At 41.9% G+C, this 72089-nt stretch overlaps 1 long non-coding RNA gene across 5 annotated transcripts; it reads right to left on the bottom strand.

Moving 5' to 3' along the window:
* Window positions 1-32515: 32515 nt before the first annotated feature.
* On the bottom strand, window positions 32516-60953 carry LOC143836864 (uncharacterized). Of its 5 annotated transcripts, none has more exons than XR_013230796.1 (6): window positions 60840-60953; window positions 53795-53854; window positions 49534-49591; window positions 44095-44202; window positions 42306-42385; window positions 32516-32836 (listed from the first exon to the last, which is right to left on the bottom strand). It is a non-coding gene; the product is annotated as an uncharacterized LOC143836864 (long non-coding RNA). The 5 variants fall into 5 exon arrangements; XR_013230798.1 differs by having other exon boundaries at window positions 32516-32833; XR_013230795.1 differs by lacking the exon at window positions 32516-32836 and adding an exon at window positions 41973-42104.
* Between the last annotated feature and the right edge of the window lie 11136 nt (window positions 60954-72089).

The following is a 72089-nucleotide window of genomic DNA, read 5'->3' as shown; positions in this document are numbered from 1 at the left end:
CAGTGGAATAGGCTGCCTAAGGAGGCGGTGAGCTCCCCCTCACTGGCAGTCTTCAAGCAAAGGTTGGATGCACACTTTTCTTGGATGCTTTAGGATGCTTAGGGCTGATCCTGCGTTGAGCAGGGGGTTGGATTAGATGGCCTGTATGGCCCCTTCCAACTCTATGATTCTATAATTCTATGATTCTATGATTCAAATCTGTTTTTCTTACAACAATATATGATATGCGACACTGGAGATGAGGATAATCGCCTTCTTTCTTAACTGCATTGTCAACATAAGGGAATTTGCACAAATATTCTGGAAACCACCTAAATATCTGGCTTTTATATGCATATGCACACAAACACACACAGAGAATTATAGCATCTGGCCTTAGTGAATCTGTGTAGACCTCTAATCTGGTGAGCTGGGTTTGATTCCCTGCTCCTCCTACACATATAGCCAGCTGGGTGACCTTGGGCTTGTCACAGCACTGATAAAGTTGTTCTGACTGAGCAGTGATATCAGGGCTCTCTCAGCCTCATCTTCCCCACAGGGTGTCTGTTGTGGGGAGATGAAAGGGAAGGCAAATGTAAGCTGCTTTGATACTCCTTGTAGAGAAAAGCAACATATAAGAACCAACTTTTCTTCAAACAAACAGAGTTCAGCTAGTTTTTCTGGATACTAGTTCTTGTTCACTCATTGACCTTTTTAGTACTACCACCGCCAGTGAATTTTCTCAGCCAAAACTTTGATCACCCATACTATTTATTATGATTACATTTTCAGATTATGCATCTTCCAGGGAGTTCAGAACAGTATTAAAATTTCCCTTTATCCCTTATATCTTTATATAACGAGACCTTGGGGTACTTGTGGACTGTAAGCTAAACATGAGCAGGCAGTGTGATGCAGTGGTAAAAAAGGCAAATGCCATTTGGGGCTGTATCAACAGGGGCATCACATTAAAATCACAAGATGTCATAGTCCCATTGTATACAGCACTGGTCAGACCACACCTGGAGTACTGTGTGCAGTTCTGGAGGCCTCACTTCAAGAAGAACGTAGATAAAATTGAAAGGGTACAGAGGAGAGTGATGAAGATGATCTGGGGCCAAGGGACCAAGCCCTATGAAGATAGGTTGAGGGACTTGGGAATGTTCAGCCTGGAGAAAAGGAGATTGAGAGGGGACATGTTAGCCCTTTTTAAGTATTTGAAAGGTTGTCACTTGGAGGAGGGCAGGATGCTGTTTCCGTTGGCTGCAGAGGAAAGGACACATAGTAATGGGTTTAAACTACAAGTACATCGATATAGGCTAGATATCAGGAAAAACATTTTCACAGTCAGAGTAGTTCAGCAGTGGAATAGGCGGTGGTGAGCTCGCCCTCACCGGCAGGCTTCAAGCAAAGGCTGGATACACACTTTTCTTGGATGCTTTAGGATGCTTTGGGCTGATCCTGCATTGAGCAGGGGGTTGGAATAGATGGCCTGTATGGCCCCTTCCAACTCTATGATTCTGTGATTTACAACAACTCTATGAGATATGCTGAAAGAATATGAATTTACCAAAATTATCTGATGATGTTTGTGAGTGTTCAAAGATTTAAAACAATGTTCTCCTGGGCCCAAATCCAATGTTAACTGTGTGCCATTGGCAAAAAGAGGTATACTTTCCAGAGTCACTGCCCTAATGCAGTGAACCATTATGTGGAAAGGAGAAGTAACATTGCAAGATACTCCTGACAAGTTCCGTCTATCATCTGAGCAAATGGGAATGTAATCATCTATCAAGCTTTTGCTGAGTAGCTATTTCATTTGCCTTGGTGCACAGCTGAGCTAGGCCACAAATATACAGGCAGGTCCATTATCACAAGCCATGAAATCAATAGACTAGTCATGAAAATAGTGCTTCTTGTAGAAAAAGTCACATTTTGGTTAAAGAGATGGGTGTGAGGGCAAAGCACATCTAGCCCATGCACATTTCAAGCATTTCAGTACATTTCAACCTTTCTTGTTGCCCCATAGAGAAACTGATCAAGAGAAAATAATAAAAGAGCATTAAGAAATTTTAAAAGCATTCCCTTGTATTGAGATGGGGAAGATGGAGCTATGGACTAGAGCCGGGGACCACTCAACGCTGGGGACCACTCACCGGGGACCACTCAACGCCTTTTACTGAGGCCCAGTGGGGGGGTAGTTTACTCCTCTACTCTCAACCACTGCCCTAGCACTCCCTGATAGCTATGGTAATGTTTTAACATCCCTTCAAAATAAGATACAGACATGACACAACAATGAAGTGTGTTGTAAAGGGCTGGGGGGGTGAAGTAAAGGGCCGGGGGAGGGGAGAAGGCATCCTTCGGGGCCCACCTCCAATTAGTCGAAGGACCACATGTGGTCTGCCACCCACAGGTTGGGGATCGCTAGACTAGAGGACCTCTGTTCTTTTGTTTCTTCCAAGTGGTCATTATCTGCTGAGATGAAGAGTGAATATAAATCTGTAAAACTAGATTAGCCTTCAGATATTATGCCTGCAGCTACTGGAAGCCTACCAACTTCACAGAGATCCTTCCAATATGCTTAGCTGTCTAGAAGGGCACAGTTGTCTGGAAAAAAAGCAGCAAGGGGATTTTCAACTTTGGTAGACATGAACCAGAACTCTGAAGCATCAGGATTTGGTGTCACATGTACAGACAATGTATGCATAAGCAAAATATATGTGATACCCCTTTCAGACAACATGGTAATGATATGTATCAGAAAGATCATGGGTAGTGCTTGTTCCCAGTTGTCAGGCTTCCAGTATTGTGACATTGTGACATCTGTAAAGCTCTATCATCTCTTCTACTTCTCTGCTTCATCAGAGAGAATCATGGAAGAGTATAGATATAAGATTGTTTTCCTAAGGGCTGATTCATAAATTAGCTGGCAGAAGGTACCACAGATATAAAAACCTGATACTGATTCAGATGTAGTGCTAGATCTAGCATTGTATGCTAGATCTGTTCTTGGCCAAAGTATAGCGGATAAATGGCAGCACAATCCCACTACCAGTGGCAAGAACACACTGTACATTAACTGTGTTCTTGACCTAGCTCTGCATATTTGAAGTGACCCTCAGTTCTGTATGGACTAGCCATGTGACATCTTTGAATCCAACCTTAACATCTTATACTTGAAGCTCTCCACCTCCCCAAGGAATGCCTTATCACTATATTTTTCTATCTATTCTGTTCAAATGCCTCGAGGAGAAATGCATAAAGTTTCAAATCAGCTTTAACCATAAAACCAGATTCCTCTTCAGTTTAATTGCATCCTTTAAAAAAATCAATGAAAAAAATTAAAATCTCAGATCATTAGTAGTCAGCCGCCTTATTGTCTTGGCATTTTATCTGATTTTGGGACTTAAAAATCCCGGCTTGTTATGAGAGCTTAGTTCAGAAACCAAATGCCAGACAGTGAGGAAAAGAGTCATTGCCAAGTGATAATTTACACAGACAGGAGGATGACATAATGGGAGAATGGTTCAATATCAGGAGTTTAGTCATTAAATGGCTTAGACGATGGCTTGATGAGGATAAATAAAGAATGCCTTTGATGACAAGGCACTGAAGAGAATATTGATAACAACTCAAAACAGGGAGTGGAAAGAGAGCTAAAAAGGATCTAGTTCTAAAGCAACCTGATAAAGTTCCATCAAAGCTCATCTTTAACAGCCAAAATAAATTCATTAATGACTACAGGTGAGTTTGGGCCTACATGTATGCCAGGTATTCATATATGATATACATTTTAAATACACCCTGGTTGAAAGACAATGAGAAATGGGAGTCTTTAGGTCTTCATGAAACTTTAGATGTTTACATATGCACATTCAAACTTAGGGGTGGGACCAAGTTTTGCAACCTCACCATTCCAACATGTAATGTAAAGGGCTGCTAAGCAGGCAAACCACACCAGGATGAATTCCGATGAATTCCATTTGATGGCCTATTATGCACGGCTGCTGAAACGCCAGCATGGAGAACACGGAGGAGGAAGAAGCGAAGCAAACCGCTTATGCACGGGACGGGATGCAACCACGGCAAAACCCAGAGTATCCGATTATGCATGTGGCTACTCTGGAGCCGCTTTTGGCTGTGCCCTGGATCCTGGGAAGCTCCACTTTCTTCCGCATCTTGCTAACATGGCTTTTTCGGTGGCATACGTTGACTCTGCACCTGGTTGCCGCCTGCAGCGTGCATAATTGGTGATTTAACCGCCGCCATTCCACCCCGAATGCGGACCTTCCACTCGTGCATAGTGGGCCAATGGGAGGCATAGGTAGGATGATGCCATTTCAGTCTTCTTGTTTGTGAACTTCCAATAGGTAACTGGTAGACCACTGTAAGAACAGAATTCTGGACTCAGTGGGCTTCTGGCCTGATCCAGCATGGATCTTCATCTGTTCTTATGTACTTACCTAACTCTACAAATACAATATCATTGTTACCTCAAGCACAATGCTCACTCATTATTTCAGTCTTTTTTACTAAGGTCTTGGGGGAGCTGTTTAAAAACCCAGCCTTTTCTTTAAAGGTTTGAAACATGGTGATCCAATATTTCTTGTGAATAGTTCCAATATAAAGTGATGTGAAAAGTAAAAGTAATTATTTTCTTATCTGATAGTCTTATGTTGTTTATTGCATATGGATTGCTAGTACAAAACTGTTTATACTGTTCCTTGTTTCAGGAGGGGTGATTTTAATTTGAGGGTCTTTGGCTTTCCTGTGTAACCTCATTTCAGGGTGAGGTCAATTTATATTCAAGATTGATCATCCTTTTAAATATATAAAGTACCTGTAATAAGAACTGAAACTGAGGGGTCACATGCCACTTAATGTATCACTATATTCTTTATACAGTTTAGTCATGCCTGCCCCCCACAAGCAATATCCTGTTATAAAAATTCCCATTCTGCAAAGGGCATGCTCCTCCCTGCAATTTTCTTCTCCTTTACTTTATGGCTTAATGAATTACTTCCTGTTCTCTCCACAGCAAGTGTCAACATTCATTAACAATTTGTTAATTATCAGTATTTGTGTGTGAAAATTAAATTACTTCCTTTTTGTAGGCAAAGCCACTGTATGTTATTTTATATTCGTCCAATTTCGTAGGGCATTGTAATGATATAAAAATAAATTTAAAAAATGAGCAACTTTCTTTGCAAAGTGAAAATAAGTACTTCCCCAACCCCCAAACCAATAATTAGCAATTGGCTCATGAATGTTCTGCCTGGTCATGAGAAAGAATAGGAAGTAATTAATCAAGTTGTGAGCTGAAGGAAGGTATTAAAATTTAAATGAGTAGTAGCCTGAGAAATCTCAATAGTTCTTTGATTGTTCATTATGGATGACTTCAAGCTGCAATTGTACTTTATATTAAAAAAAAAACTTTATAAATGAGATTCGAGAAAGGACAGATGGACCATGGGGGAACCACAGGAATGCAGTGTGTTGATAATGATGTTATTCTCTATTAAAATTGGTTGAACAAATCAGGGCAATTTTAGACAAGTATCTAACTGCTCTGACCAAGCAGTGATATCAGGGCTCTCTCAGCCTCACCTACCCCACAGGGTGTCTGTTGTGGGGAGAGGAAAGGGAAGGCAACTGTAAGCCTCTTTGAGCCTCCTTCGGGTAGAGAAAAGTGGCATATAACAACCAACTCTTCTTCTTCTTCTAATGTGGAAGCCCACATAAAATAACCATTACAATCCTTAGCCTTTGTCATAGCAACCAGCTGGGATGTTCCTACTCCACTCTAAAGTTTTACTTTTGCTTTCCCTTTCCTTTCTATGCCTCTTTGTTCTCCTGTTCTATAATGGCTTCCTGAGGTTCTAATTTCTTCTTTTGTTCTCCTGATTAGTTTCCTAGCTGAAGAGTGGCTATGTAGGTGTTACAATGGCCATTAGCACAGAGAGCTGGTTAAAATATATAGACAAATTCATGTAGAAAATGTCTTGGATTTCATCCATGACAGATATACATAAGGATAGATTCAAATGAGTGTTAGTCTGAAGTAGCACAATAAAATCAGAATCTGTAGCAGCTTTAAGACCAACAAAGATTTATTCAAGGCGTGAGTTTTCAAGTGCAAGCACTGGAGTGCCTGCACTCAAAAGCTCATCCCTTGAATAAATCTTTGTTGGTCTTAAAGGTGCTACTGGATTCTGATTTAGATATACATAAAACATGCATATCACATTTGCATCCAGTTTTTCACCCCAAGGAAATCAGGGCAGAATACACCCTTCTCTCTTCTTTCATTTCATTCTTCCAGTACCTTAATAGGTATGACTCTGTACAAGTACATCTTATTCAAAGTCAAAAGTCAGTTTCAAGTTGGAATTTAAACACCTGCAATCAGAAATGGCTAGTTCCATCAAGCTTTGGTTGTAAGATGACTGGAAAATCACTGTAAACAATATTGAAACCAAAAGACCAAGCTAAATGAAAAGAAGACTATAGGCTGTTGTCTAATTCACCTGCAAGACCTTGCACCATGTTAGTGGATTGTCCCCAAATCTTTCTCAATGTCTACCTGTGAAGATGTAGTGTGCTGACAAATAAAATGGAGTGGGGCAGCCAAAGGTTGTACTTGGCCAGACATACTTGGAGCAAGTCAAGCCTCAGTGCCACTGCCAGAGTCTCCCTTCTCCTGGCTTGTGGATATGCAGGTCCAGGAACTGATGATGAGCATAAGCCATATATGTTGCCTTGTCCTGTGCTACTAGCTGCAGCAATGTCAACATTTCCTCGCTTACTTGGGAGGAGATCTAGCCCTGGGTGCCAAACAAAATGGTCTAGTGTGTCACTGTTGCCTTAATTTTTTCATTAGCTCAGAAGGAAACATGATTACAGTGACAGGATAATGGATAATGGATCCTGAGCAGGGGGCTGGACTAGATGGCCTGTATGGCCCCTTCCAACTCTGTGATTCTATGATTCTGTGATCCTTGTGTAATGTATTCCTAACCAGTTCAAAGTTAAAAAAGAACACCAAGACCTGTAAGGAAATAGAAACTTTAATGACACAAGTATCTTCCATAGCTATAAGCAAAGTTGCATTTTATTAGCATAATAATAATAATAATAATAATAATAATAATAATAATAATAATAATAATAATAATAATAATAATAATAATAATAATAATAATAATAAAGGTTTCAAGTATATTTGCCAGAATTACCAGTTTATTTCCCCAGTAAGCTACTTCTATTTTTATACCATTGCAGTAAATGTGGATCTGAGTTACATTGTTAATAATATTGCATTAAAGTGTTCTAATTCCCGTTTTGCTAAAATACATTCTAGCATTTTTCTCCATCAGTACAAGATGACAGAGATCAATTACAAGATCATTAAACATCAATTAGTGTCTTTGGAAACTATACACAAAATGATCTCGGAAAAGCTACCTTGTTATGTGCCATTTGTATGTGGAAATGCTGTTTAAACGTTTAATGAACGTGTGGGAAAATGTAATTAGCAATGTCTGTGCTTGGGGTGCAGGGTAACAAATCCCATTACAGTTTTTTTCAGACTGCCAAAGGATAAAGGCTAGAATTTTGATCCCTGAGAGTAGAGGCAGGTATACCTAAAAGAAAGGGTTCACTTTGAGTCATGTTGGTGCATATATCCTATCCCCATCCCAAGAAAGCTTGGTGAAACATTGTCTCTCATTTGATTTCCTGCACTTGCTCCCCTGTGGATATCATGAGCAAACAGGTGAGCAGCACTTAATGGCAGAATAGGATTGCCAGCTGTTCAGGATCTCTAGAATCAGAAACCAGTTATCCCATTGTACAGTGAACTGATATATGATTCCAGATAGCTCTTATCACGATGCCTCATCAGGATAGATGGTACAACCAGCAGTTGATCTTCCCCCTCACTGATAGTTCTTCAGAATGAAACCCGCTCTATAGGAAATCCAAGAGTCTAAGAGAGATTCATGTTTCTGGTTTTTACCCTATTTTTTATTTGAGATTTCAAAGAAAAACATTGTTTTTTTTCTCTGTCCTTCTAGAAGCTCAAGATTGTCAACTTTGCTGCCACTTACACTGCAACATCACAATCACTGGACCTAATAACATCACCTACACCATCTAAGCTTATTTATATGCTCATCTTCTAACACTGTAAATGCCATTAAATGCCAACAATGCCCCCTTGTTCTCTACATAGGGCAAACAGGTCAAACTTCCTACAGGTTTCTCAGGACCGAGAAACCTGTAGGAGAAAACTCCAACTTTCCAGGACATTCGACAAGAAGCCGTTTTATTGCAAAGGAACTTCAAAAACAGATTAGAAAGGGGGATTGCAGAAATGCAAGTTATTATAACACTCAAAACAATGGAATATCCAGGACTCAACATAGGGTTTTTTTATCTCACTATGTATGCTAACTTCATTCAACTCTTAGATCCCCATTCCTTACAATCCTCTCTTAATTTTATTTGGGACAATGAGATTGTTATGGGATGTAAGTAAGTATGCAATATTATTTAGAATCTAACTCTCTGTTCTTAGGATGGGATCATTTGTGGGGTTGCCTCCTTGCTTGGGTGAAGATGGATGGGGCTAGCAACAAGTCACTATTAATTACCTCTTTTCACAACTGGGAAAGTGTCTGCCAATAATCACTAACCTTGACATTTTTATTGTCCCAATGTTTATGTGAATAACAATTGAATCCAAAGTATTAATTTGCTTTTCTAGCAAAGAATTATCATACTGCATTTTTTTTTGGATGTTATGATGCCATTCACTTTTTCCTTATATCTGTACTTTTATGATCCCTGTTCCATTGTCTGAGGGACAATGGAACGCCGAACTTCACACCTTGAATAAAACTTTGTTGCTCTTAAAGGTACTATTGGACTCAAATTTTGTTGTCCATGATTCAAGGAATCCACGAAAGCACCCAAGTATTAAGCAGCATGTATTAAAAACAGAAACAAACAAAATTATACTCTTTCCATACTGAAATATGTTTTTAAAAAACTAAATGCTTTTCAGCACTCTCATTTTCTATGTTGCAGAGGACTGACATTGCACAATTGTGATATAAGAACCACACTGATTTCAGAAGAACGGATCCAAATAGACAGGAATCAAGGCAAGCAGAAGTCACTAAACAGCAACCCAGAGAAGGGCTTATGTGAGCTGGAAAGAACTTGGAAGTAGGTAGGAACAGGAATGAAGATAAGTCACTTACTCAGAGGTATCACAAAGAGGTGAAGGCAGTAGAACTAATTAGGCCCAGATGTTTTATTGCTGCTGTATTATCAACTTGGGAAATTTCTGATAGAAGGAAACTGGCACAAAGCCAAGTACCTCTGGATGGATATAACTTTTATCCTCAATTAACCTTATCCCCAACTGAGCAGGTAGTATGTTTACAAAACACCAAGTCATTGAGGTTCAAATTGTTTGCACATGCTGTGCAGATATTATTAATAGTATTTATTACTTGCCCTTTCTCTTTGGACTCAGTTCCAAAAGGTGACCTAGTAGGCATTCTGGCAATTGTCAAAAGGGATATTGAGAGCAAGACCCACATGCTGATTATGCTGGGGAAAACTAGTCAGTAATCAGGAAAGAAAACAGTCATGCAGCCCCCTGAAATGTGAGAACACAGAGCCTACCAAGCAGGACATAGGCAGTAATTCCATCCACATTGCTGCAATTCCATCCACAGATATATTTTGATCCCTCACCTATATGAGAACTTGTTCTCCCAGCGACACTTCATGCAGGAGCCCTTCAATGTAAAATGGCCCAACATTGCCACAATAATGAAGATGTTTTCTGTAGGACTTGTGGAGAAGCTCTGCGCTATGGACATCCTACATATTGCTTTTAAAAACTCCAGATACAGCCAGTAAAGAAAGAAGGCCTATTGAAATGCTGTGGTGCCTCAGGAGAAGAACAGCAAACCCAGTTGTTTTTCCCAGCTGAGACTAATTATGAAGAGACTAGCTTCAAGGCCCGTTCCTAAGAACAGGCCTTGAAAGGGCCCCCTCTCCTGGCCAGGCATCTTAAGGTGGCCTTGGGCGGCAGCTTGCAGCCAGATCAAGTGGGGTGGGCGGAGGCTTGGCAGCTCATTAGCAGGGCCAGGACAGAGCTCCTTAGCAGTCAGCTAGTCAGCTCCTTAGCAGTCCTTAATGAGCAATCAGCGGAGGCCCTCATCAGCAGGCCCAGCCTAGCAGGCCAAGAGGCCCTCCACCATGACCCTTTGCCCAGGGCCCTCTCCCCTTACCTGTTGCTGGCTCCAGGCACTGAGGCATCTGAGAGCAAAGAGGCTAGAGGCCAGGGATGGAGGGCGGAAGCTGCAGGGGCAGGGCCAATCAGGGCAAAGCTGGCTGCACCCTGATAGGCCCTATTCCAACTTGGACAGCTGGACATGTCCCACCCCCTAGGCTGTTTCATAAATATATAGAGGAACAACAATGGATAAGGATGATGAGGACCACAAATGTTCTTGACTTCATTCAGCCTTCATCTAACCATATAGTAAAAACAGCGGGCTGATAGGACAGTACAGCCTGGTCTTCTCTTTGCCCTTCTGGGCACCCTTGGATGGGAAGTTCACTAGCTGTCTATACATAGTAATGAAAAATTGGAGACATGAGGTAAAGCTGCATATTATCTACTAGAGAAGATTTGATCATTGGGCTAGGGCGGAACCAAATGTTAGCAGCCAGTCTTAAATTCATTGGTCCCCTTGGTTTGCCTCATGTGAATTCAAATATGCATATTTGTCAAAGGAAGCAATGTGAGAACTTGATTTGTGAATTGCAAAGTGTTATTCATTTCCACAGTGAACTTTGAATGTAATGAATTTCCTGGAATTGCTGGTACAAATCTATATTAAAGAATTCATCATGTTGTCTTACAATTATATGGCTGGGGAGGACCTACCTAAATGCCATGTAGGTCGATCTCCTGCACTGACACTGGATATCTCACACTAAAGATATGTAAATACACACACCAAAAGCCTATGTCTATAAATTGAGTATTCCAAAGAATGCATGGAAAAGAGGATTTTGGATAGATTTTAAAGGCCAGTTTTGTAATAATTAATGGCTGCAAACTGGCTGTTATCTAATTCTGGATGGAAATTTGAAGAACAATCTGTGAAAAAGATTCATGAGAGATTTCTTCTCTGCAGGACTACCTCTCCTCCACATGTCCCTGTGTTCTAAAGTGGCCCACAAGGCACCTGCTACAGCTCATTACTTCTGTATTGGGGCTTGCCCTTTGTGAAACAGGCTCCCTGATTAGGGAAGGGGAATACCATCTTTAGAAGTTATATCTGCATGGACTTTTCATGAGAGCTTTACTGTAAATATTCCCTTGGTGCCTTGATCTGAATAACACAGGCTAACACAATCATGGTAGATCATGGGGGGTAAGTAGTATTGGCCTTCGTTAGTACTTGGAAAGGGAGATCACCTAGCAAGTCTAGGGTTGCTACTCAGGGCCAGAAAATGAAGGACCCCCCCCCAAAAAAAACACTTCTAGTCTTGAAAATTCCATGAGGGGTTGCCATAATTCAGCTGAAACTTGAAGGCACTTTCTACCCACATTTTCATGGCAGATGGATTAGGGTGTGTGAGTGTTTATTTTATGTTTTTAATCTTGAAATTTTAAACTGCCTTGAGACATAAGGGAATGTTGGGTGTACATCATTTGTACACCGCCCGTGGCGCCACGGGCGCCACGGACTAAATAAAACAGTAAGGGGTTCTGGGGCGGGATGTGTCCGGGATGAGGAAGGGTCCAGATTGGACCCTTCCTCATGACAGACAACCGGAGTTTCGCAACTCCTGTAGGAGCCCTCCGATTCCCAGCCCCAGCAACTGCGAGCCGCGCGCAGCGCGGCTCGCAGTTGCTCCCGGCCTGACGCGGCGAGAGGCGCAAAGCGCCTCTCGCCGCGTCAGGCCGGCCCCCAAGGGAGCCGCCGACGCAAACACAAGACTCCAGCCGCAGAGAAGCTGCAGAGAAAAAAAAAACACCCCCAGAGGAGCCTTTCGCAGCTCCAAGCCAGCGCCCAGGAGAGCCAGCAGAAAAAAAAACTCCTGTAGGAGCCTTTTGCAGCTCCAAGCCGGCGCCCAGGAGAGCCAGCAGAAAAAAAAACTCCTGTAAGAGCCCTTCGCAGCTCCAAGCCAGCGCCCACGAGAGCCAGCAGAAAAAAAAAACTCCTGTAGGAGCCTTTCGCAGCTCCAAGCCGCCACCAAGGATAGCCAGCAGAAAAAAAAAACTCCTGTAGGAGCCTTTCGCAGCTCCAAGCCGGTGCCCAGGAGAGCCAGCAGAAAAAAAAAACTCCTGTAGGAGCCTTTCGCAGCTCCAAACCGCCGCCCAGGACAGCCAGCAGGAAAAAAAACTCCTGTAGGAGCCTTTCGCAGCTCCAAGCCAGCGCCCAGGAGAGCCAGCAGAAAAAAAAACTCCTGTAGGAGCCTTTCGCGGCTCCAAGCCAGCACCCAGGAGAGCCAGCAGAAAAAAAACTCCTGTAGGAGCCTTTCGCGGCTCCAAGCCAGCGCCCAGGAGAGCCAGCAGAAAAAAAAACTCCTGTAAGAGCCCTTCGCGGCTCCAAGCCGGCGCCCAGGAGAGCCAGCAGAAAAAAAAAACTCCTGTAGGAGCCTTTCGCAGCTCCAAGCCAGCGCCCACGAGAGCCAGCAGAAAAAAAAAAACTCCTGTAGGAGCCTTTCGCAGCTCCAAGCCGCCACCAAGGATAGCCAGCAGAAAAAAAAAACTCCTGTAGGAGCCTTTCGCAGCTCCAAGTCGGCACGCCCACGAGAGCTAGCAGAAAAACATTAACCCTGTAGGAGCCTTTCGCTGCTCCAAGCCGGCACGCCCACGAGAGTCAGAAGAAAAAAAAACTCCTGTAAGAGCCCTTCGCAGCTCCAAGCCGGCGCCCAGGAGAGCCAGCAGAAAAAAAAACTCCTGTAGGAGCCTTTCGCAGCTCCAAGCCGGCGCCCAGGAGAGCCAGCAGAAAAAAAAACTCCTGTAGGAGCCTTTCGCAGGTCCAAGCCAGCGCCCAGGAGAGCCAGCAGAAAAAAAAACTCCTGTAAGAGCCCTTCGCAGCTCCAAGCCGGCACGCCCACGAGAGCCAGAAGAAAAACATTAACCCTGTAGCAGCCTTTCGCAGCTCCAAGCCGCCACGCCCTCGAGAGCCAGCAGAAAAAAAAAAACCCCTGGAGGAGCCTTTCGCCGCTTCAAGCCGGCGCCCTGGGAGCCCCGGCAGCCGCCCTCAGCGCAGCTGCTGGGTGCTCCCTGCCCTCATGGCCCCAGAACACAATGGAGCCGCCGGGAAAGCCGCAGAAGAACAAAATAATGCAGAGGAGCCACCGCCCGCCTCCTCTTTCAGGTAGCCTGTCCCTCGCGCTGTCCCTTTCCTGCCGCTCGCTCTGGTCCCCACCTGCTAGCGCCCATTGTCTTCTTCATACAATGGGCTTTTTTACTAGTATCATATAAAAACCTTAGCATCCTTCTGATGATGTGCCAGCCTTCTGATTGGCCCTCCGTGAGAGGGCACTCCCCCACCAAGGGCCAATCAGACATTGTTTCCTGCCCCTATTCTCCTCCTTTTCCTCCATGCCACTTCACAAAAGAACTGACAGGGAGTGAATGATGGAGTGGGGAGAAGATGATTTGGGGGTGAATGAGGAAGGTCAGCTGTGCATAGTCTGCTGTGAGCCCACCGAGCTTCCTGCTCTCCTGCCTGACAGGAAGGTGTGAGAGGCTGGCTGTGCATACTCCATTGCAGCACACAGCACTTTCCACCCTTCTTCTTGCCAGGAACATGATGGAGGCTGGCAGGCCATGTTCTACAGTGGCACACAGTGCTCTCCACCCTCCTTACTGTGAGGAAGTAGCAGGAGGCTAGCTTCATGTTCTCCATCATGACATACAGTGCTCCCAATCCTTCTCGCTGCCAGGAAGGTGAGTCAGGCTGGCTGCACATGCTCCACCATTGCATGCAGTGCTTCCTGCCCTCCTGGTTCTTGGATGGCCATGGAGGGTGGCTTGGTGCACTCTGTTGTGGTGCCCACCTTGCTGCTGGGAAGACAGGAGACTAGCTGAGCATACTCCACTGTGGTATGCATTGCTCCTTGCCCTCCTCACTTCCAAGAGGATAATGGAGGTTGTCTGGCTGTGCTCCACTTCACGTCTCTGGGCAGCCCGCCTTGTTAGCTGAGCTAATTCCCATCTTCATTCAAAATAATAACTTTGGTTTGAATTGTAAGTATATTACAATATACAGTTAATATTGTATCATATGTAAATTGATATTATTTCTTATCATTGGTATATTGCCACTGATGAAAGAATCATTTTGAAAATGGGCAATAAGTATCCGGACCCCGTTTTGGCATACATTACCTATAATTTGAGTTTTGAAAAATAAAATTATTGGACACATCAATAATAGAATTTTAAAGTTGTATTTTTGGGATCATCTATATTGGATGTTAAAGTATACATAGAAACACATTTTGGAAGCCACATGACGATCTTTTCCATTTTCTTCAGACCTTGGAAGCTAGGCAGGGTCAGTACTTGAATGACGGACCACAGAGGAAGTCAATGGCAAATTACCTCTGCTTCTTATGTGCCTTGAAAGCACCTTATACATAAGAAGAAGAAGAGTTGGTTCATTTATGCTGCTTTTCTCTACTCAAAGAAGTCTCAAAGTGGCTTACAATCACCTTCCCTTTCCTCTCCCCACAACAGACCCCTGTGAGGTAGGTGAGGCTGAGAGAGCCCTTATATTACTGCTCAGTCAGAACAACTTTATCAGTGCTGTGATGAGCCCAAGGTCACCCAGCTGGCTGCATGTGGGGTAGTGGGGAATCAAACCCAGCTCACCAAATTAGAAATCGGTGGCCCTAACCACTACACAATTATTCTAAGGCCTTGGTAGCAGCGAAAATAAGTAGGAAATGCTAAGAAAGGCATAAGACATCCTCTCAGAACTCTACAGAATGGCACCTTTACAAGTATTTTCTCTTACACAAAGAGCAAAATGTTCCACCTATTTTTTGATGTCTTCCAACAGATCTCAAAGTATCATCCAGCCTTTATAAATCAGAAAGGGTTATAATGTCATTAAAAGTGCAAGCTTAATACCTTAGACAAAATTGTTGGCATTACAGCAAAGCTGCCATCTCTGCTTTGATAAAGAGTTCAGTCTTTGCATTTGGAAACTTCCCACACAATACTTTTTTTTTAAGTCTTTATTCCTTGTAGGTCGTCATTCATTTCAGCCCAATTTTTTTACTACCATCAGCAATGTCTCAGTGATGAGACTTCATATTTTAGTCCTAAGTCTGAGGAAAGGGCATGCTGATTCATACAAATTGCTTCCAATGGCCCTATTAAACATGCCCAGTCTCATCTTAGTACAACCATCTATCACCCTGCATGCCAGATATGGTCAGGTGATCAAATTTTATTCCGTATGCCTTCGTTGATAGAGATTAGAACCGTGACTGCAAAATACAGACTATTTTCAGAAGTAGTCCTTGGTTAGGGATGTGCACAAACTGGCTCACAACCCAACATTTAACATGTACTTGGGCCAGTTCAGGACTTTCCCTGAACATTTAGCAGACTTCTGTCTACTTTGGTACAACTGTTCAGGGCTCTTTAAACATAACAGCTGTCTGGTATGGGGTATTGCTTCCTTCTGGCAGGTTAAATGGATGAGGCTAAATGGTTGACAGTTGTAACCCTTCCTGGGTGATCCCTTTTCTCCTGGCCATGGTGAGCCATGGTCAGGAGAAAGGGTGAACAAAAGTTGCTGAACTGGCTCAGTGGGGACCTTTTGATTTGGTTTAGTTTGGGATTTGATCTGGGGACCATTCTGAACCTCAACCTGGGTCTTTTTTTTTTTTTTTTTTTACATTCATCCCCATCCCTAGTCCCTAGGCTCTTGAAGCATTCACTTTAAGACATGAGGAGTAGCTAATGTGTGGCTCTTTTCCACATAGGCTACAAAATTTCTTTATTCCAGCAAGGGTTTGAACAGTTCCGAAACTGTTGCTATGATCCATGCTTTGATATTGTTTTGTTTTCACCTTTTTATGTTTTTTAGAAATAGCAGAATAGCAAAAATAGCAAAACTCTCCAACCTATAAATGTTTTAATTAAGTGATTAATTTTTGCCCCCATCATCTATGCTTTATTAATTTCTAGTTCAGACAACGGGATCTTTGGGGCTGTCTTTCAAGACTATTCAAAAACTTCTGTCTATTTTTTTCATTAAGGGTAGTTGAAGAATGCAATGAACACTATACTAGTGTACTGATAATTGCACTGGTCACCTATATGCTTCCAAGAACAATTTGAGCAACTTATCCTTTAAAGCCCTGCTGGGTCCTGGGTCCAGAGGATTTCTGGGCATGCTTACACCAAGTGGTTAAGAGCAGTGGTTTCTAATCTGGCAAGCTGGGTTTGCTTCCCCACTGCAGCCAGCTGGGTGACCTTGGACTCATCACAGCCCTGTTAGAGCTGTTCTGACCAAGCAGGCCTGTTAGAGCTCTCTTATCTTCATCTACCTCAGTGGGGAGAGGAAAGGGAAGGTGATTATAAGTCACTTTGAGTCTCCTGGTAGAGATAAGTGGCATATAAGAACCAACTCTTCTTCTTCTTCTGACCTCTCCTTCTTCTTAAGATATGCCAATGAGGTCTTTCTCAAAAAAAACAGTAAGAGGTTTTTTTTAGTAGATTCACCTGGCGACTTACCTTAGTCTGTCACTTCCCTCTTTTAAGATATTTTCTATTCTATCAGAGGCTTCAAGCTGGAATTTAATTTTTAGAGCAGACTTTTTACACTGATAATGATTTTTATAAGGGTTTTTTTATAATAGAGGAGTTGCTGTAACTGTAGTTTTCATCTTTGATTTTAATTGGCAGCCTACTTTAATACTTTTGACTGAAAGGCAATATAAAAATATTGTAAATAAATAATGGCCTGCATATTTTGGACTGAAGCTTACAGAAATGTTACTGATGATACCACCATAGTATAATAATTCTTTTCCTGTCCTGAGACCTCAGCAGCCTTAGGTACAAATCCTTATTCTGCCATGGAAACATACTGGGTGACCTTTGGCTAGTAAGTGGTTTTTAGCATAACCCGCCTCACAAGGATGTTGTGATAATAAAACAGAATGGAGGACCGTGTTGTAAGCCACTTTAGAAAAGTGGATTATAAATATATCTAAATTACAACAAAAACTTAGCACCTTCTGCATGCAAATCAGTTCCTCTGTCAATAAGCCATAGCTCCTTGCTATATATCTCACTACAGATGCTATCTGAACTTAATTGCTTTCAATGGGATGCACTTTCCGTAGAATGCAAATTCTTATCCACATTCTGTTGTCAGTTGTTGTGCAGAAATTAATGCCGTTGTGGCTGGATTGGGATACTTAAGTTCATTCACAGGAGAAATGGTGAAGATATTTTATTATGCTTTAACAGCAACAGCATCAGGAGGAACTTTTGTTTGGTTGTTTCATCAGCTAGTTTCTCTGAGAACTTATCTGAGAAGTTATCTGATAAAAGCCAGCCTCATGATCCCAATAACAAGAGATGAAATGAAAAGTTGCTTGTTTTGACAGACAGAATTTGTTTATGAGTCTCGGAGCATGTTTAAACAGCCTGGCAAGAAAGCATTACTGCAAATTAGAGTCTCTTATTCTCCCCCATCCTACCAATACGAAACTAGATTGAAGCAGAAATAGAAAGTGTCTAATGAAGAAATCTTAAGAGCCATGGGCCTCAGAAAAGTCAAGACAGATAAACTCAAACTAAAATCTGTGGTGTGACATGGGAGCTGGCTACTTGAATTTTTAAAAAGCCACAAATCTCATTGGCTGGGTCATGTCCCCAAGGTGCACCTAAAATAATTCATTACATCTTCTCTGGTGTCTTGTTACATAATAGTCTTTCTTATGGCAGGTATATTGTGATGCCTCTTCTCCACTTACACAGATACCTTTTCTGCACTGTTGGTGCCCCCCTGGGTTGTTGCTGGGTATTTGCAATGGGACAGTTTGCTGTGCCGCTTCCTGTGTCCCCATGTGGGACCATTTTGGGCAGTGTACCTTTTCTGCCCTGGATTTCTTCCTCCACAAGAGGCAGCTGAGGTGGAAAGGGTCCACCATGGGAGGGAACCATTTTTTTCCTGTTTTGGAATGCGGTAGCAATACCATGTTCATAAACATTTTAAAAAATGCCCAAGGTGGCTTGGTGGCACTTTGCAGCCACCACAGAGGGCCTGAATTGAGACAGGCCTGGGCCAGCGTCCAAGTCATGTGAAAGCAAGGATTAGCCCCAGAACCAGATGAGCGCCAGCCCAGGCCTAATTCCCCATGCAGAAAAAGGTCAGAGTGCCTACTGCCCCCTACACCTCTCTCTCTTTCTCTGGTTCAGGCTGTCACTGCTACCTTTCTTATCTCCTTTAAATCTCTAGAGGGCCATGACAATTTCACATCTCAAGGCTTCTCTCTTACTCATAGAGACATCAGCAGGCAGGCTAGCCAAGTTCCTTTAAATAACAGACTCTCAGTCAAACACGTCACAGAGTTTTATATACATATATCTGAGATGAGATGAGATATTAACTTATATGCATATATGTGTTTCTGTCACTGAGACCCAAAGCCCACAGGGTTAAAGAAACAAGAGTTAACTTTGATTTGTGGTTTGAACATAATAGTGAAGAAAGTAAGGTAGAACAAACAACATTGCTTTCCCTTGAACTTTTGAACTATTTCTCTGTTTTAATATACTGGATCTTATGTTACAAATTAACTGGTTCTAGTCAGGAAGCTTTAAGCTGATCTTCTCAGCTTCACTCAATAAGACATCTTTTCCCTCTCAACATCCCTAGCTATATATTCTGGAATGATGACCTTTTGGGGTGTTATTTTAGAAATATTGATTTTTAAACTTTTCAGCTAGGGGCATTCTAAGGCATTTGGCTTATATGTTTTACTTCTTCCTTCTGATTTTTATTTGTGCCTTGAGTGCATTTATTTTAATTGGTATTATTTCTAATCACATTATTAAACTGAGATGCTTGAGCCCTTCCTGTTATATGACTCCTGTGCCACTCAGCTCATACAAGCAGGAACCAGACTGTTCAACATGTAGCTTAGTTGTTGGTATTTTGCTTCATCTTGTCACCAATGGTGTAAATGAAGAATGAACAAAAACATCATCATTTCTGCTTGTGAGGTAGATCAGTTTCAGAATGAGTGACTGGCCTGAGGTCCACCAGTGAGCTTCATAGTACAGTGGGTATTTGAACCCATGTTTCTTAGATACTAATTCAATTATCTAGCCATGACACTAAACTGGCTCTGAAACATGTTTGTTTTGAACAAAATAAGTCTCCTGGAGACATTTTGCTGGCATTTGATCCATGTAGTACAGGAGCCTGTCAATTCCACATATCTGGAGCATGTAAATCCCTGCAATACACCTGTTATATGTGATCACTAATCATAAAAAGGACCATAAGAGGATTTTATGCATGTATGGTGATCTCACAAATCATAGTCTTCAGATGTGAGACTTACAAACTCCCAGATCATGTGAATGGAATGCCAAGTTATAACAAGAAAATGAAAGCTATGCAGAGGTGCCAGTTCCAGGGTGGGAAATTCCTGGAGATTTGGGGACAAATCCTGGGGAAAATTGTGATTGGGGGGGGGAGGGAAGCTCAGCAGGGATTTCCTCCATAAAGCTGATCCCTCAAGCCTACCATTTCCTCTGGGGAACTGATCTGTTTAATCTAGAGATCAGTTTTATATTCCGGGAGAACTCCAAGCCCCACATGGAGGTTGGAAACCCTAAAAGCTTAGGACTCTGGAGCAAGCCCACATGAGCAAATATTAAGCAGCCCATGCTTAAGTATGAACAGTAGGGAGAGAAAGAGAGAAAATGACTAGGGAAAAAAGAGCAAGAATGTCTGCTGAGCAAACAGGCTGATTACGTCAAGGGACAAGAAGAACAGCACTTGGAAATCAATACAGATGAGGCTTTGAAAAGGTTGACTGAGTGCACTGGATTAGCTATTGATTTTTGTCATTTTCACAGCTTGTGCTGCACTTTCCACCCGCTGAGGCCATTAAACACGGAGACCTTAAACCTCTAATCCCTTGCTAATAACAAACAAGACAATGGCCCTGAAAGCTAAGGATCTAACAGAATGTCCAATAGCTCCAGAGCTGTATTGAGTGGTCTGGTGCCTAGAAAGCAATCCCAAGAAGCCAAGGCACACTGGTTGGAAACAAAATGCAGCTGCAGATAGAGACATGGATCATTAAGCTAGAAATTGGAGCTAAGAGTTTCACTGTAACCAACTGTGGATTGTTTCCCCTCTGTGCACTTCTGGGGAAGTGTGATGTTTCCTTTTGCTCAGATTGTTTCCACACTGGAGATTTTACACTGGGCTGCAGGTTGAGTTTGAGCCTTGGCAGGTTGCTCCCCCATGTGGAGGCGGGAAGAGCTGGGGCAACCTGTCCAAGCTTAAATACCAGGCAGCAGAATGGCACGGCAGCCATCATGAGGAATAGGTATGAGAGAAAATTATTTCTGGGGGGGGGGGGTTGGTGGGTGGAAAGGGCACTACACATTGATTGCACTGATTTTGCTGTCCTTGAAGAAATGCTCCCCCTCCCTCAGGTTCAATTTCAGAAATCCTCAGATTTGACCTTAGTTCTGTTGGGTTTGGCACTGCCACAAGGACAGTGATTTTGATGGGTCCCATTGCACTCGTCCTGTTGTCCTCATAACCCCCTCTGCTTCACTGGGATTGTGATTCTGTGCTGCAGTCCTGTTAAGGACTTTGCCACAAAGAGGTACTGGGTCCTACAGCTAGACACTAGTACATTGATTGCACTAATTCTGCTCTGAGGATAAGGTAAAGGTAAAGGTATCCCCTGTGCAAGCACTGAGTCATGTCTGACCCTTGGGGTGACGCCCTTTTCATGGCAGACTCGATACGGGGTGGTTTGCCAGTGCCTTCCCCAGTCATGACCGTTTACCCCCCAGCAAGCTGGGTACTCATTTTACCGACCTCGGAAGGATGGAAGGCTGAGTCAGCCTTGAGCCAGCTGCTGGGATCGAACTCCCAGCCTCACGGGCAGAGCTTCAGACAGCATGTCTGTTGCCTTACCACTCTGCGCCACAAGAGGCTCTTAGCTCTGAGGATAAAAAGGACAAATAAATTAGGTAAACTGCTTTGGATCCCCACTGTGGAGAAAGGTAGTGGGATATTAAGGAAATAAATATTCAAAATGCCTGAATATGCAGGCAGAAAAAAGGCTGGTGAGTGAATGTGAAGGAGAGAAATAAACCAGGGTATGGGAGGGTGGAATAGGAAATATTGTGGGGTAAGGGATACAGGGCAGAAATGATGTCTTTTCAGGTTCCCCAACACAAAACTGGGTCCAGTAGCCGATATCTCTCAGCTGGGCCAAAGTGTTTTGTTTTGTTTTTTTCATTCTTAGAGGATCCCAGGGGGAAGGAAGAAGTGAAATCTGGGGAGAAGCAGGCAGATAAAGTAGGTTTGTTGGTGGGTTGCAAGGAGAGAAGGAAGCAGGAAAAGGAGTGTGCATATAGAATTACCTGAAAAGGGAGAGAGGAAATAATTGGAGGAGCAAAAATGAGACGCCCCACTCCAAGTCCTTGCAGGTCCTCAGCTTGTCAATATCTCAGTTTTTGTTTTTTTTATTGTAGCCAAATCTGTGGATATTTAATCCAAAAAGTGGAGCCATGAGCAGACAGGACAGATCTTTCTATAAACCTGAAAAATGACACATAAATCCTAATCATATTGCTAGCTTTCAAGCCTTGGTTTCTGACAGTAAAAGTCAGATGGAGGGGGTAAGGATCTTTCCAGGGCTGTTTTTGCCTTTGACAGAGGACTCATAGGACACAGGCTTGTGCTCCCATATTCTTCATTGTTGAGTCAGGATTTCAGCCTCAATCTCTCATATTCATAATCTGGTACTTTAACTATGGCAATCTATTTATTCTATTTTATGATTCAACTTGTATCCCATCACTCTCGGAACCCAGTTTGTGGTGGCTAAAAGTGTAAAACCTCCACATTAAAACCTTCCAAAAAACTGTAACTCCATTACATTTAAAGCATAACCAGTTCCAGACAGCACCAACCAACCATCCCTCTCCCAGCCCAACAGACAAATGGAACCATATGGGGGGTCATATGTGGGATATTGATGCTCTCGATCACAATCCAGCAATATTATTATGTAACTGAAGCCACAGCCAGTGACCACTGTCATGCCGTTTTAAGGAAATGGTGCCAGTCCACAATCTTCTAGACTTGCAAGGATTCTGTATCAACAACAACCATCTACCTGTATTCTCAGTCTCTGTATGGTAGGGGTCATGAATAGGCATCTGCTTCTTCTCTGTTGGTCACTCTATTGATAACTCTATTGATAACACTGGCAGTCTTCAAGCAAAGGTTGGATACACACTTTTCTTGGATGCTTTAGGATGCTTAGGGCTGATCCTGCATTGAGCAGGGGGTTGGACTAGATGGCCTGTATGGCCCCTTCCAACTCTATGATTCTATGACTTGCAAAAATTATCTTCAGTCTTAACACTGTAATCCAGTGGTTTAGGAGAGTGTACACAGGGCTGTGACGATTGCCACGGGTATATCTTAGGTGGACTTTTGCTATTTTTTTTCTATCTCCAACATTACATTAATTTCCCCAATAAAATTTTACACAGCCCTTCATAGTAATGTTGTAATTCAAAGAGGTTCCCAGAGAGACCATTCAGAGTGTCTCTTAACATGAGAGCCCTAGAAAACCGTAGTGGCTTGCTTTGCAAGAACTGTATTTCTTTCCTTTTTATTATTTATTAAAAATGTGCGTTTCCCACCTTTTAATTTACAGTGCCCAAGACAGCTAATAAAGATCAAAGAGAGCATACTACAAATTAAAGAAAATCATTGAACTTATAACTACTAACTAGAATCAGCTGGTCATACTAAAAGTAATAGTGACAGCACTACAGGATCAGAACAGACAGAACTGTATTGGTTTGCTCTCCAACCTCAAATAGAGAAGGAGTTTCATAATCTTGGAGTCACTGCTGAGAAGGCCCTCTCCAGGATAACCAATAAGGAGCATTATAGAGGAGTGTTTGAGGTAGATATTCATAAGAGAGAAGGAGGTCATAGAAATATGCAGGTCCTGGGCAATTTAGGGTTTCCAAATGCCATTTGGCACTTTAACTGGGCTCAGAAAAAGGTAGAATCCAATTAAGTTGGTAATATTTTTCAAGTGATTTGATCCAGTCAGCACAGCTGCCACATTCAAAACCAGCTGCACATACATCCAAACTATATGTTGCCTAATGTGGAAGAAATCCCAAATCTAGTTTTATAACTTCGCTAACACTGGGTCCATTTGCACATTAGTCAGGATTTTCATACTGCGTTATTCCCATATAGTGGTTGGACATCACTGTTTTGCTGTTATCACTGTTGTATGGAATCAGCACCAATGGCATTTCTGAACTAGTGTATGTCCATATTAGAATCATAGACTCATAGAATAATAGAGTTGGAAGGGGTCTCTTGGGTCATCTAGTCCAACCCCCTGCACTATGCAGGACACTATGCAGGATATTCTCTGCCACCTCTTTCAGCATATGACTGCACAGCCCAGCAGTCAGGTCTACTGGTCTAAAATCAAGTAGTCAGGCTGAGATCATCTTAACTCTGCCTGAACAATGAGTTGAACAGGCTGAAAAGCCTTGCCCAAGAGTAGGGCCAGGACCCCGATTTGTTCCTGTGTTAATACTCGAGGTGGCAATACCATCCTATGTGGAATGTAACGTCAGCTGATGTGTAACCTTTGCTTGTATTAACATCAAATAAAATGAGAAGTAACTACACAAATGTGTGTAGAACAAGCAAAAAAGCCTGTTGTAAAAAAAAAATACAGTGGGGTCCCCCCCCTGACCCAGGCAAGTGCTGTGAAGGCCTCGTAAGACCACAGCGGGGCTGCTCGACACGGGAGCGAGGGCTGCTATAATGAATCAAGGTGTACAGACCATGTTAACTATCCTGAGAGATCTCAGTTTGCTGCTAGTAATATTAGCTTAAATTGGGGGGGGGGAGAATCATTTGACTTGGAAGCACAGAAGCTTTATGCAGTATCCCCAATCCTCTACATTTCCTGGTTCAGGGAGAAATCAAACAAATTTGGGATTTTTTTTGGGGGGGGGTTAATCTTGAAAGTTTCTGGGTCCAATAGACCTAAACAGAGAATGAGGTGGCTGGATGGAGTCACTGAAGCAGAGGGTGTGTACTTAAATGGATTCCGAGGAATGGTAGAGGACAGGAAGGCCTGGAGGATCATTGTCCATGGGGTTTTGTTGGGTCAGACACAACTTCACACCTAACAACAACAACAGACCTAAACAACTACAAAAACAACAACAAAACTCCCAATAAAATAGCAGCCCATTTCTGAGGCTGGCTTGGCTTCTCCTGCCACCCAGTTTAAATCAGGATGCAATAGAAGCCTGCCACAGCTAAGGTAGTGGCAAGCTCTCAGCTCCCTGCCGCCCTGGCTGATCCTCACATTGACTTATACAGTCCCTTTAAACTTTAAAGGTTTAAAGGGACTGCAGAACTCTGTCCAACAAACAAATGAGAGGTGGGAACTATCTATAGATTTACCCAAAATTTCTGAATATATCTGGGATTTTCTCATAATCTTTTTCAGTTTTCCCATTTTAAAAAACGGATACATTTAGGAAGCCAAAATATACCTGGAAAATACTGATGAAGTATTTTCTAGGTATATTTTTAGCTCAAGTAGACCCAAATGCACAGCCCTAGTAATGAGAGAAAAGAAATCTTACTGACAAAAACAGAAGCACATCTTACATGACATATTCAGATAGATGCATTTAACTTACTGCAAACAGATTAACTTCAAAAACAGTTAACTTGCTATAGCTCCAAGCCCAAGTAAGAGAGTGAAGATACTATAGAAGATTAGAGAAGGTAAGCAATGGATAAAGAGCCTCAACATCTAATCAAGGAGAGGGTGGAGGCTAAGTGCCAAGTGCACCTGAGTGAGGGAATTATCTTAACCCTTTATCTCCCAGATCCTATTGCATGTAGAATGACAATATCCAACAGGTAAGTCCCCCCACCAGACAGCTGATTGGTCTGGGAACCTATCAGTGCCAGTTCTGATTACCAGGGTTGAAGTAAAATGTAAGTGCACCAGAGGCTAGGTCCTTTTGTGGCAATCTATCAAACAGGCACATAGAATAAAGTGTCTGGGTTCATCTGTCAGAATTCCCCTGTTAGTTGAAAGGTCTGTTGCCATACAAGGGTGTCTGCATTCTTAAGACACTAAGTATCTTGTAATTGTTCCTTTCTCAATCTGTCCAGTTAGGGAATATGGAAAGGAATACACAGACACTGCTACCAGGTGCTTACAATTTCTGCACTTGTAAGAGCTTGACAATTTTGATACCTCTTCTATATTTGCATTTGTTGGAAAGCCCTCTGTTGCTGAAGAATAGGAAGGGATTATTGCTGATTTACAAAGCAAATGGCTTCTGCTAAAATTCATCATCTTCTGAAATAAGGGGAGTTAATGCCTTTGGAATAGCAAGCATTCCTGAGCGCCCAAAGGAACGGACAACAAAGGCAACTAGAATGTATCAAGTGGCAAAAGAAACACCTGCATTTTCACAAATGCCACAACCCCAGATTTTTATTCAAGCAGACAGGACCACACCACCAACAGAAAATAGACAAATGTAAAACATTCGTTTTGGATGTTGATTTATTCTCCTTAAATGAGAGTATAAAACTCCAGCAATTTCTTACTGTGTACCTGAATGGAAACAGCTATCATTAATCCTGGTTCAATAATTCTGTATGTAAACAAAGTGCTGTGAGTGGCAGGATAATAGCAACAGTCCGGAGAGACAGTTCCATTCCTATTACCCTTTCCCCACTTGTGTGTGCCAGTTTCATAGAGTGAGATAGAGACTGTATCTCAATGCCAGAGCAGAAGGTCACTAGTGTGATTTCTGGCATCCACATTTAAAAGGGGCTCAGGTAGCTAATAATGCTGTATGATGTACTTCTATTTTTGTAAGTAAAATTTCTTACATCTTATAAGAAGTTATTCAATTCTTGTAACAGTATCTCATACATAAAAGCAGAAATCTTTTACACATGTTTCCAGATCTTTGTTAATTTTAACTTGCAGTAATGGTTCAATTGGGGACAAACTTTTGATGGGGGGGCATAAGGACTAGGAGAGAATGAATGGTGTTTTGCTACTTAACAAATGCTTAAATTGCTCTTTTTGTCTTTGTGTAGCTCTATTTTTAATTGTTTTAATCAATTGTGTTTTTAGGGGGAACTTGATTTTAATTGTTAATCACTTTGGGTGACTTTGTGAGGATGGCGAGGCAGGATATAAATTTTATAAATAAATTTAAAAGTAATTAATGCTTACAGTGAATCCTAAGCACAGTTTTGATGATGTCAATGGGAATATAAAGGTATAACTCTGCTTAGGACTGAACTGTTGCTTATGTTTTACTTTGTAAGCTGCCTCGAGCAGGTTCTCTGGAGAAGCAGCCTGGAAATATATGTTAAATAAATAAGCAGAGGAAGCAAGAACCATATGAGGTACTCTGAATTCCTTGAGGGAAGGGCTGAGTAAAAATGATTGTAAAATTCAGTTGTATAAAAATGACATGTGATGTATAAACAGTGTAAAATGGCATCTAGGGCAAGAAAGATGCAAAATATTATTAAAAGGGGGGGAGGAGGAACTCTGCCAAAGAAAACAGACAGAATGAAAACCATCACCTTAACATTGCACACATGGACACACACAAAGACACAAATTGTCAGATGCTAAAGGACAGAAAAGAGGGAGAAAGAAAAGGACACATTCTTACTTCTCTAACCATAGACATAAAATGGAAGGATGTAGTTCCATGCACAAAAATGAACATTAATGCAGTTCTGTTCTCTTTCCTTTTTTTCATCCCTCGCTACTCAGGGATTAATTGTTATCACCAGAGCATCTAAGCACCTCCATGGCACCGATAGGACCCTTATCTGCTACGCTCATGAGACCCTGTGTGAGGGAAGGCCTTTCACAAACTCTGTTCCATCTGTTTTTCTCCTCTTTGCTTATTGTAATGAAGAACTGGCATTCTGGCTGCCCTGCACTTTATTGCGTCTGGAGATCCGGAGAGCCACAAGGTAACAGAAACATGCAGCTCACTATTTATTTCACAGGAGGTGGAACACATTTTTTTTGTTTTATCTCTTTCCAGACAGTTAGCTTGGTTTAATGGACTGTCTTTCAGCCTGTGCATAATTCTTCTTCAAATTAAATTCTCCTAGAAGCCCGGCATAATACACACCGGGTTGTCAGCTCATTACTTTTACATCCTTTCTTGTTCTGTTTATGTGAGCAGAGGTTTAATTAACAATAATCTACCGTCTAGGCAATGGGAAAGAGCCTACCTGAAGGTTTGTATTTATGTCCCATTATTATATTTTGGAGCTCTTTCTTAGAGCTAGCTAATTTTCTTCTGCAGATGGGCCACCTTTTTCTTAGATAAACACTGGCAAAGAAGATTTTCTTTTCCGCTTGATATGCCCTCTGTGGGTCAACTTGGAACAGTCTTTTAAAAGGCATTAGTATTGCCCTAAAGCTATAATCACTAATGTTAATAGCTTTAATGTGGCCCTTATGACTGTCATCCCAATGACTGGTGGCTTACAAGAGGAAATGGGAAACTGTCTTGATTTTGTCGAGACATGGCTGGAAATGGCCCATATTTATTATTGTATTTCTAACCCCCCCTTCCCCAGAGGCTCAGGGTGGGTAAAAACATATGAAAACATATAATTTAAAAGCTCTACAAATTTGTCCCTAAAGAAGTTCCTGAACTCAGAATGTACATGTGCTGAAAGCCTCAGTTAATTTGCATAGTATTTACAATACTAAAATACTTTACAATACCAAAATATTTACAATACTAAAATTTACAATACTAAAATACCAAAATATGTAGTTTCAGGATGCTTTCCCCTGATGAATACTTATAGCCATCCAAATGTTTCAGTCCATACATGGGTGATATGCATGTGATGTCTGCCAGCAGCTCCATCAAATTCATGTCTTGCTCTCTACCATTGGTAGAGCTGATCTGCATTGGTACAAATGATGATTTATATTCCTGAGACTGAGTAATAAAGATTCATGCAAATGTGTCTGTATCTCTGGACAAGAAGCTGTGGCCAGCTCTTCATGCCTTGCTGAATCGCACAGCTGTGTTTTTAAGAGACTCATGGATGCCAGCAACAGACCCTGGGGGAGATGGTATGAAAGGCTTAGGAGCATCTTCTTCTGTCATTGATTTATCACCGAATGGTCCTATAAGAAAACACATCAAGCATTTCATGATGAACCAGATTTTTTTTTGGGGGGGGGGCAGGAATCTTAACTTGTGTTTGTGTACCTGCAATAAAATATTGCAAACTTAAAGTTTTGTCAATAAGTCTTTCCCCATATTTGAGGAAGGCTTAACAGCAAACATCCACCTGGATCTGAATTTTTTAAATATTGATATCCTGTCCAAGGAGCCCAATATGGTTTCCTTGGTTTTATTTTATTTTGCCTTCAGAAAAACTTTGTGCAATGAAATAGGCTAAGAGCTAGAGCAAGTCCACCCACTGTTTATCATCAGGGATGATCAGGATTAGAATGTATCCCCATGCTACAAGTCAGATATAGATGAATACCATATTCCCAGATCTTTATATGCACCTGGGTCATTTCCATGAGAGTTATCTTTCAAACATTCAATGTTTTGAGGAAGTGACTTTTCTCCTGCTTCCCAACAGCATCATGGTCCATTCATGTACCCTCTGAAGTTTCCCTGGATTTCCCCCAATTTTTCTCAATCCTGCTTTGCTCCAAAGTATTTGGAATGATGTCAGAGCATCCATGTCTCCTGCCTGGGTGTATTTTTTTTTATTATTTTCCGTAAGTAGACACTTTTTCTAACCCTGTCCCTTAACTCCATCCTACCCCTATGCCAGGGGGCTTTTATTGTTTTAAAGCACTAGAATATTGTTATTAACTAATGTTATGCTGATAAGTGTACCAGGTTCTCTGTATTCTAATCTTTCTTCTTTTAAAAAGGAAGTCTAGCTCCTTAAATTGCAACAATTTAGGGCACTGGAGACTTACTTTAAAATAAAATGAAAGCTGGACTTCAAAGAACATTTATATCAGTAAATGAACTGAGTGTTTTAAAAATGGCTAAAACTCCAGTTGATTGGGGAAGGGGTGACTGCTGATGAGGAACTGGGACAAAAAAAAAAAACCCTGTTAGGAAATCTTCCTGGGGAAGCCCCATTGCCTCTGTTGTCATGACCAGGAATATAGGTTCTAGACTTGATGCAAAAGGTCATGCAGGTTGTTCCTGCATACCAGAAACAGAGCTGTTCTAGTGTCTCAACTAAACATGACAAAAAGGGAGTTAGGAGAACCAGAATAGACCAGCCTTGGAAAGGGGCAGGAAATAAAGGTGCAACATTAGGGGATGGGCACCAAACCATGAAACAAAATCCATTTTGCTCTGTTCATGGTTCATAAGCAGACATTTGTAATAAGTTTACCATAATCAATTCCCATGAACTTTTATAACAGTTTGTGGCAATTTCATGTTGTTTAAAGGGATTGTACAAGACAGCCCAAAATGTCTGAGCAGCAGGACAACAAGCTTTCTGTAAACCTTTTCTGCAGTCCCTTTCAATAGGTTTTGTGGGGCCACAAACTGGTTTGTGGGACCACACACCACAAACCCTTCTAGTTGCTTCAAGATTCAATTTATATAGTTTTGGGATGTAATACACAGTTCTAGAAGAGGTACAGTGTAAACAATGTAAATTCATAAATCTGTCATCTTTCTTTTCCAAATGTGAATAACCAGTTTATCTTGTTGGGAGCTCAGTTCCTTTACTTCCCACCAAAGACAATATGAAGTGATGCTGGATTCTCTAAATTGCAGGAGCTTAGCAGTATGGAAGATTAGGCCATAAATTCCAAACCCATGGTATTATTAGCAAAGGAAGACAATATGGGGCATGAATTACTAAGTCCCCTTCAGTCCTAGTGAATTATTAAGTGCAAGGCCAAAGAATGAAAATATGCTCAGCACAACAAAGCCTTAGTTAATAAACCATAATTCAAGGACTGAAATGTCTGATTGCTGTGCTGAAACATTATGAGGCATAGTTGTTGGGATTTTTTTAAGTAGTCATATATGTTAATTAAGATGGTAGTTGGTTCTGAGTAGTAAATTACCTTGTATTATTTCCACTGCCAGTATTGCTCATTAGCCCACATGATTGCTTGATTTCTCCAGCTTGTTTTCTAGGGCAGCTTTGAACAAAATAATGCAGCACCATGTAATTTATTTATGGATTGCTTTTGCTGCAGAAAGCATCACAAAGGCCTTGGCAGTCATCCACAGGGACCATCCATTGGGGGCCCCAACACACACAAAAAACGTGCACACACACCACAAAGTGTCCCACATATTTGGGGTGGCAGGTGAGGGTAAACTGCATTTGTGATGAACCATCAACACATTCCACCCCCCACCCCCATGGGGATGATTCACATCCACATTATGCTATATATTCAATAAGGAGAGGAGCTCAATGTAGAACTTGAGACTGGGGTAACAAGGCCTTCATACAGAATTGCAATGGAGTTGTCAATTAGATTTTAACAATTATTTTGTCCCTAGGGAGTACTGTTTTGAGTGACATATGATAGGAGAGGTTCTTCCCCCACCAAAAAAACAAAAAACAAACCCTTTACAATTTATTCTGTCCTGTTTCCATCATGTTACCTGCATAAGTGATGGGATGAGAAAGGAATGTAAGGGGTGCAAATAAAAGGAGATACTTTTGTCTGTTGCTTACCTACTTCTTAGTCCATCTCTCCCTTCTTCTGAAAATTTGTGGTGGGGTTGGGATGAGGGTGTGGTGGGATAAGGATGTGCTCAGGTTTGGGATGAGGATGTGCTCAGGGTATTCTGAGCATGAGGGCATCACTGTCAGGGAAAATCTGGAAGGAATAGTGGTTGTTCTAGGAATTGCAAGGATCCATTATGCACGGGCTGGCAGTAGCAGCGCTTTGGGGAAAATCCCCGATAATGCTCGCCACCACCACCGCCAGCACAGGCACCTCCTGGCCCAGGGCTACGGAAGGCCCGCTTTAAGCAAATGTGGGAACTTCTGCAGCTTCCTGGGTACGCCAGGGGCCAGCAGGGGCTGAGGCAGGCCGGCACTGTGCATAATCGCCAGTGCCGGGTCTTTCGGCTCGCCCAGCCCCAATCTGTGGTGTTCCTGTAGGGACACTGCATGCCCCTGCAGGTTCTGTGAAGCTGTGGACCTGATAGGGGTGACCCCCTGCCCCCACCAGTGCATGTGGAGGGGGAATGCTCCCCCTCGCCCCCTCGCCCCCTCCCCCCTTCCTCCCTCCCCCCCACCGCTTCGGCTTACCTCGGCCGACAGCAATCTGGCCCTCCTGGCCCTGGCGTAAAGCATGCACGTGCTACGCCAGGGCAACCCAGCATGCCCCGCCCCCGAGCATACACGGGGAACAGTGGTCCATCGTGCCCCGCCGCAATGGCACACTGTGCCGCTGTGCATAAAAGGTCAAGGAATTGCCTAAATAAATATAGGTCAGGCAATGTAATCAATCAAATTAAGGAGAGAAGGAGCATCCTTGTTGCCTTTTGTACAACTATTTATTTCCTTCACTTGTTCTCTACTGTTTTGCAGAATTTCTAAGCTCCAAATACCACCAAATGGAAATGAGAAAAGGCATATAAGAGCAAGGGAAACAGTGTTCCCATAACTTGAGCAACAAGGGATGGATATTGAATGAATATTTTCATTTTCTAAATGTCATAATGTAATGGGAAGAGGAGTAGAAAATTTCATCGTGCTTTGAAAACTATACTAATTTAGAACTCCAACATCTGGAGGCAGGTTGGAATCATCCCTGACTTTAAAATTCCAGAACAGATTTCTCTGGAAGACTTCCAAAGAAATAAGCTTTGTGAGTTAATGCCTGTGAATAATATCCTTTGTATATGTAAGGTGAGCCGTGGACAAATAATAAGCAATCTATCCTCCTCCACTTTGTACCCCTTTGAAATTATGTGTCCATGTACATGAAGCTATGGCATGCAGAGGCATGCATGAAGAGTGGGAGGCAACTAATTGCTGTCTCACCTTATCACTCAGGACAATTTTTTTAAAAAAAGAAATCAGCATGAAACAACCAGTGAGAAAATATGATAATTAGCATCAATTACCTTGGTTGCTATAGTAACACGACCAATATCAGGCCGAAATTAGAGAGATGAATCCTTGTTCTACCAGAAACATAAGTGTTTGGCAAAATGATGCTTCTTGAGCTGATTAGGCTTTTAGCCCTCAGGGCTACCGATCAGTTTTCAGTAATTTAATCTGTTGAATAATCCAGCGGTCACTTTAATCCTATTTGCTTAGCAGCATCATGCAGCTGGTTGTCCTAGTTGATTAGCAGCTGGTTGTCCTGGTGGATTAACAATCATATATGGCAAATAAAAGGTGTCTTCTCATGGCATATCCAATGGCTTTTGAAAATAAATTAGTTTCTGCTGAAGAAAGATGAACATTTATAAATGAATGCATAATGTATTCTAAGATCTTTAACAGGTACCAACACTCCTGTAGAGCAGAATTGAAAAAATAACACTTTCCCCAATAGTAAATCAAATATTAACATAGGTTGCATTTGATAAATGTTTTAATGTGTATTTAGATCCAGGAACACCAAGAAATTAATGTCTTTCAGTTAGTTTTGCTTCAGCCTTACTAGAAAAAAACTAAAGAGGAAGACCATTGGTTTAAAATTTATCCTAATTTTTATGGCACTAGTATTATCGACATCTTCTAGCATGAGGTTGTCATTTTATAAATTTCCCAGGGCTTAAGTCAGAACCAGGGATGGTTCCAGGAGGCAGCAAGGGATAGCAGGTGCCATTCCATAGATGTTTTTCATCTACATCTTATACAGTCTTGATGACAGCATCACAAAGTAGCTTCACCATTCAAAACAAATAGACTGTCAAGCAATTAACAGCAGCCTGATTTTTGAGCTATGTCTGGTCTACGATCAGAATAGTAACTAAGCCCCATGTTGGCATAAACTGAGATACCATTGTAAACCCAGTGCCAGTGTTAGGACATAAATGTTTGGCATTGGAAACGTCCCAGGAGATTAACAGGATTTAATTAACATCCTAAACATCTTCAGCCCTTGAATCTATCTTCAACCCTTGGCTCACATTTGGTGCTGGCACAATATATTCAAATCTTCACTTAGCCATGATATTTGTTGGGTAACTTTGGGTCTGTAATTCAATCTTAGCCTAACTTGTTTCACAAGGGTATTGTGGCCTGAGCACCCTGAGTAAGAAGACTCAGAGACCTACATCTAAAAGTGGTCAGCATGTTACCGGTGATGTCATAACATTATTGGAAAGGGCCTCCCTCTGCTAATAAGTCCCTCTGTTAGTTGTCCAACCCTGCCTGGCAACCCTATATGAATATTTGTTTCTGTTTCTTCAAAATGCAAGATAAAAAAAAAAAACATTCCAGGTAGACAGATTTGTCTAATACATCACCACCTAAGTCATCCTCATCTCTGATACAACACATATGAGTGTTGTATAAATAGGCTAATTTTCTGTGGCTGGGGTACTTAAGTTGCCATGTCCCCCTGGCCACAGGTAGGGGATGGAGGCAGGGTTGCTAGCTCCATATTGGGAAACTCCTGGGGATTTGGAGATGGAGCCTGGGAGGACCTAAGTGAGGTCCAATGCCATTTATACCATCTCCCAAAACATTTATTTTCTCCAGGGAAATTGATCTCTGTAGCCCAAACACGAGCTGTAAATCCAGGGGCTCCCAAGGTCCTACGTGGAGGCTGCCTTCCCTATAGGGTAAATGTATATGTATTGGAGTGTACTCTTTCTCCCTCAGCCTAACAGGATGGCAGATTCCATAGCTTTGCTAGTTTTTTTTTTCCTCCAGGGTTCTGAAACAGTGAGGTCTAAGCACACACCTGAGAAAAAATATTATTAATTATGGCTGTTGGTTGCTGTTCAGAGAATCACTAAAACATGCACACTTAAATAGGGGCTTTAAACGTGGTCTTTAAAAATAATTTTGTCTCACACTCTGTAGTATTCCATATTCAATTGCTTACTAGAGAATAATTGTAGTTCCATAAGCAATAATTGTTCTGAACTCTTACTTGGTATACTGTTCATAGTGGGAGGCTTGTTCCTAATTATTACTAATTAGTTTAAACTGTTTTATGGAGCAGAATATAGTTAATTACTATGGTTACATCATCTGTCTTGACACTAGGAGACTGCTTGTTTGGGAAAGAATATGTCAAGGTGTGATATTCAGGAGCTTGGCTCTCCATTGCTTAAAAACCACCAACACCACAGGGCCAAGGAAATTATAGATTTCAAGATCCTCATCTAGTTGTTGGGCATTCATTTCACAGCCACTATCTAAAATACAGTAATTCTCTTCTTTGACTGAGAATAAATAATGAGGTGGATCAGTTCTACCAATGGGACTTGCTCACTATTTCCTAGGGAAAGGATTGTTCCTCTGGGCAATTTTACATTTACATCCCAAACCTCAGTGAAATAGTTGTGTGGTATTGTATCAGGAGGGAGAAACTTCTAGTAGGCATGCCAATAGTAGCACACCAGACAATTTTGTTTGGCATTCAGGGCTAGATCTCTATCCAAGCAACCAGGCCACTGGGAACACCACTGGGAGTGCAGAAGAATGCAATTGGTGTGACTTATGCCTTTCATTGCCTTCCAGACCTACACAATCACAAGGTGTCAGTATTTCAGGGGCATTGCTTGCTCCAAACATATCTGCTAAAGTTGCCAGCCAATAGCTGGCACTCATAGGGAGATGGAAGGCTGAAGACATGGGAAACATCACTGTCATGCATGATGTGATAACTGCTTCTGGGGCAAACATGGAAGTGATGGCTCTGGGAAATGCCAGAAAGCCTCTGGTCTGTTATGTTCTATTCCTCAATATCTGTGACCTTGCACTGTGTAGAGAATGTTTTCCAGGTTTTGAGTGCCTGAACACTGAACATCAGTTTATGAGTATAAACCCTAAAATCAGGAACTTCATTTCTATCAAACACAAAAATATCTTTGGTTCTAATCCTTGGAAAGTAACCTTTGTTCAAGTGCTACTGCTGAGTACCATAGAGTTTGATTCTTTCCTTCTGAAGAACTGGAATCCCACTGGGCTCTTGAGTCTTCATTTCCTTTGGATTTTGATAGAACAAAGCCGGAACAGTTGTGTGCATTTGTGTATATCTTCAAACAGATGACCTGGCTAGCTCCTGATGTCAAATGCTACAACATGAAAACCATGCACTTTGATGAAAAATAGGCTTGCTGTCCTGGTTAATTTCCTTTCCTGTCTCCAGCAGAGATTCAATGGGAACTCTCCCTCTGAGGTATGAAGTGATATGATACAAGGGCACAGGTGGCATGGGAAGGCATCATTAAGTAGAATGGAGACAAGTAGACCTTTTCTCGATACTTGGACAATGATCTAGTCTTGATCCTTTTCTATCTTTGGGTTTATATTTTGTTTCCTGATATCTTCATCATCTTGTGTGCTTTGAAATACCTTTCTTAGTATATAATGATGTGACATTGTCTTAGTTTTGTTAACTGTGTTAAATTCTGAACAGGCTGTCCAGTTTCATCTTATCTTTATAGCTGCTGCAGCCCAAGAAATTGATACCTTGACGAGCATCCTCTGAGTATCAAATGGAGCAGGAGTAGAACTAGTTTACACATCCTTCTCTGACAATAACTTGAAAAATACTCCTCTTCCACAGAGACAGGTTGATGTAGTGGAGCATATGGAATGTTAGCCTTGGATGAGGAGATGAAAATGCAAGAGCAACAGTATTAGATCAGACCAATGATCCATGTAGTCCAGCAACCTATTTCACACACTTCCAAACTAGATGCCCTAACAAGGTATTGAGAACGGCAGGGCTCTGGAGAAGTCAGAGTTGCCAGAGCCAGCATCTCAGGTGGCACAGCTTATTCTGCCAGTTCCAGAACATCCAAGCTCAGGACGACAGGCTGAGTCTCCGGGTTCACAGGTTCTGGGACCTGTGGTTCAGGAGATGCTGCAATCACGGGACTACTATCTTTAGTGCCCTGCATGAACCGCATTTCACTGTGAGGTGTGGCCATCTGGGGACTGCACCTGGTAAAGCACAGGATCTGTGATCTGGGTGACCACTGCTGGGTGACCACAGTCAGAACCACTCACATTGTTGCAGACATAGACTGAGTCCTCTAGATTGAAGGAGCAGGGTGCAGTGACTTCCCACTGGTGTGGCAGCCAATTTAAGGTTAGGACAGTGTGGATCAGATCCAGGGTTGTAGCTAGCCAGCAGCCCATCAATAGCAAACAGAGGTTCAGCAATGGTGGCTTTGTGAGGCAGGAAAACATGATAAAAGTTGTAGAGTTTGAGGGATGACTGCAGCTCCTTCTTGGACTTCTGTGATGGGGCCTACTGGATTACCTTGACAAGAGTGGGGTGGATGCAGAACCCCAGGAACTCCACAGAAGGTATGCCAAAGTGACATTTCTTCTTTGTCTTGAGCCTGGCAGGGTAAAATCTGTGTAGGACCACATGGAGGTGGGCAGTGAGTTCAGGAGTTGAGCTTCCTAAGATCAGAATTTCATCAAAAGAAGGGATGACACCCAGTAACCCCTTGAGGACACTTTCCATGAGGCTTTCAAAGATGCCCAGGGCCACGTTCATACTGAACTACAGCCACCAGACCCAGAACACTCCTTGCTGGGTCACAATGGTCTGAGCTTCTGCTGTGGTGTTGTCAACAGGCAGCTGCTGGTATGCTTGGGCAAGGGCAAGATTCATGAAGAACTTGCCACCAGTGAGGGATTCCAGCAGATGGTTGACAACCAGCACAGGATACAAGTGATGCCAGAGTGCCATGTTGATCATACATTTGCAGTCTATGCAGATCTGAATGTCCCTGTTGTACTTGAGAGATGTGATGTTGAGGGTCTTCCACTTGGTGTGTGGCACCAGCTCAAAGATCCCCTGCTTGATCAGGTGGTCCAGCTCCAATGGGATGCATGGGGCCTTGAGATGAATTGGAGCGCAGCAAGGGTCAAGGGCCAAGGATATTGGCGGGTCCATGTAGCAATTAAGGGACTGTTCAAAGACATTCTTGAATTCAGCACAGACATCCTTGAATATGTCATGGCGGACTTGATTGATCCTGGTGATGCTGAAGCCCAAAGGCTCGAACCAATCCAGAATGGGAACTTGCTTCCCTTGGAAGTCAATGAGGCACAGCTTCAGTGGCTTCAGCTTTGGCACTTTCCTAAAACACAGCATGGAGAAGGTGTTATTGGAGATAATATAGAGTGCTGCTGATCCTGAGTCAATGTCTATGGTGTATAGCTGGTTTTGGATGCAGATGGAGAGCTTGAGCTTCTCCTGAACTGGAAACTGGACTTGCACAGATGTCTGGGCAGTGGTGAGTTCAAGAGTTTTGGCAAATTCAGTCATCGTCCTCAACTGTCCAGTGGCTTATGTTGATTTTTTTCTCTAGTGCCAATGGTGCATGAGGCGCACTACAGGAATGGCAGGTCTTGACAATATGGCTCACCTTTTTACAATTCAGGCATTTGGTGTCCCTGAACTTTCAGGTCTTGTGTGTGTGGTTGCCTTCACAGACAGCACAGGGATTCACATCCCAACAATGATGACTAGAGCGGGCAAGCACATTGGCACATATGTCACCATCCTCTTCCTTCTTCAGACCCCCAAATTGCAAAGGTGGATGTCTCAATTCTGGTGGATGCCATCAGGTCCTTGGCCAGCTCAAAGCTGCATTGCCAATGCTCCAAAGTGTATTCCATTTCTTGTCCACTCTGGTGATGTTGTCGGCCACCAGGGAACAGCCTAGATGAGTGGTGTAGGATTCCCAGTTGGCTGGGAAGGCTAGAGCAAACTGTTCAATATGGCCTTTGTTCACCACGATGAAGTTTGGTGTACATATCTTGGAACTATAAAAACAGAGAGCCAGTTTGGTACAGTGGTTAGGAGTGCGGACTTCTAATCTGGCAAGACAGGTTCAATTCTGAACTCCCCCACATGCAACCAGCTGGGTGACCTTGGGCTCGCCACAGCACTGATAAAACTGTTCTGACCGAGCAGGAATATCAGGGCTCCCTCAGCCTCACCCACCCCACAGGGTGTCTGTTATGGGGACAGGAATGGGAAGGCAACTGTAAGTCATTTTGAGCCTCCTTTGGGTAGGGAAAAGCGGCATATAAGAACCAACTCTTCTTCTTCTTCTTCTACATGGGATTCTCAGATTTTCCCTCCTTGGAAAGCAGTACCCCAATGTGGTTCAGCTATCCACCTTGGACAGTGGAAGTTATTTCAGCAGATCCCCCTTGGAAGGCAGGGATGGAGAAATGTCTGTGTTATTCCCCCTTGGAAAGGTGGAACTAGGAAAATATTTCAGCAGTCTCTCAACAGAAGATAGAGAACCAATGATTTCATCTGATGCTAGCTGGGGCTGCATACCCAGCTCAGCATCCTACCTTCATTGCCAATATTGAATAGTTGGTTAAACAAGGTGCAGAGTCACTTGTGTGCCAAAACATCAGCTCTTTATTGATTACACACAATTGAAATGAACTCAACTCAACAGCCCATCACCTGAACTTACATAGAGTTCAGAGGTACCCACCAATGACTGTAATTGGCCTTAAGTGGAACCCTCTGATTGGACAAATGAAACAAGTAATAGTAGGCTGGATCCTGTATGCCAGCCAATAGCAATCACACATTCCCAATGTTCGTGCTATGATCCCCATTTCCAGTCTGCTAAATTTGCATACACAACAGTTTCCCTTGAGGTAGCCAGGAAGAAGGCCTCAAAACTAGCAGGAAACCAGAGACCAGGGAGAGGGGAAACTAGGGTGCAGGATCGCCCTCCTCCACCCCATTGCTGAGGCAAAGCTGGCAGACTTGCTAGAAAAATGAAGCTGGAGTGAACTTTCTCCCTAAACCTCCAGCCCCCCACTGGTGGAGTCTGAAGCAACCTTATGCCCAATCACCATGACCTTTCTGCCTTTGGGCCTAATTTCCTCTGCTTATTTCCCTTTTCTAAGAAAATCTCCTATTCTACTTTTTGGAGTGGGGGGAACGCAGTCTCAGAATGTCCCAATGGATCAGTCAATTGTGTGTTCTTAAAGAACTGTGTTTTAGGGTACCCAACTGAAAATTAGCTACTACCGCATGATCTTTCTTGGCTGATTAGAATGTAGAAGATGGTTCCTCCACTAAGTTCATTGCATGTGACAGCTGCATTGAATGCCATCACACAATTTAAGAACAATTCTGAGACACCAACAGGCTTGGCTTTTAAGATCTGAAATTGGACCGTAATGGTGATGTATCCTGCTAGAACAGAAAATAAAGCTTTCCTGAATTACCCTGTTAGAAAGGGCTCAGCAGAATGGCAGGGCAAGAAAAAAGCCTGGACAAAGGTCACAGGAAGAGAAAGACTTTTCTCCTATTTTCCCTCCATGTCTCCCTCCTTTTTAAATTGCAATAATTCTGTGGCTCAGTAGGCCATCTCTGACTTTTTTGTTATAAAACTCTCACATCTCTGCAGTGTTGATAATAACACAATACACAGAATAAAATCAAATACAAGGACGGTAGTTCAAGTCAGTGTTAGGTGTTCTGCTACAATTCTAAACCATAATTTCATCACAGGTGGCAAGTTTGTCTTGAAAATATCATGTGGATTTGAAGTTTGGGAATACTTATGTTAAATCTTGGTCAGCTTGGATTCACTTTCAGTAGCCTTGAGCTAATACCATCTAGCCTACCTCACAAGCTTGTTATAAGAATCAATTGAGATAACCAGATGTACCTCAACCACAGTTAAGGGGGAAGGAAGGACAATTTCTGAGGACTCCCTAAGAGTCCTGCAGGTCAGAATCAGACTGGGAAAATATAGGATAGGCCCTAGCCCTGACGAGGAGTGCCTAATTCTCTTCTTGAAGAAAAGACTGATAGAAATGTTCTGTTAGTAGAGTATTTACTACCAACAGAGGGAAGGACCTCAACTAAAAAGATTAATGGGATCTGGCCCAGTGATATTAAGCAATATTTTGAATATTTTGTCATTTGAATAATTGTTTACATGGAACAGGTTGATATGCTATTAATGTCACTGTGGCAGTTCCACATGGGCAGAAGATGTCACTTCCACATGGGCAGAAAAGGCAGAGAGGGTGGTCATATGGAAGCGGGACAAATCCCCACTTCCACATGATGCAGCCACTGGACAGGCCCCCTCTAGTAAGGAGTAACGGTAAGGAGCTTTTACCTTCTCCAGCAAACCCTACTTGGACCTCTACAGGAGTTTTGACTATGGATCTAAATGATTATTCACTCTTCCTTCACTGAGAGAGAAAAAGGTGCTCTCGCTTTCTCTCTTTTTTTTACATGCATATGCAGATGGGATCTGATCGGAATTCTAACTGATTCCATTTAAACCATATACAGTTTTGTAGAGTTATATGCTAATGGGTATTTAGTTAAACTATCATGCCTATTTCCAATCTTAGCCTTGTAATTTAGCATCGGGGTTGATTCCTGCATTGCTGGTAGTTACATGGCAGTGGATTGCAGCAGGGTGAACAAGTAATGGTGGCTAATTGTTTTCCTTCAGATCTGGCTCTATGGGAGCATTTTCTGCGTGGTTGTCCAAGCAAATAAATTACAACACTGATTTAGTGCAGATTGCTGTTTGTGAGACAATTGCCAGGCAGATTTGATTTTTGCTTTTGCTAGAGATATTTGCAACTGTTAGCCAGTTGATTACCAGGGTCACATCATCCTGTTCTGTTTTTTTTTTTTTTTGAAGCTGCTGCATGTGATTGAGTAAAAACATCATTTGCAATCGATGTATCTTTCTAACTGGCCTTATATCTATCTTACATAGATATAAGAGATCTAAGATCTAAGATCCCTTATATCTAGGGATATAAGACCTACAGGGGGAGGAAGGGAACAATTAGGTTTTTAGCCACCAAAAGTGTAACATTCTTTTAGAATATTTACAGTTGGTTTGACTGAAATTTAGTTGGCATGACTGACTGGAAATCACTTGGTGCTATTTAATATGTATAATGGCATACATGTGAATAGCAGCATGGGAGCTGCTTCCCGAAATACAATTTCATGCCCTAGGAACTGTGTTTGTGAGGGAGAGAGAGGATTAAACAGTCCCATGAGTAGGGTTAATAACATGGGAGCCATATAAGGCTTTAAATACCCGCACCCTGAATTGAACCCCCAAACAAACTGGAAGCCAGGGTGAATGGAACAAGACTGGAAGGTTTCAATCTCTACAAGATACTCCAGTCAACGTTCTTGCTACAATATTCTTGACTAATTATAGTTTATGGACATTTTTCAAGGGCAGCCTCAGATGGAGTTCATTAGAGTAATCTAATCTGGAACAAACAACTGGAAGCACCACAGTGGCAAGATCGTATTTTATCCAGGATGAGCCACTGCTGCCTCCTATTTAGAAAAAGCAGCTGTGAGAAACCAAAGCAGTATATTTATTTATTACATTTTTATCATGCTCTTCTTCCAAGGAGCTCAGAGTTGTTCACTCAGCTTCTGCACTCCATTGGCTCTCAGTCCTGCCCATATCTTTAATAGCCACACATCTCCCATACTGTTGGATCATACCATATCTGCCATGTCTTTGTCTGTGTACATGAAAAAAGGTAATGGTATAATGCAGGGGTAGTCAACCTGTGGTCCTCCAGATGTCCATGGCCTACAATTCCCATGAGCCCCTGCCGGCAAACGCTGGCAGGGGCTCATGCGAATTGTAGTCCATAGACATCTGGAGGACCACAGGTTGACTACCTCTGGTATAATGTACTGTTCCCTTAAATGTTACCCACCTTTGATTCTATTTCTTGTTTCCTTGTTTTCTATTCTGGATTCCAAGTTTCCAGAAATGAACATCTTGGGACAATAATGTCTACATTAATGGGACCAAATAAACAAAAAATGAAATATGATGGAGGGTGATTGTTTTCAATCCATCTGTCTAGCTAATATCATCTTCCATTTTTGATGCAAAATAAAACTAGGGATGGGGGGGAATTGCAAAACTTTTTAGATGATCGTATATGTGAGGCATCTTTGTGAGATGATGTGGATAAACAGTGTTCTTCATCCATCACACTCTTCATACCCATTTAGCTATTATTTTAGACCTTAATGAATAATACAGTTGCAGTAGACATGCGCATGAAAAAAATATTTAAAAACATTTTCCAGATTTTTTAAAATACTCCCTTCAGTGCCCATAAACAACTGTTCACTACATAAAAGAATTATAGAACAGCAATATATAATCCATTTCAAGTTTTCTGAGTGTAATTGGAATATTTGTTTTAAGAAAAAAGACTACACTCATGAGCACCCTGACCTGGACTCATTCTGCACATGGAGAATAATGCACTTTCAATGTGCTTTTGCAGCTGGATTTTCCTGTGCAGAACAGGAAAATCTACTTCTAAGGTGCATTGAAGGTGCATTCACCCTTGGGTGCAGAATGGGCCCTGGAAGACCCAGGCTGGCCCAGTCTGGTCCGATGTCAGAAGCTAAGCAGGATCCGTCCTGGCTAGTACCTGAATGGGAGACCACCAAGGAAGTCCAGATTCACTATGCAGAGGCAGGCAATGACAAACCACCTCTGACCCTCTCTTGAACACTCCACGAGGGATTGCTGTAAGTTACCTGTGACTTGGTGGCACGTTTCACCACCAAACCTAGAGGTATGTGCATAAATAATATATTCTGAATAGGAGTAGCCTGTATGTGTGGGCCTGGAAAGGAGCAGAGCTACTGATTCTGAACATGGGTAGGTCAAACAGACTTTGCATAGCAGGAAATGGCCAGTGGTTGAATTTTTGGTAGGAAGAAAAATAATAGGTTCCTTTTGACCAATGGGATTCCCTAACGGGATGTTCGGCTGTAGACAAGAAAATGTTTTGTATTTCTTTGTGTATCTGATACTATGCAAAATTATGCTATGACATGACATATGGTGAGATGTGGTGATGATCTTAGAAAACTGGCTTGTTTATTGGTGGAGGAACGATAACATTGATGTTTAACACAGGTTTTAAAGATATTGTATGTTGTAAACAATCTGTTTGCCTGTGAGGATCAGAAGTTTCGCCCCCCCCCCCCCAGGATTCCCTTTGCCTCATTCAGACCTTTGTTATCTGACCATTCTCAAGAAAGGGTTCCTTTCCAACCCGCAGGGCTTTGATGAAACTCCCAAGCTGCCCCTGAGGCCCCCTGCTGCAGCCCCCAATGAAGGAAGCAGCAAGACAGTATAATGGTGTTCTCTCAGTATAGCAGAGAATGATAAAAGGTTAAAACAAACCCCAAAGCAGTCTGCATATTGCTCCTGAATTTTCTATTATTACTATATCACTATGTTAAAATTGAAAACAGTGTACAATTTCTCAAGAGGGGCCATCCATAATACATTGCTGTGCCGCACGTAGGTGTCTTATATGAAATGTATTTTATTCAGACCCAGGATACACAACACTAACATTATTAAAAGAAATTGAAGGCCTGGTCTTCTTTCCCTAATATATTCATTATTCGTGTTATAATCCTGTAGCAAAAACTAAAGCCAAAGACATATTCAATCTTATTCCAACTTACCTGCTATTCATCTCTACTGTCCAAATCAGATGAAATGCCCCCTCCCCATTATTCCTGTATTCGTTTCTGACAGTTCCGTTTCTTTGAGTGCTGTGCCTCAGTCAAGCCCTAAAGAATAGCCATGCAGGTAATTGCTTTGATACAAATTACATCTTACCAAATCTTTGAGATGTAATGCAGATTGCTGGTGACAGAACGTTGACACCTTCTATTGTAGACTGGGCAAGTAATGCTGCAGGGACTGTTTCTTAACTAGTAAATATTATTGCAGGAGTTCTCAACAGATACTCAAAAAATGTTGTAAGATACTTTCTCTATAGATGCTGTATAATAACAATTTGTTATTGCCACATAAAGATTTTATGAATGCAGGTAAGCTGAGTTTCATATGGAGCACAATACAATGATTCTTATGTTCGAACAAACTCTTTGTGATAGTCCCACAAAAAATGATATAGTCATGGAAAATCATTAAAAAACCCACTGATGACTAGCAAAAGCGAAAGCTTATGGTGTGGACATAAGAGCTTGCTGATTTCTTTTGGTAAGCTACAAAAGTTTCATATATATTTATATAGGACTACTGTCATATATATGTCCAAGATCACAGTTTAGGAGTCTGACCACTGCATGAGAACCCTACTGCAGGGATCAGCAATCTTTAACCATTCAATAACCAAACTACACCAAGAGATCAACAGAGAGCCAGGATAAGAAAAATAAACATTTGTGGAGCACGAACATTATTGTTATGGGCCAGCAGGCTGCTACCTCTTCGGATGAGGAGGAATTTGAAAAACCAGGCCCTAAACTGAAGGAATCCCCACCTGAGCAGCCAGGTCTGGCAGCAGACCCAACAGAGGAAACATTGGGAAGTGAGACTGTTTCCCAGTCATGGCTGGGCTGCTCAGTCTTCCAGGACAAGAAAGAGACAGAGGCTGACTTTCCTGTCAGTCTCTCTTGAGTCAATAGAGCCTTTCTCAACTTTTTTACCATTGAGAAATCCCTGAAACACCCACCAGGAACCCTTCCCCTTCCCACCCTTTACTGGCCCATCACTGGCCATAGGAACATGCAGATCGACATGACCGTATATGGCCATATCATCTGATAAATGTTCAACAGATGTAAAAACTATATAAAAATGAATTCATTCCCATCCATTCAGGAAACCCTTCAAGAAACCCCAGGGTTTCATAAAAACCCTGGTTGAGAAAGTTTGGTGCAGAAAAATAAGAGGGTACTTGGTATCTCAGGAGAAATGAAGAAGCGCCCACTTAGCAGCAGCAGTTTCTTCTTCTTCTTCTTCTTCTTCTTCTTCTTCTTCTTCTTCTTCTTCTTCTTCTTCTTCTTCTTCTTCTTCTTCTTCTTCTTCTTCTTCTTCTCCTCCTCCTCCTCCTCCTCCTCCTCCTCCTCCTTCTCCTTCTCCTCCTTCTTCTCCTCCTCCTCAAATCACCCTCCACATACATACCAGCATTCATAATTCAGTGCTTCTCCTGTGACCTTTCTATTCAATGCTTATGTGCCATCTTAATATATTAGAGGGGTTCTACAGTCAATCTGATGCACAAGCCACTGAAATATTCAAAACATGGCATGGCTTCTTGCTTCCTCTCTGGCTCATATGCAGCTTGTTTAAGATGCCCCTGATCCCTACTGTGTTTCCCTTTCCTTGGCAGGTGGGAGAAACGGACTTTCAGCATGTGCTTTTGGAATGCTACAAATGAAGTGGTGCAAATGAGGACAGGCACTTCACTCTGATGAGATGTGAATGCTGCGTACTTGGAAAATAAAGCTTTATCTGTTGCATATTCTTTGGAGTGTCCAAATAATATGAAACATCAGTGAGGACCTATAATCAGCTACTAATTTGTCTGTGAATGGAGGATAAGAGAGAAAATATCCTTCCAGACATTCCATCAGGCTTCTTCTTGGTAATTGATATGCTAGATTTGAGTGAATCACCAGCAGTAATCATATTATCGTTTCCATTAGACTTTTCTCCCACAGTTTTTATGGCTAAGTGATTCATCTAGCAGATAAATACATGGATGCAGACAAATACGGCAGATTGTCTTCTACGGAGCCAGGAGGTATTTATGTTCAATTTGCCATCTAAAGATCCTGACTCACCTCATTTTCCACAAGTCTAGGATTTTATTATACATATATTTTCAAAAAGAGACACCGTATCAGTGAAATATAAAAAGTGAAGTGAGAATTAGAGGGCTGAGGAGAAATGGGAAAAAATAATAAGGGATAATCTTTGCCCATAGTTTCTCTATGCAGAGGGGGCACTGGAAATTATTTTGCATCGTGTGATCAGGGATAGAGGCCCAGACAGACTAAGAACACTAATAAAATTTGAGTCCAATTTAAGACCAACAAAGATGTATTCAAGGTGTGAGCTTTCATGTTCATGCACACTTTCTCAGACAAGTGTACATTCACACAAAAGCTCATGACTTGAATAAATCTTTGTTGATCTTAAAGGTGCTATTGGACTCAAATTTTGTTATGCTACTTCAGACCAACATGGTTACCTACTTGAATCTAAAAACAATAATGTAGAATTGAGTGGCAATATTGTGAGGGACATCAGGTGTGCACCAAGAGGCTATTGGGGGATCTGTCAGTGGCACTGTTACACAAACTGGACCCAAAGAAGGAGAAATTAGTTGTAAAAGGAATAGTGCAGTCAAAGGAATAACACAGTTTTAAAAGGAATAGCAAGATGGGTCTTTCTAGGGGTACCCCAGAATAAAATTATGAAGTAAGAGAGTGAGAGAAAATGATTTTAAAAACGAAATAAAATAAGTAAAAATGTAAAGAAGTTACACTAAATACCTAAAGACCAACTCCCAAAGTAATTGCAGATGCCAACAAGAAGGCACACAGACTGTTTTCACAATGGAGGCTTTGCACCAGGCTGCAAGCTGGAGTTTGAGCCAGGGAAGGTTGCCCTGCCTCTTCCTGCTCCCACACAGGGGAGCATGTGGTCTGGTGCACCTTGTCTTCTCCAGATTTGTGCTCCTGCATGAGAGCCAGGGCAACAAAGTTCCCAGTGCAGAAATGGTCTTTTGGAAGGTAGGAGGGAGGAAATTGGGTAGTTTTAGAGAAGGGGCATACAACCTGAAATTCTGAGCTTGAGGTCTGGAGAGGAGCCTGCAACACAAATGCAGGGATGTTCTGGTAATGGGAAAAACTGGAATGCTTGTCACTGATCTGGGATGGTCTTTTTAAAGGAAAGAGTCCCATAGCTGGACATTTTACCAGGAACATGATTGGTCCAAGGCATGAAACTTGATCACAACTAGGCACCTTAAAGGTAATGGCTGTCAAACTTTGGTGGGAGGAAATGGGATGAGTATCTTGATTAGGCTATTGTGAGCTAAATCTGCATGAGCACAAAGAGCTCAGAGAGGCCCATTATGCATGGCCGCCGAAACGGCGAAACGCGGAGGGGGAAGAAGTGAAGCAAACCGCTTATGCACAGGATGGGACGCAACGGTGGCAAAACCCAGAGTAACCGATTATGCACACGGCGACCCCGGCGCCGCTTCTGGTTGCGCCCCGGTCACCCGGAAGCTGCGCTTTCTTCCGCGTTCCGCTAATGTGGCTTTTTTGGTGGCGTGCATCAAATTTGCTGCCAGTTGCGGCCGTGTGTTATCGGTGATTTTAGTCGCTGCCATTCCACCCCGAATGCGCGCTAAAACCCCCGTGCAGAAAGGCAATGGCAGAGAAAGGCAATGGCAAACCACCTGTGCTTCCACGTGCCTTGCTGGAGTCCCCATAAGTTGGCTGTGACCAGTTTTTAGACCAAAAGAACATATGCTTGTTCCAAAATATGTTCTTCCACATGATGATGGCTACCAGAATAGGAGGAAAAATTACAAAAAAGGTGTGATCACTGTGGATGTTGGTGACCATCCAGTGAACCTCAGAGATGACTCAAACAACCATAATACAGTGCCCCTTAATTACAGTATTGAGAGAAAACTCAGTAGGATACTACAGCCAGCAGTATCAAAGGCTGCTGAAAGATCTAGCAGAACTATCAGGATCACATTCTCCTTGTCTTGTTCTTGATAGAAGTGACCAAAGCACTCTTTGTTCCAAATATTGACCTGAAGCCAGATTGAAATGGGTCCAGAAAATCAATCTGAAATTGAACTTGAAGCTGAAATGCAATGGCCTGCTTTAGCGGCTGGAGACTCTGAAGGAATAGTTCAGATGCACTGATGAATGTGAAGTTTATAGCCCAAACTGAAACATTTAACCTAATTATAGTAAAAGAGTATGCAGACTATTGTTTTTGTGGTTCTGCCGAAGACCGGCTTTGAGGTCCAAGGCAGGATCAGAATGAGCAGTGTAATTGACCAATGCGTTGCTAGATCCTGTCTGCAGGATCCGGTCAGTTTAAAAAAGAAACTGACAAATCATGTGCACTGGTGGGAAGATCCATTGTAGGCGATTGTATATAAATTGGGGTTTTCAGAGGTTTCTCAGTTCATTTTTGCCTCTTGTAACACCATGCTGAGATCCTAATAAAGAGCTGCTTGAGCTCCCAATGGTCCTGGCTTCCTTTGAGCCCACAGATTTAACACAGACTTGTACCTTGTACAGCCACCATAAACACTTGATTTAGGAAAATAGACAATTTCAGCAAGTCCCTTGCTGACCTTCATGCCTTGAATTTCCTCACAGAGCATCCACACAATGTCACCTCTCACTCACAAGAGCTCAGTTTGCAGTGCACCCCCAATGGAATGATGTCTTAGGTTTATGAGGGTAAAGGGACGCTAAAAATATGGACCTCTGTCCACTCTGTTCCATAAGTCTTGGCCATCAGACACCTCACTAAGTCATCTCTCTACAAGAACACTTTTGGAACCATCCACTGTCAATGTTGAGTTTAAGGATCCTACTTAGAGTTAAACTGAATACTTATAATGTGCTACTGCATCCCTGCTGTTTTATGTTCCAAGGGATCATCCTCGTTTTGCCCAGCTGTTATAAAAAGCAGTACTTGTATACTAGTGGTATATTCTGACAATATCATCTTCTATTACCCACCAGCTGCATTCTTTAAATTAACTCACTTGGCTGGATCTCAAAATAAAGCTATTTTATGAGTGCAGTGTACCATAGACAACGATCTGTTTCCTTAGAATTCTGTACAAAGTACCAATATCAGTTCTGTTTTTCAGATGGCAACTACCCATGAGATGAGTAATTTGAAATTTAACATATTTCTCCTCCCAAAGATCTGAGCACATTAAAATGAGGTGCAAAGTGCTTCTAATGTGTCAATCATTTCCTTGTATAATTTGGGCCTTCCATTACTTAGGAAATTGCCCAAGAGGAATTTTTCCCCAGCACTTTTCATCTCCTTACCAATTCACTCCTCACACTTTAGGCAGCCACCCCCATACCTACCATGCCCTTTCTTCCATTGGGCCAGCTGTTGCTCCAGATGGTTTGTTTCTGGTTTCACCTGCAGGTGGTATGGAAAAAAGAGTTCAGGTCCAATAGGAACCAGATTAACCTTTAAGAAATAGCATTTAAAACTGAGCTTTCCAAAGTTTTGTCGTTGTGGCCTAGAAAATGGAAATGTGTACATTCTAGGGTATCTGGCATTGTACTGGCAACCTCCTGAGAGGTGGGGTGATGGGGTATATGTTTAGCAAATTTTGTATAAACTGCAACTTTTGTATAAGTTGATAATCAATGTGTCACTATTTGTTTTTCTTTTAGAATTCTGCCCTGGACGATTTTATTGGGAAGCATTTTTGTCAAGGTCTAGATCATGGACGAGAGTATACTCTAGGCTGGAGAACAACCTACTGAGTGAATTTCATCTCAACCTAGCACTCCAGACATTTAGGGCAGAATGTATTTCTCTCCGGGCGACTTGGACCCAAGCTTGTGAAGTTGTTTTGCTTGAATGGCCACGTCAAAAAGTACTGTAATTTGCTGCCGTTGATTTGTTATTAAATCTTGATGGGTTTAATTATTTGATTTTATATCTAGACCTGTTTTAAACCATATAATACTATGAAGAGGGGAGGTAGACAAATATTTGAAATCAATGAATATCCTAAATATGTTAGATTTATTTGACACAGTTCATGTAACAATGTTGGTAAGACAAGCAAAACACATACGAGCTATCCCTCCAGTTGCAGATCTTTCAAAACCATGATGAAAGATCTAAGTAGGGTAAGGGGGCCTGAATTTGCTGGGACTGAGAGAGAAAAAGATGTTAGGTTTGTTGTGGATAGCTCAATGACAGTGTCAACCTAGTGTGCTGCAATGGTGAATAAGGCAAACTCTGTGTTAGGGATTATTAGGTAAGAGTTGGAGAATGGAATGTTCCTGTACAGAGCAGGCTCATTTGGAATACTGTGTACAGTTCTGGTGACCATATCCACAGGAACGCAGAGCTGGGGAAAGTACACAGGAGGACAACCAAAATGATTAGGGGGTTTGAAGCATCTTCACCATGAGGAAAACCCAAAGAGTCTGGGACTTATCAGTTTATAAAAGAGGCGACTCAGGGGAAACACGACAGATGTTTATACAATTATTCATGGTGTAGGGAAAATTGACACAGAATTTTTCTTCACTCTCCCAAGATACTAGAACTTTGGAGCACCCAATTAAATTGGCATGCAGTAGGATCAGGACAGGCCAAAAGAAATTCTACTTTATGGAGGGAGTGATAAAAGTGTTTTAGGAATATGCAGGGGGCACTAAGCTACTTTGGTGAATAAAGTACACATAGTACTTCACAAGATCAGGGCTCAATCAAGATTTGACCAGGTGAGGGCTCCTACTTTCCAGGATACTTAAATTCCGGAATTCCTGGATCAATCCCTTCCCAAGGCCACATACCTTGGCTGCTCCTGTCCTAACCAAATTATAATCTGAAGGTGAAGACCTGGTTCTTAAAGAGAACATCAGACCAGGAAGCCTAAGGCCAGAACAGTTTGGAGGTAAGAACATTCATTTTGGGAGGACAACAGACTTTTATAGCTATGGTTTCCTTTGTTTGACTGCTCATTGCAAGAGTGATAGTCCCTTTCATAATATTGTGATAAATGTGAAAAAAAATCTTCCAAAAGGGATTCTTGCCTCTTATGTGGAATGCATCCACATAAAGAGGAAAGGACGGCACAGACTCCTTTTCCACCTCCTCCCTTGCCTCTCCCCCTTACCTATCACTTCCACAACATCCTTCCTGGTCTCTCCCCTCTCCCTCTTTCTGTTACACACACACACATGGAGACACAGACCCTTTTCCCCCACTATCCCTTTCCCTTCCCCCCCCCTAGCTATCACTTTCCTGACCTCATCACTGGTCCCTCCCCCATGTCACACACACACACACACACACACACACACACACACAGACTCCTTCTCCACTCCTTACATTTATATGATTCTATGTGGCAGGAGGGCTGCCATGTTCAGCAGTCCTTCACTGCCTCAATTGGGCAGCCCGTGGCTGGCTGCTGTGAGGCTCCTTTGGGGCTCCCATGCCAGTGTGCCTGGAATGGCCTCCAAGGGCAGTGGCACCTCAGCTGAGCTGGCCACTGCAGGCTCTGCCTTCATGGCTGGGCTGGCCTTCACCACCACAGCTGCCCCAGCCATTGCAGGCTCCAATTCCGTGGCTAGACCAACCTTCGTGAGCTCCACCTATGCAGCAAGGCTGGCCTTCTCCATTGCCGTGACTGCCCAGCCATCATGGGGTCTGGCTCTGTGGCTGGGCCAGCCTCTGCAAGCTCCAGCTCCATGGGTGGGCTTGCTTCGGCAGCCTGCAGCTCCATGACTGAGCCAGCCTTCTCCACTGCTGCCGCAGCCCTGACTTGGTAGGCAGTGACCCTATGGCTGGGCCAGCCTCATCAGCCACTGCAACCACCATTGGCCATCTCTGTGATGGCTGCTCTTCAAGGTCTTCTGGTAAACTCGGTGGGCGGGACTTACAGATTTAACTTCCGTTTTACCGAATGCACCAGAAGATGTATTCCACATCAACAATTCCAAATGACAAAAGTGCCTTTCAGATGTTACCTCCCTATGTATCTGAAGCCTTCTAGCTGTGAAACCTTCTAGCTGTGATACATGCAGCTGCCATTTTGTCTGAATAAGCAGGAGTGGTCATATTTTGCGTACAAATACCACTTCAGTACTCATGAACCAAACACTGGTTTTGCATATGCAAAATTTGCAGATTCCCTTATTCAGAAAACATGGTAACTGAGAGTATCATGGGAATAATATGACATACAGTAAGGACTGAGAATATAGGAATATCAAACTCCAATATAATGGGGGAGAGAATTATTTTAAAGCCTTACCAGAATCTCATGGGTACACAACATTAGCGAGAACTACAATCAGACCTTTTCACAATATTCCTTTCTCCAAGGGTATGATCATAAAATCTGAGATCCTGATATGGGTCAAAGCAGTATGACTATTCTTTCCATGCTGGGAAGCCTTTAAAAAATAGATAAAAATAAAAATCCACTGCCCTGATAGGGTGGTGTAAGATTAAAAACTGGAGTTGTGTTTGCTCCAAACAATCAAATATTTCATGGGACTTGCAAGATTCTTAAATGGATGATTGTAGCACAGTAATATGTTTTCACAGAACCACCCAGGATCCATGATAACTCTTTTGAAATGGTCAGGGAAAAATGGTTGTAAAATGGCATCACTGTGTCCCATATTTATTTACCATCTGTTCCTTTTAGATCAATTTTGTTCGGTTTGAACAAATCTGAACTTGATTTTATTTTTACTCACTCGGCAAGGCTGGTAGTGCAACTTTTGTGGCTGAAAACAAAACCATTTGTCATGCAAATGGCAACAAAATAACTATTGGAATCTGTACTTAAAAGGTAGCTGGCGCATTTGCAGACCCAGGGGTAAAGAGGGAATGCTGTGAAATAATAAAATACACACCACCACTTGTTTGGGGGTAAAATAAAGGTCACAGCTTTTATTGATTGCATCATAGGGTCATTGGCACAGCATGGAGGTGAATCCTGAAATTTGGAGAGCCATCCACTGCCCAATTGACCCCCCTTCCCAGCACGTCTGCTGGAGGTGAAACCATGAAGAAGCAACCCTTGGGATGAAGGGGTTTCTGAACACAGCATGGTTCCCTTCCACCTGGGGGGGGGGGTGTGAGAGCCCCACTGACAGCCCCTGAACTGGACATGACACTAAATCATGCTTAAGCAGTCACAGGAGGAGGCAATACTCCTACTCCTGCAACCAACAAAGCAATCTGCCACATATGCTGTACAGCCCAATATCCATCCCCCACTCAGAAAAGTGTACCTTGTCTACCCTGTAGAGGGCTGGTTGCCAGAAACTAATGTCTGGGTGGCCTATAACCCATCCTCTAAGGTACTCAACCAGCTGAACTGCAGCCTTGCAATCTTTCCTCCTGGCCAAATATATAATGTCTGGCGAAATGGCCCTGCACCACTTATGGTGCTCCAGAAATTCAACCAAAGCTTGGAAGATTTCCTGGTCCATAGTATAATCCCTTTTGGGTCTGGAAGATAATTCTCTCCAAGGTGGATGATCAAGGCACCCAGAAGTCCAAAGCTGAAAACATGACACATTCCATGGTAACCTATCCAGATTACCTGTAACTGTTCACCAAGTCCCAAGCATTTACCTTATCCAGACAATGATCTCCCACCCAGGAGACAGTGCTGTGGGCCATGATGCACGCTACCTGGAAAAAAACATGCAACCGAAGGAGAAGATGAGGTTGGTTCTTATACGCCGCCTTTCTCTACCAGGAGTCTCAAAGCAGCTTACAGTCACCTTCCCTTTCCTCTCTCCACAACAGACACCCTGTGAGGTAGGTGAGAGAGCCCTGATATTACTGTTCAGTCAGAACAGCTTTATCAGTGCCGTGGCGAGCCCAAGGTCACCCAACTGGCTGCATGTGGGGGAGTGCAGAATCGAACCCAGCTTGCCAGATTAGAAGTCCGCACTCTTAACCACTACACTAAACTGGCTTTCAGGACCGTATACAAGCATTGTGCCATGTAAGGACCAGATTGGTATTATCATGGTGCAAAGCCATGAATAACTCACTGCTGCAAAATAGCACCCCCCCCCAAAAAAAAAAGCTAATGCAGAAGCCACATGAAAAGGGTGGCCTTGAAAGAAGACCAACAGATTCTCAGGAACTACTGCACAATCTTTGATAGGATGTCCAGAGTTATGGTTCCCCTGCATCAGGCTAGGGAGGTGAAGCTTTTCTCCATCCCTTCAATGTGGCAGCTATATCTTTTCATAACAAGGCCTTGAGGTTCAGATTACTTTTTTTAAAAGTTCCTATCCATAATGGTTACAGAATAATATATAGAAACATCTAGAACTGGGTTCATAGCTTCCATTCTACCAACAGTGGAGCTTTCCTCTGACATACATTATTAAGTACTGTCTTTGCTCGAAGTTAACATGATGTCTCAACTAACCTTTTTTTGGATATAAAAAATAACAAGAGATTCCAAGGAAAACTACTTACAGACCATCAAGTTTAGAGCACACTGCTAACTGCAGCCACCAAACTTGACTTGCTAGGCCAAAGTGGAAACAGGCAAAAAGGATTCCTTAAAAATAGAGTTACACTACTTACAGAATAATTCCCTATACCACACAAGTAGTCTTCTACCAGGGCAAGGAGCTGTGCTGTTGTACAAAGCATATGTTTCACAAACCAAGGCATTTCTGTTAGGTAAAGAGAATCTTTGGGCTTGATTCATTTCAATTGAGCCAGAAAATACCAAGGTTCACAAAGATAGGAAGGAGATAACGGGCCTATACAGCAACACAATTTGCCTTCTGGCTCATTAATAAACTACTAATTATAAATCCCTATTGCAAGTCTCTGTCCATACATTCCAGGCAAAAATTAAAATCACACTGGTGATTTGCATTATTCATTCCAAGTAGAGAAATGCAATTTTCACAAATGCTGATGTCATAAGTTGTTTTAAAATAATATTCTTCTGCTTTGTATATTTTCTGAAATTTAAAGCACAGTAACAGAATTCAACTGTGAATGAAATGAGTATACAAGGAATATCCTAGCTGCATGTACCTGTTAAAGAAAGTTTAACTTTCACTGATCAGCTGGAGTATTGACCTTCAAAGCCCTATATGATTTGGGACCTAAATACCTAAAGGACCACCAAAGTTTTTATGAACCTACACAACCACCATGGTCATCTTCAGAGGCCCTGCTTTAGATGCCCCTGCCTCCTATTATTAGATGGGTGGTAACACAGGAGAGAGTCTTCTTGGTCATGGTACCAAAGCTTTGGATTTCTCTACCCAAGGTGATTTGTCTGATTCCTGCTGTTGTCATCTCCCACCCGAAAGTGAAGACTTTTTTGTTTCATTTGGCACTTCCTCATTGATCCCTCCTGTGGTGTTTCGACAGCTCAGTTCATTTAATCTGGGCCAGGGCCTTAGACTACCTGAGTCTACTCCAGGGCTTTGTCTGGGAGGGACAGGATGAAAGGAAGTTTTTCTCAATGCAGCCCCTGGCAGTGAAAGAACTGGACTTATTAAACTGTACTCCAGTTTGAAACTATGCTGCTTCCTTATTTTGATGTCTAGCAGTGAGGACACAATGCCCCCTTTCTAACCAGTATTTTGATTGCTGTTCTATCTTTTTCATATATTTCAAATCTGTTTTTAATTGTTTTAATTATATGCAATTGGGGATTGATTTTAATGGTGTTTTACATTCTTAGCCATCTTTGCGTCCCTTTTAAAGGCAGAAATACAGCATGCAAGTTTTGTAATTGAATAAATAAGAAATGAATAAGAGGAACTGAATCCGACTTCTTGATCAGTGGCATGACTGTCAGTGTTTCAACAGCTAGGCAGGTGCTCCCCCTTCGGATTAATCTGCTCATAGATGTGTGTAATGCTTACTTTTGCTACCAATGAAGAATGATTCTCATATTCTCTTAACTGTATTTTTTTAAGCTAAACAATCATCTGCATTTTTCACAGTCTGAAAATATTGCACACTATTTTCATTTTTATCTGCATAATATTGCCTAGTAGCATAACTTTATGTGTGCAGACATAATGTTTCAATGCACAGGGGGGAAATTGGCATGCAAAACCAACAGTCCTGAAATAAGCATTCCTCCAGTAGACGAGATAAGGAAGGAAATTGAATACAACTCCCATTTCTTTGACTTCTAGCATATAGATCATCCTTAACATTCTCAGGCCTCTGGCTGCTGTGGCTAAAGCAGAAGATATTTTCTTCTGAAACTGCTGACAATGGGAGAATCCCATTTTCCTCCATAGAACAGCAAGGTACTGGATTGGATCTAGAGATCCATCAATGGAAACTGCTGGTACCACATTCTACTCATTTCTCAACCTGGGAAAATGGATTCCAGTGGTTTGCAGGGTGTATGTCAAGACGGCTGGGGGTGGGGGGTAAAGTGAAGAGGGAGGGGTTAAATTGATTCTTATTCCTCTTCCATCAATGGAGCTGTCCCTGCACACAAAACAATTATTGCATTTTTAGACCACCCCTAACATATTAAAATCCTGGTTAAGATACAATAAAACCAGCAAAAACAACAAATATCCCATAATGCTTCAATTATCCCACTTTTCTGCCATTTGTTCAGTAGTGGCATTATCTGAAGAGGGAAGGAGGAGGCCCATAAGATTTTTTGTACTTGTTCTGGCTTCAGCCATAAGCCTAGTGGAATAGTGCCATTTTACAGCCCCATTGGAACTTAAGTAGTTCCAACAGGGTCCAGGACTCTGCTCACAACTGATTCCACCAGGCTGCAGACAATGCTGTAAAGGTTGTGGTTCTGGTTGAGGCCAGCCATGCTTTTATCAGGCCAAGCACCACTAGTATGTTGGTATTAGAGCAGGGGTAGTCAATCTGTGGTCCTCCAGATGTCCATGGACTACAATTCCTATGAGCCCCTGCCAGCAAATGCTCATGGGGATTGTAGACCATGGACATCTGGAGGACCACAGGTCGGCTACCCCTGTATTAGAGGATTCCAGCATTCTTATGGGGGCATATTTCAAAAGGCAGTCCCTCAGATACACAGGGCCCAGACTGTAAAGGCCTTGAAGGTTAGAACCAAAACCTTACACTTGACCCAGAACTCCACTGACAACCAATGCAGCCGCTGGAGGATAGGCCAAATATGGGCCCTCCATGGTGTTCTGGTAAGGACTCGTGCAGCTGCATTTTGTACCAGCTGCAGTTTCCAGGTCCAGGTTAAGGCAGACCAGCATAAAGTGAGATTCAAGTGGGTAGCCGTGTTGGTCTGAAGCATCACAACAAAACAAAATCAGAGTCCAGTGGCACCTTTAAGACCAACAAAGATTTATTCAAGGTGTGAGCTTTCGAGTGCAAGCACTCTTCCTTAGACTGACCATCATGAGAGAGGGAATATATAAGCAGAAGTTAATCCTCTTAAATTAGTAAACTGTGTCACAACATCCTAATACAGCCATATGATAATTCTTTGTTAAAACAGCCAATCAGCCCCCTCGGATTCAGTTGTAGTTCACAAAAACATAGGAGAAATAAAACTGTCTATGTCAGTGATCAACGGCTTCCACCCCACCGTTTGCTGCTGGCCCCATCTGTCTCCATACAAATGTGAAACATTCCTACAAGTAGAAGCTGAGCTGGCAGCTATCTTGTCTTGGGACCAGAGAGTCTCAAACAAGGGATCTTCAAAGGCAGTTTGCCATAATCTGCCTCTACATCATGAACCTAATGTTCCTTGGAGGTCTCCCATCCAAATAGGTTAAACCCTGCTTAGCTTCCAAGATCTGATGAGGTCTGGCTTGCTTGGACTATCTAGGTCAGGTCTGCTTATATTTAGTTGCAGGTAGGAAGGGGGACAAAGAAACTGGACGTTAACAAATTCCATACAATTTGCATATTCAGACCTCTAGATAAAGGACATGATATTCTTCATTTGATTTTATGCCCATTTCCCCCCACTGAATTATTGATCTGCAAAAATCCATCATAGTCATTACTGCTAGTTATCAAAGCTCTGTCAGTACTCAATGTTAAAAGACTGAGAGGGAAAAAAGATCTATGTAAGAGACAAAGTAATGAAAACTTTTTAATCAGTACATTAAAAAAAAACAGGAAAAGGGTATTAACACTTTTTTCCTTATAGGTGATCTAATCAATGAACCACCTAGGCATTTTAAAGACATAAAAAACCAAAGACAAAAAAACCTTTTGAAATGCATCTTCAATTACATTCTTGGGAGGTTATGTCAAGAATATGGGAACAGATCTGTCTCTGGTGCTGAAATGCTTCAATACATAAACCACAGTGGCTGAAGCTTTCAGATTATATATATATATATATATATATATATATATATATATATATATATATATATATATATATATATATATATATATATATATATATATATATATATATATATATATATATATATATATATATATATATATATATATATATATATATATATATATATATATATATATATATATATATATATATATATATATATATATATATATATATATATATATATATATATATATATATATATATATATATATATATATATATATATATATATATATATATATATATATATATATATATATACTAGGGGCCAAGTCTGTTGCATTCAGGAATACAAGGGGCACTAGATTGGGGTGGGGTGGAAGAACTCTGCAGATGGCCTCTCCCTCCCCCCAGGACCTGTAAAGGCTGCAGGCTGGAGGTCCCCGGGCAAGGAACTCATCAGCAGGGTCAGCTCTCATGCAGCAGGGACCTGCAGCCTCTGAGCCTTGAAGGGAAGTAGAAAGAGGAGGAAGTGGTCAGGGGTCAGGGACAGAAGGTGATTGGCTGGCCACTGGACAGACAAGCAAGCTGGTTGGAGGAGGAGGCACTCAGAGGAGGGACAGCCGCACTGATTAGGTGTTAAGCGCTGAGTGGCACTTAAGCCATAAGATACGCTCCTCCTCCAAGCCCTTTCCAGAAATATTCAGTGGAACAGATTCCAGGCAGAATCCTTACAGTAAATCAGGAGCTTATTAAACAGATCTTAGGAATGAAAGTCATTTTGGATAGTATTACATTATAACGTGGCTGATAAAGACAACAGCTGAGTTCTCCAGGTTAGAAAATCCCAAAACATCTATTAGCAAATGTCTTCTTTTGACCAGATACATTCTCATCCAGCTCATATAAACATATGAAGCAGTTTTACATGGAGGTCAGAGATTTGACTTGTTCTTTATTGTCATCTCTCAGTGATTCTGGTTCTTTGCAATCTCAGGCACAGGTTCTTCAAAGCTGTGACATAAGACCCTTCCATGGAGATGCCAACCACTGGATGTGGGAAGAGCTGCTCAAGGTATTTCACTTCCAGAAACAGCATGTAAAGGTCTGCATTTGGATATTCCTGAATATAGCTGAAAATATTTTTTTTCCAGATCAGTTGAACCTGAGATTCTAGGAGTAACAAAAAAATATCTCTCCAAATCTGGAAGTGTTTCAATTTGAGGGGAGGCCAGGAGTGTGGAAGGAGAATAAAGAAGCTGTCCTGGGCAAACAGCTATTGCCTTTACATTTTAAATGGCTATTATTCTCTATAGCAGAGGTGGCCTAACTGTGGCTCTCCAGATGTCCATGGATTTCGATTACCATGAACCCCTGCCACCCCCATGTGCAGGCCTCCAAAGTTCTGGTATTTTCTATGTATTTATTTATTTGATTTTTATACCATCCTCCAAGCAATCCAGCTCAGTGCAGTTAACAAAATGAGATATAAAATGCAATCTTTAAAACAGGATAAAATACCTTTTAAAATTAATTTAAAATAATAACGCAGTCCATTAAAATGTTGGCAGTGACAACCCATTATCAGAGTGGCTGGTGATGTTCTCCCCAAGGCCAGATTATGATCTGGGGCTTCTTACGATGAGTAAGTAGGTAGGTGGTTTCTTCACATAGAAAATGTGTTTTTCTATGTGAAGACCTGACCTCTGTAGTAATCTCTGTGGGAAGCCAAACCCTGCAGGAATCAAGGGCCCTATATGCTATTTTCCAGCAGTCAAGGAAGCTTCTGCTACCTCCAGTGCCTGTGGCAGGGACTATAATGGAGAGATGGATGAGCAACAAGGTCTCTAAAGCAGCCAGAAAGCCTAATGCCAGCTAAGCAAGTCTGGGTCAAGTTCAGCCCTTCCTTTCTTTTGAAAACCTGTATTATTTCCAGGCCAAGACTCTGTTTGTGAGAGGAATTTTTCTCTTGGAATGATCCTTCCAGGAAAAGAAAGAACCTGGATATCAGGTTCATAAATTTTATGGAAATTTAGTTGTACATATCTCTAAAAAAATTCTCTTTTAATCGTATTCATAATTCCCAGACCATATCCCAGCACACAAAAATCCATTGAGAGGACATAATTTAGCTTAACATAAAACATCCTTACCTATAGTGAATCAATAATTTTACTTAAAACAGCATAAAGTATAAGCAGCATGGAGCATGAAAAGCGACATAAGAACATAGCAAGCAGTATATGAATTTCATCAGTCCTCTAGGGAAAAGGGTAGAAGAACACATTCAAAGTTGGCCTGAAGGTGAATTGGTAGTAAAAGGCCTAAAATCCATTAATTTTTCCTTCAGATAAATACCTGAAAGACAGGAAGTCAGGGAAAGAGGCTTTGGATCCTCTCCACCTACTATGGGATATTCCCCAGTCCTTACACTTGATCTGCCCACTCTGCTAACCCAAACAGATTCTTACAGCTACTCTTGTAGAATAGAATAGAATAGAATAGAATAGAATAGAATAGAATAGAATAGAATAGAATAGAATAGAATAGAATAGAATACCTTTATGAGCATAAAGCTACTCTTGTATTTCTAGCAGCTTGGTGACATATCATTATTGGCAAAAATTATCATATGGTCGTGCAATACCTGAATGTCCTGTCTGGGTTTCCCTTCACCAAGGACCCCACAACTTTACTGGGTCAAGTAGTCCTATGCTGGAACCATTCCTAAACCCACTTTGAGTTTGTGCCAGCACTGTCAACATGTGTGTCTCCTGACAGTTGTCAAAACCCATTTGTTTTGCCATTATATTTTCTTTATCCACCCCAAAATGGTCCTGTTTTCCATTATGTTTATTGCTGTTTGTTTTTGCTATAGCATAGGTTAAAAGTTGGAATGTTAGAATGCTCTGGTGTAGTGCTTGCCATTTGCTCTCTGCTTCATTACTATGCAACTGCTGTCTTATTTTTGTCAATGATACCTGTTGTTTGCATATCTCAGTGGTGTGTTTGCAAGAGCTCTAAACTCCAAACTTTGTGGTCATCTTGATCTGAAGTGAGGATCCTAGCCAATATCTGTATTGCTTTGGATTGGTTGGAACAGCTGGAAGTTTCACCCATTTATCTTCTGAATTTTTTAAAAATAAAAATAAAATTGCTTTAGGTCTGTCTTGTTGGATTTATACATTCCTTAGTATAGTACTTTTAAACTCTAAAGCAAGAGAGTTCTACACGGAACACTGATAGAGTACGAGGGACTTCTCCTTGTAGAGAAATATTTACGTGTGGCGTATCCATAGCCAGAAGGTTATCAACTTGAAACCCCAGTTTATATTCAATCTTTGCCTTAGCATGCCAACTGAAATGGAGGCTGCTCGTCTCACTGGGTACCAAGAGATTGAATGACAAGGCATAGTGATTGATAAGATCATTCCTCACATAATAGAGTTCTGCATCAATACCGATGAGACGCCGCACCTCCTCCTGGCTCATGTAGACACTCAGGCTGGGCACGGCAGCAGCGGCGGCAAGGGGGGCCCCGGAGGGACCCACACTCGGCCCCCTCAGGCTTTCGGCAGCGCGAGGACTAGACGGCGGCGGCGATGGCCGGGCCTGGACAGGCTCGCCGCAGAGGCATCGCCGCTTCCGTGTGTGGGGATAGATCTGGCTTCCTCAAACTTTATTTACCCAACAAACTGCTTCAAGTTGTTGTCTCCCCTTTGAACTTTAAAGTAAAATCATCTTCTGTGTGGAATAACCTTGGCTTCAGAGTTTGGAAGTTTGAAGGCCGGGTCTTCTCATAGAACATAATGGACCTTTAAAATTTAAAGGGAAAAGAGAAGCCAACTAATAGCTGTTAACCAGGTTTGGTTTCCTTTGTGTCTCTCCCTCCCCTCACATGCTGCCACTGAGTCGTGCCTTTCACTTAAAACTCAATCCTATTTTGGAGCATGTATCATATTTCTGAAATATAGATTGCTATCAGACATGAAGAAATTCTGGCTCTGGATGTCCCAAGCGGAGGGAACTGAATTATAGTGGACTGTTGAGAGGAAACCTTCTGCAATTTAAAATTGTTATAGAGCTATTATTCTGGGTTATCATTCTGAATCAATAACTCCCATCTACTGGGATAAATATTTTAAGGGTGCTTTCCCAAACACGTACTAACCTTTGGATCAACCATGGGAGCAAGATTAAGCAGGTCTACTCAAATGTAGGTTTTTTGTTAGTCAATATAACTTAATATCAGAAAAGTGTTGTTGTTTTTTTAGAACTGCTAGCCATATTCTATAAGGAAAAAAGCATCCATTAGAAGTAACCACCTTAGAATCCCGCAATGAATAAGCTATTGAGACTGGAACCATGGTCATATTCTTGTAAATTTATGTAAAGATTTATTTCCTGTTTTTCAGTCTGGCAGGCCCCAAATCCATCAACTCACACCCCCACTGCCAATTTAAATCAACACATTCAACAACAAAGGAAACACAAATCAATCATGCCAAACCAATGACAATCTGTATGAAGCCAAAAGAAGGAAAAACACACAAAACATCGTATTACTCAAAACTCATTGCAAATATGTCAATTGAAAAACAGCCATCTTGCATCAAGAATATTTTATCCCATAGGTTGGATCCTGTGGATCCATTTAATAAATGGTGGCTCTTTCTGCCAAATCAAAGACAAAAGTCTCCAAGAGATTCTTGGGGCAGAGAAAGTTTCCTGGCACTAGGACAGTGAATCCATGGGATCCAACCCCATGGGATCCAATTCCCCTACACTTCTGGTGATAAGGGAACATGAAGCAGGTTGTTTTGTGGTGGATAAACCCTGCTTATTCTAATTCAGCATTTTAACTTCTGATTCAGTCATTCAGTGCTTCCATACAAAGCACAGACACGTGGGACCCCACTGTAGGAAGCAGCACTCACATATCTTAAGGTGCATATGTGACAGTCCTTATTATTTGAGTCCATCCATTTTGATCAGGTCATTGGTCATATTGCCAATGAAGGTTTCCAAAACTAGCAAGATGCAGTTATGCCATAAGTGTATTTGGTTATATTACACTATATATCATCTGAAGCTGTGTCAAACAGTGGCTCCCTCCCTGTGCCACTCAATTAAGTATTCAGCAATGATCACTTTCAGCATCATTAACAGGGCAAACAAACAGACATTATATATTAAGACAGGAAACCCAGGTGGCCATTTACCTCTAAAGATATACTTTTATTAATGAGTTATTGTTTTTTTTCCCCTAGCTGTTTCTTCTGTATCAGAAAGAATCTTCTAGTAAAAAGGGATCTTGGGAAATCTCATTTAAATTTCAAGGACCTCTTAGGGGATACTTGCTAATGGTTATGCTAATTGGCATAGGGTCTGAGTGACAGTTATGTCAAGGAATGATTTGCAAATCACATTTTCTTGGAGCTTATTAGCAGACTCATTAACTGTACAACAGTACATTACTCCCAGAAACTCAGATCTAAGCAGAAAATTAAAATTATTTGCTAAATGACCTAATAAAATTGAATAAAATGTGCTGAGAAAATGAAAACAGGAGTATTTCGAGACGCCAGATTTTGGCATAGAAGAATGGGCATTTGCTGTTCGTGGTGAGCTCTGCTGTGTGGCATCTGTGATCCATATGGAAGTTGTTAAAGGGCCATTCAGCCCTGAAATAAAGGAGCATCTGAAACAGCAAAAATCTTGTCTTGCCATACCCCTAAGTCAGCTGAAGCAGGAGGCAACGAAGATAAATTTAGACTGCAGTTCTCCTTCCCCCCTCTATATCCTCAACTAATTATTCTGAAGTTTTGCTTATATTGGTGGCATCTCACATATTTCTTTCTTCTGAGTCATGTTGTATACATTCCATGCAAAGCTGCTAGAGGGGGGAAAAAGAGAAAACCCAAGCACTGTGTTAGGACACATGAGAAACAAAACAATTAAACAGGTAAACAGACCAACAACAAAGGATGTTGACTGTTATGTCTCTGTACGATGAGACCTTGCCTTCTTTCAATCAGCTTTTCTGCGGCTAGGTAATTATTCCATCAGATGTGATTGGGCCATTTAGCCATTCTTAATACAGATCAGAATAATCTGCTGACAGATATGGCCTTTTGGCTAAGATCAAGTGTAGTATCGCTTCTCATAATATATAATTTAATAATACAATTGCGAGTGCTAAAACATCATTTAAAAACAACAGTCCTATGGCTGAGCATATCAGTACCTAATTCCATTATACAGACAAATTCCTATTCATACAAATACAGGTTAAAAGGTGCATAATGCCTTTATATGCAAAAACCAATACCAAACACATTTAGGCAGTAAGCCTTCTTCAGTGGCATAATATAAATTGAGCACTCCACTAATTAGATATATATATATGACTAATCATGCACAGAATGGACTTTAGTCACACTGAGATGTTGATTTGTGGAATAAGTGGTGTCAAATATTCTTGAGATACAACATGGGCAACTCATCAAAGAATCTAGTTACTTCTGAGCACTCCACTGGAGATCTCCACTGGAGAGCCAGTTTGGTGTAGTGGTTAGGAGTACGGACTTCTAATCTGGCATTCAGGGTTCGATTCCCCCACATGCAGCCAGCTGGGTGACCTTGGGCTCGCCACAGCACTGATAAAAGTGTTCTGACCGAGCAGTGATATCAGCGCTCTCTCAGCCTCACCCACCCCACAGGGTGTCTGTTGTGGGGAGAGGAAAGGGAAAGCGACTGTGAGCCGCTTTGAGCCTCCTTCGGATAGGGAAAAGCAGCATATAAGAACCAACTCTTCTTCTTCTTCTTCTGGCATGGCAGATTGGACCTAAGAAAATCCATGGGCAAGTGAAATATTTTACATCTGTTTGAATGCTACTACTCAGGGAGGCTTATTGCCCAAATGTGTTGTATTGTTTTTTGCATATGGATACATCAGGTACCCTTTAACTTGTATTTATATGAATGGAATTTGTCTTTATATTGGTACTTATATGCTTAACCGTAGAATTGTTGTTTTTAAAAGCTACTTTAGCACATGTAATTGTATTAGTAAATTATATGCTATTTATTTATTGTACATTTGTAGTACATGCATAATTATATTTTCCTTTCTTTTTCTATTTCAGCTTTTTTGATTACCTTTCCCATGCAGACTTGTGTTTTTCTCCCCCTTTTTAGATATGCCTATTACATCTTTGCATGATTCATTTCTTCTGCGTTGGCCTCCTTGCTTTGGGGTCTCCAGAGATAAGAACAGTGCCCAAAGAAGGATATATAGAAAGATAGACATATTTAGGCTGTGTGTGTGTGTGTAATTTTTTTCTTATTGTATTTCTTTGTTGAGTAAGTATATATAATTAAACTAAAATAAGCAAACTTCCTTGTACAAATTCTGAAAATTAGAGTCCAATAGCACCTTAAGTCCAACAAAGATTTATTCAAGGTGTGAGCTTTCAAGTGAATGCACTTGAAACCTCACATCTTGAATAAATCTTCGTTGGTCTTAAAGGTGCTATTGGATTCTAATTTTGTTGTGCTACTTCAGACCAACACAGCTACCCACTTGAATCTAAACTCTGAAAAGTACACTTTTAGGAAGGTGTTTGTGATTTTAATTTAGAAAAAGGCACTTCAGCTATGGGAAAAAATGGACTTCCTTTGGGATTGGAATCAGATGGAGCAGGGTCATAAGAACATAACAGTAGACCTGTTGGGTCAGATGAAAGTGGCAAGTCAGATGCTACACAAAAGCCTACAGGAGCCTACGGCAGCGCCTGCAGGGGAAAGGAGGGCTGTGGGTCCGCGTAGGGCTGCGAAGGCAGCTGTGTGTGTGTGGGGGGGGGGCGGGAAAGGAGCAGGAATGGAAGGCTGCTTCTCCTTCTGCGTGGTGAGTCCCCAGGTGGCCGGGGTGAGGCCGGACCAAGCAGCCAATGGGGAGTCGTGCCGCTTGGCCCTGGAGTGATACTCAGAGGGCCCAATCAGGAGCCACTTCGCGACTCCTGATTGGGCCCTCCAAGTTTTATCCCGCCCTATCTCCTCCCCCTTAGGGCTTAGCGCTTTATTTATACTGCTCCCCAGGAGCGGGTTAAGATAAGTATCTGTTGTCTCCTTGAGTTCCAAAGGGAGTATCACCTCATAAAACACTGGCAATTATCCTTAACACTACATTACCAAACCTCTGACAAGCCATTCCCCACTGCTAAAATACACGTGTCTTTAACACATGTGTATGTTTCTGGTAACAGAGGAGGTCCTGCAGGCATGGGGGACCAAGATCATGAAGGGCTTCATATGTGATAGCCAATCCCTTGTATCGAGTTCAGTAACTGAGAGGCAGCCAGTGGAATTACTGCAGAATGGGAGTAATATACAGGCTCCACTGAACTGTGGCATTCTGCACCAACGGGAGCCTCTGAAATAACTTTGTTGGGAGAAAGCAGAAAACAATATTTCTGGAGATGTAAATCCTTATACTGTTACTGTGATTACAAAATTTGCTTTCTATTCTGACATTTGGCCATCCAGGGCTACTTGCAGTAGGAATATAATGCCTCCATATTCAGTGTACCTCAGTCCACAGAGTACACAAAATCATAATATGCTAGGGGCTGCTTCTGTATCCATTAACCTTTCTAATTTGAAAGATTTTCTCTTCTCCCCATTTGGAACCAGCCTCCAAAAACATGATATTGTTGTTCACCCCACTGAAACCAAAAGCTCTTGGACTACATTGAAGATCTGCACAGAGGAAAATCTGAATAAATTTGATTGAAAAAAAAAACTCTGGAATAATGGATTCAAACAATGGATCCACTTTGAGGGAAAGGAGAAATAATTGCCGTGCATTCAGTTCATCGACCGTTGTCCTGGGACCTCTGATAATGCTATGGAGTGATTTGTGACAAGGTATGTTCTTTCTTCATCCTTTGCCACATGGCATTAATTTGTGAAGGATTTGAATATTTTATACAAATGTAAGGCCCTGTGAGACATGAAGTCTACTGTAGGTATCTTTGAAAAAAGTCCTGTGGCATCTTCCCTTCCTGATTGCAGTTTTGTCTTCTTTCTTGACTTGTGGTGAATAGTGCTTGATGGATGGGGGGCTGGCAATGCAATTCAAAACAGAGTTGCATTTCTCTAAATCCACTGAAGTCAATATGGTACGAAGGGTGTAACCCTGTTTAGGATTGCTCTGTAATTGACAAAACAGGTTCAAGACCACATACAAAAAAAAGAAGAGGCCCATCAGTACTCTCTGAAAGGGTTAAAAACTGAAAGAAAAGAAAGCAATGAACGGAAAGAGTGAAAGGCTTTTGTTTGGGGTTTGCATTGTTGGAAAGTATTGCTTTGCTTTTCCATAGCTTTCTCACAATGCCTCTGTCTAGGAAGGGAGAAATAAAACCTAGAGATATATTTGTTTGCAGCAAAGTCAAACTTTTGAAAGGGCCTAACTCGTAGTCACTGTACGTGTCCCTGTTGCCATTTTAAGTGTCCCTGTAGTATTTCAAACCTAGTATGCTTTCCCCTCATAACAGCTGTGACATTGTTCTTCTGAGTCAAATAAAAGCTGAGAGAACATCTTGAAACATTAAAACTCAGGGAGAAGAAAGACAGGGCATGCTCAAGTTGTTCGGGTTTCCTGTTCTTCTTGGGGTTTTTAACATCCAAAGCACAGTTCCAACATCTACCTATGCAGTATGATGTGTGATCTCCAGCTACAATGATAGATCTTATCTCTGTCATAGCAGGGACAGGAGGATCTGTTCTAGTGTGAATGTAATAAAACACAGCTGTGAATACAGTGTGAGCATTGTAGTGTTGGAACAGCGGACACAATCTGAACGACCTCTGTGTTTAATCAGGATCAAATCTGTTCCTCATCTACAATAGGCATAGGGGGGGCATTTTTGTACCCAACTCTTTTACAATACAGCACAAGGCTGTGTCAAGGCAAAAAAGTCTTCTATGCCATTTCTCCGGAGTAGTTTTGTGGCTGTGCCCACCATCCTGGGTCAGAATTCCAAGGGTGCTCACATGACCCACTGTTCAAAATGCAGACTGAAAGGTGGGTTGAGTGATTGGTAAATACCCTCAAGTTGCAGCATTTACATAGTGCACATTTAATGCTGACTTGCTGAGAATTGTACTGGCAATGCAAGGGGGCACACCCCTTGCTTGGACATCGCTTTTGCACCTTTAGACAGACAACAGTGTTCATCTCTCTGCTGGGGTATGTGAGACATTGTTGGCTGATCTGCCACAGGACCTGCATAATGTTTTGGTCCGCAGGTAGGGCGAAGAAAATCAAGACAAGAGAAATTCCTCTAGGGTGGATTGCTGAGCCTTAGGTAGCCAATCCAGTAGCTCATTGGTGGAAGGGTTGCCAGCTCAGAGTAGGGAAATACCTGGATATATTGAGGGTGTAGCCAGGAGTGGGTGGGATTTGTGGCAGGATGGGACCTCAGTGGAGTTCAAGACTAAAAAGCCCCAACTCCAAAGCAACCATTTTCTCCAGGGGAGCATATCTTTTTTGTCTGGAGATGAGCTACAATTGCAGGGGATCCCCAGGTCCCACCTGGAGACTGGCATCTCTACTCTGTGGTAATAAGCAGCCTCAACTGAACATAAATGTAAGTGCAGGCAGAATAAGCAAAGGACAGCAGTGAAACTGGATGAGTTTGGAGCCAAGGTGATGGAGCCCAGATGCTAGTGGCCATCTGAGAGTATCCATGAGAGGTAACCGGTACCGAAAGGTAACAGAAACATTTAATCATAATGCAGACCAAGGATTAATGAAAATTAGTTTAATCTGTGCATTACCACCTCACATCTTTCTGGGTTCCATTTTAAATAACAACAACAATCAAATAACAAAGCACTTTCTTAGTTTTGTTTTGAGCCATTATTTGCATATGAGTCTTGTGATGAAAACACCAAGTGACTGGTTATGGAAGCAGTGTGACTCACACTAGAAGAACAACTGGTATTTATACCCCATTTTTCACTACCCAAAGGAGTCTCAAGGTGATTTACAAACACCTTTCCCTTCTTCTCCCTTGCCACAAAAAATGCAGTAATGCATGTTGCTGAAAAATGCACTCATGAGGTACAACTAGAATGTCTGTCTTCTCATGGGTGCTCAAGATGGAAAATAACTGTCCACAATGGAATCATGCTTCAGTTCACTCATTATGCTGATTGTATTTATCTCATAAAACAGAGATTATTTCCATGGATAAAACATATGAAGCTCCTCTAAATATATAGCAAATCTGGGATAAATCCAGGGTTTTTCGATCGAAGAACAAAACACCAAACATTGCATTTCTGGTGGCTGAGCCTACACAGTCTTGCTCACCTGCTGGTGCAATAACCGGACTCAGTTCACTGCTCTATGGTTGACCTTTCTGCTGTCACAAAATTATTTGTTTCCACACCTCCACTGCATTTTGACTTCAGTTGCCCACAGTCTACACAGCTGGAAGCACAGAAAGAGTGGAGTTATGTCTTACAAGTTACATAAACGGTGGAGCTTCTTGAATTGATTGAACTGGATGTGTGCCTTTTCTTTTCTCAGATGGCTTGAGTGATCTTTCTTTTTGCCAAGTTAGAATACTTCATTCAGTGTGTGGAAAGGTTAACCAGACCCTGGAGGAAGCTCAAGGCAGAGACAGACAGATATCTATTGACAAGTGTACTGCAGGGTAGAGCAAATCTACACATATTAGACAGGAAGAGTTTTGATTGGTCACTGAGCATAAGAATGGAGCAGTGCAGAACTTTGTGCTTGATCATTTGCATGAATCAGGTAGGACAATTTCTTCTGTGGTTGCCTTTTGAGGTGTAGCTGATCTTGATTTGTGGCAAGATGTGGTCATGATAGTGCAGGTAGTTCTGTTAGATACTAAAGTGGAAAGGCATGTTCTTGGTGGTATGCAACGGCATATTATCATTTTTTTTGGTCACAGTACTGACTCATGTTCAGTGCATGGTCTACTAAGATCCCTAGATTCTTTTTGCATGTACAGTTGCCAAGACAAGTCTCCCCCATCCTATAATTATGCTTTTGGAGTATTTTACACCTAAATATAAAACTTTACATTTACCTCTGTTGACATTCATTTTGTTTTAGCTGAGGTTTCTATCCTTCTACTGAATATGCTATCCCTCCCAATTTGCTATCACCTGCAAAGTTAATGAGCATCTCCTCTATTCCTCCATCTAAGTAATTTATAAAGTTGTTGATCCCTGCAGCACTCCGCTTGTCACTATTCTCCAAGAGGATGAGGAACCATTAATAAGCATTCTTTGAATGCAATCTGTCAACTACTTACAAATCCACCTAAAGTAATAGGATCCAAACCACGTTACCAACTTGTCAACAAGAATATCGTCAGAAGTCTCACTGAATTCACTTATCAAAAGTCGCCCTGAATTCAAGATAAATGATCTCCACAGCATCCCCCTGATCCAACAAAACAGTAACTCTCTCAGAAAAGGAGATAAGAGGCTATTATGCACATACAGGTTTTCACTGAAGTCAGCATACTGACCCTTAAATCGTCATTTTTTTAAACGGTTGTGTTTATGCCTGTGCTCTAATATTGCTCTTTTTTCTGCATGTGATTATGTATTAGAAAGACTTACAATGGCAAATTCTTAAGTGGAGGGCACTTTCTCTGTTGTGCTAGATGCTCATTAGCAGGCTATGGTCAGCTGCAATGTCACCTAACCACCACTCTTGCACATGCTGCTGGCAGGGCAGCAGCATGTGCAAGTAGTTCATGGACATGGAGACTTCAACAAGAAATTTGTGTGGGAGCACACAGCCTTTTGAATGCCAACACTACAACCTTTACCTTTCAGAGGTATGCTGTTCCTCATAGACAGTGGATTGAAATGCCTCTGAGGGAATGAATAAATTAATTTCTCCTGGTTTAATGTTATGATAGTAGAGGAAGAAGGGTCTGCACCGAACAAGGGGTGCCTCAAACTCCCATTGGTGGATGAGGCACTACGGGCTTTCTGTTCACACATTGGTGTACGGTGGCACAGGGGAGGAGACCCAAAACATGCTAAATATTTATGCATGTGAAAATAGGAATCTTCAGCACAGTCGTAAAAGAAAAGTTGCAGTAAAGCTAGTTTTAAATACTGCACAGAAACTAGCAGAAAAGGCACACTCACCACAATGAGGGGGAAGACAATGCATCATCATGTTTTTCCATGACAATAATGGTGCCACATGCAGAATACCCCCCCATCTTTTTAAAAAGTCTTTTTGCAATGTTTCCTGTCATGCATTATGTATGTATGTATGTATGTATGTATGTATGTATGTATGTATGTATGTATGTATGTATGTATGTATGTATGTATTTATACTGCTCTTCCCTATGGCTCTGGGCGGTTTACATAAAACATTTTGGAACATTTACATAAAAGAGCCAGTTTGGTGTAGTGGTTAGGAGTGCGGACTTCTAATCTGGCATGCCAGGTTCAGTTCTGCGCTCCCCCACATGCAACCAGCTGGGTGACCTTGGGCTCGCCACGGCACTGATAAAACTGTTCTGACCGGGCAGTAAT

The sequence above is a fragment of the Paroedura picta genome, chromosome 4, assembly GCF_049243985.1.
Source record: "Paroedura picta isolate Pp20150507F chromosome 4, Ppicta_v3.0, whole genome shotgun sequence".
Classification (NCBI taxonomy): Eukaryota; Metazoa; Chordata; class Lepidosauria; order Squamata; family Gekkonidae; genus Paroedura; species Paroedura picta.
This window is presented reverse-complemented; position numbering and strand designations above follow the sequence as displayed.